Source organism: Pinus tabuliformis, chromosome X (assembly GCF_031772625.1).
Source record: "Pinus tabuliformis cultivar Carrire ecotype Pingquan chromosome X, CPIR1, whole genome shotgun sequence".
Lineage (NCBI taxonomy): Eukaryota > Viridiplantae > Streptophyta > Pinopsida > Pinales > Pinaceae > Pinus > Pinus tabuliformis.
In genome coordinates, this window is record NC_142308.1 from 317,468,088 (window position 1) to 317,540,176 (window position 72,089).

General features: G+C 37.2%; 1 long non-coding RNA gene and 1 pseudogene across 1 annotated transcript; one reads left to right on the plus strand and one right to left on the minus strand.

The window, feature by feature from the left end:
* Window positions 1-18,678: 18,678 nt before the first annotated feature.
* On the minus strand, window positions 18,679-21,346 carry LOC149139704 (uncharacterized). Its single transcript, XR_016264726.1, has 3 exons — window positions 20,785-21,346; window positions 20,073-20,155; window positions 18,679-18,918 (listed from the first exon to the last, which is right to left on the minus strand). It is a non-coding gene; the product is annotated as an uncharacterized LOC149139704 (long non-coding RNA).
* A 14,693-nt stretch (window positions 21,347-36,039) lies between these two features.
* On the plus strand, window positions 36,040-59,364 carry LOC149139705 (ubiquitin fusion degradation protein 1 C pseudogene; annotated as a pseudogene).
* The last annotated feature ends 12,725 nt before the right edge of the window (window positions 59,365-72,089 follow it).

The window sequence follows — 72,089 nt, forward strand, 5'->3', positions numbered from 1 at the left end:
ATTGAAGTTCATTTTAAAGTTGATCTTTCTTAGAGTTTTCCTTTTAATGGTTCACCACATAATGATGATTTGAAATTCCTAAGATGCAATCTATAATGATAAACAATCTTTTGTTTATTTGAACAATGAAAATCCTAACTACAAAGGATAGAACATAGAAGCGCTTGTAAAGCAAACAACAAAGAGCACTCACTAATGCAATTTCCTTAAATCATATTTTTGCACACAAACCAAAAATGATAAATGCAAATGCATGTATTTGTTTTCGCTTTCCTTAATGTGAATGGTGCAAAAGGGAAAACTAAATGCAACAAAGATCTAAAATATTGCACTCAAAATGACATTTTCGACAAATTTTCTTCACAAAGGGAATACCAGATGATTTTTGAAGTGGAGCTTCTGAGGAATGATGTATTTAGATGACTAAGCTTCTTTAGGGTATGAAACAACTCTTTTAGGGGTTGATGAGCCCTAATACATCAACATATAAATTTGGGGTTGATATGCCCAAATATGTCTATAACATGTAGGAACTAGTACTTCCTATAGATATCCTATAGGAAAACCTGTAGTGGCATGTTTTGAGCCCGAATTGAGAAAAAATGATCACTAGAAGCCAGGATTAGGCCCCTACTTGCCCTCCAAGCCATCTGAACCATTGTACTCCTTTTCCTCCACACCTGTCTCCCCTGCCAAAGAACCAAGCAAGATTAGCATTTACATTTTTCAAGCAAAAATATAAAAAGGAAAAAGTTATTTTATATTTATTCATGCACACAATAGTTAACACTCTCTAGATCAAATTCCATGCTTAGTTACTTTAAATATTCACATGTGATAAATAGGGTTAAGTTAGGTCTCTTTTACATTTAGTTCATGATCTTTATGCAATTAGAATATGTTTCTTTCCTTGTACTTTATTTCTTACAATAGGTTAGGGTTTTTATTTCAGTTCATTTTCTGCAATTAGTTTAGGGTTTGATTTCAGTACATGCACTCCATTACATCATAAAAGCAAAGGAAGGATACATTGTATGATGCACATATAGTGTCAATACCTCTTAAGTTTGTACGAACCCCGAGTTCATAATTAAAATTCGGTAGCCTTGGGAGTTCCAACATTCTTGCTACAATTTTGAGGCTCATCACTTTTGGCACCGTTGTCGGGGAGGTGTCAAAAGTATGCATTGTTTGCTTCCCTAGTTGATTCATTTCTTTTTACTTTTCACAAAAAAAAAAATGCATTAGGCATATTTCATTTCAAAAATAGAAAGTGCATTGCATTAGTTTTTTCATTTAATCATAAAAACAAAAAAATTCTCCAACATCAACCCACCCCCTCATTTGATCACGTGGTGCAGTAAGAGCCACATCACCATTCACTTTTTTAGGAAGAAGAAGAAGATGTCAAGAAATGGATGGAGATTATGACAATGAGGAAGATCCTTTCGGATTTCCCATTCAAGATACTGATGGTAGTATGCACATGAAGATCATCCCTTCATCTTTTGTTCCAAAATTTCATGGTCTAAGGTCAGAGGATCCGGAAACCTTTCTCTTTGAATTTGAAAATGTTTGTAGATCTTATGCTTACTTATTAAAAACTCAAAAAATGTTATTTTTTTCTGACAACATTGAAGGATAGAGCACTTAAATGGTTCATGAGTTTAGGGACTAATTCAATAAGATCATGGAATGATATGCAAAAGATATTTCTAGAAAAATATAAACGTCATGATCTTAAGGAAGAAATCTCTAGAATGAATCAAAGAGAAAATGAGAGTCTCAAGGATCTAATAGAGAGGTTCATGTATAATGTTAAGAGATCAAAACTACATCATTTAGGATCTGACACACTAAAAACCCTCTTACTTATAACAATTAGGGATGAGTGGATTGATCTCCTTGATCTCATGAATAGAGGTGATGTATACCAATTATCATTTGAAGAAATTTGTGAAACATGCAAATACATATCAAGAGGAAGGGAAAGAGTAGGTAAATCAGCATCAAGATTGGTAAGTCAAGCTAAACTTGGAAATTTGTTTTATGATTTAAAAAAATATATTCTTAGCAATCTAACCAAACAAGTAGAAATGTTAAGAATGCAAGATGAAGAAAAAGAAGATGCTGATATTTTTGTTGTCCATGCAGAATCACATGATGTTAAACATTTTCCATCATTATCAAGGTTGAAGGAAGTTTACCAAGAGGAAAATGGAGCAAGTCAATTACCAATGTAGCTATGTTATGTAGCTCCAAGAGGGCCATGACAACCTATTCAACCTAATATGATACACGAACATAATTCCCAATTTCACACTTATGCATATCCATCTCAAAGTAATTGTAACACACCCTTTCCTTGGAAACATTGGTCATCTCAAACCCAAAACCAATCCTAGCAACAAGGTTGGCAAGGAAATTATGGGAGCCATCTACAATATCCTCAATATTTTCCTTAATATCCTCCATACCCAACTCTATGTTATCCCTACCATTCACCTCCACCACAACCACAACCCCAACCACATCCATCTCAAATATCCACTCCCACTCAACTACCTGTACCACCGTTTCCAACCCACACATTGAAGTAGCTCAGCCCACTTACAATGTTGAGATACAACACTTCCAAACATCTCCTCTTGAGCTCAATGGTATTCACCATAGCGCAAGAAGAGTATTACAAAATAGAGATTATCTTGATATCATTGAAGGACCACATCCAGAAGAAGAATATTCAAAATAGAAGATCAAAGAATCATGGGCTGCATTTGATGAAGAGTAGACAACAAAATCAGAGATCAAGAAAGCTCCCTCATAGTTACTGTCAAATCCTTCATGTATTCAAGAGAACAATCAAGAAAAGGAGGAAGATTTGATGGTCATGATAGAAGAAGACATGAAGAATGATCTAGATAAGCAAGAAAACCATGGGCATTAAAGTTATATTGAGTTTTGGTTCCAGAAAATCAACAAGATGGAGCATCACTCTCTTCTTCAACTATGCTTGATCCTTTCAAAGTCATCATTTGGTCTCTAAAATCCAGGTACATGTCAAAGCATAGATCTCAATCCTACACATCCGTTTATCTGTGATCTTCATGTGCACATGGCTTCATTGGAAGTATTCTTATACTTGAAAGTGATTTTGTTTTTCAAGTAGGGTAGGGTAGAAAAAATAAAAAATAAGACAAAAATAAAAACATTAGGTGAAAACCTCCTTTGAGGTGCCTCATATTGGATCATTGATGGAAAACCTCTATGAGGCGGTCAATGGGTTGGGAAAAAAGAAAAAAGAGAAAACAAAAATCCTAGGTGAAAACCTCCTTTGAGGCACCTAAGCAGACCTACTAGTTGAAAACATCCTTGAGGTGGCTCATAGGCCTAGAAAAAAAAAAATTTCTTTGCCCCATGTGTCACTCTGATGAATGCATGTACTCTCCAACATCTGCAAGCAACAAAAACAAGTTGGTACCAAAAGAAAAAAATGGTCAAGCTTAGTCAAAAGAAGTCAAATTTTGATTTTATCCTCATTTGCTCAAATGCTCCAACAAGGCTAAGGCCATGCCAATCCATCACCCCCATCTATTTCCAACATCCACCCATCATTCTCAAGCTTTTCCCATTCAGTTTGCTTGCTATCCAAAAAAACTACAAGAATGCTCTGTTTTACTACAAGAAACAAAAATACATAGAGAAGAAATTTATTTTTGCCATAACGTGAAAACTATGCATCCATTCTCCAAGCTATTTCATGGGGAGATGCATATTGATGACGGTAACATGTTCAAGCAATTTCAGCAAATTCCAGTACACGGTTTCCAAGAAATTGGCCTCCATCACCTACAACCATTTTTGAATTTTCTCAATATTCATGCATCCATTTAAAAATATGTTTCATGGGGAGATGCATATGGATGATGGTAACATGCCTAAGCAATTTCAACAAATTTTAGTTCATGGTTTCCAAGAAATTGGTCTCCATCAACTTCATTCATTTTTAGTTTTTCGCGAGATTCGTCCATCCATTAGCCAATATTGTTGCATAATGATGATGGAAACATGCTCAGAAAGTTTTAGGTCAATCCATTCTACTGTTTGGGAGATATGGACAAAACAAGTCTACTACAAGAGGTTGTCCTGAATTACTACATGATCTCTACAAGAAGTTCTGAATTACTACATGATCTCTACATGAAGTTCTGAATTACTACAAGATCTCTACAGGAAGGCTGAGAAGAAGCTACAAGAGGCAATATGATGGAGAAATGGGTCAAAAGGCCAAGTATTCTTTAGGGAAGGTTGATATAGGTCCCCCAACACCTGCACATCAACAAGAAGACAACTCATCAGCAAAATGAGATAAAAAAAAGAAAAAGAAAAATGCAGTCAAGAAGATGTACCTGAGTCATTAGCATCACAAAAACATCAACTTAGCAGCAACACACACGCCTCTCCAACAGCCATTAGGTAGGCACAGGTATGCAATATTCTTGACCTCTTCTCTTGAGCATATTATTGTTAGAAATTTGTTGTAAATGCATGAGAGATGAGGTTTTATAAGCTAAGGACGAGTTAGCATTCTCGACCATCTTCAACTAGTTAATTACAACTCACTCCTTCACTCATGCAATGTTGAAAAAACAAAATTATGAAGGGTGATGATTTCAAGGAATGGGGAACACAGTTAAAAGAAGAATTTTTTGCAAAGGCCAAGTCACCACAGCACTCCAAGCCCTCCATCCACTAGATATCCACTATCTATCCATCATTCATCCATACCATTTCATAATTCAAGAACGAACCCTACACTCTTTGTCACCCTGAAAATTTCTTGAAAAAAAACAAACAGGGCATCCTCTCCATTTTCACAAACCTACATAATTTCTCATCACTCCCATACAATTAGAAGACTCTGAAGGAAGAAGGAATGACTGCGACAGGAAGGAATAATGCTACTACAAGAAGGAAGAAAGGAACAAATTGTGCTAGAAACCAAAAAAAGGACAATGCCTAAGAGAGACCTAATGAAAACAGAAAAATCCAAGGCCATTAGGCAATCATCTAGGCCACAAAAGAAAAGAAGAAGGCAAGCTAATGGTCTCAAGAAACAATGATTTTTCTTTGCACAAATATGTTTTGGGCTTGTCCTTGCAAAACTTAGAGCCAAGATTCTTAATGCACAAGAGAGAGGCCACTAGGGCCATGAATGAGGCACAATGAGGTCAATAAGTTGCTCAGAGGATGAGCAACACTTTCAGCAGGGGGGTATGATGGGCCTCTAAATTAGACATAAATTAAGGCCCATGCCTCTAAATTAAACATAAATTAATACCTATGACCATTATTCAGCACATTAAACATCTGTTTTTGCATTAGATAATGTATTTTTAACTTTAATATATTCATTAGGAAGGTTTATGAATAATTGCATGGTTGTGTCTAATATTATTTATTTTTGTGGAATATTATGAGAATATTGGGCAAATTATGAATATTTGGAGTAGGAGATAATTTAGGGACTTGCTCCCTACTACAAGAGGATCAATACTAAATAATAAATCAACAAGACATTATGAAATTATGGCACAAATTATGGAACTCCAATGATTGAGAAAATCTAGGAATGTGTTCCCTGCCATTTAATGTAGATTCCTAGTATGGGGAACCAAGTCCACTAATCAAGGGATTTTGGTGGAGAAAGCTTTCTCCTTTCATGGGGAATGATTCCTAATCATTTTGTATAAGTACCAAGTTGAATTTTCCTCTAGGGGGAGATTTGTTTAGTCTTATTGTGGAGAGAACTCATATTTTTGTAACTCCATTGTATTTTCTTACAGGGATGTAATTGTATTGTTGAAAATAATGAAGATTGGTGTCATGTTCAACTTCTAAATCTTGTTCTCCTCCATATATCTCTGATTTTCCTTGGGCTTGGTCATCCCAAGAGCCTTAGAGATATTTTGTATCATCTTTTTTTCTTCTTTTCACTTCTTATTCACATGCATCTCTTGTTTTTGTTTATTTCTATTTTTGCATTTAGTATTAATGATTTCTTGTTGTAGGATTGGATTAAATGGATGATGTAAGCTCTTTTGCAGGATCACAAGCATAATTTCATCATTGGAAAATCTTTGGAAGTTCATAGTAATCATTGAGCTACTTGGATTAGTCTTCTTATTCCCAAATCTAGATTTTTGGAACTCCTTTTAGCAAAGAACATTAAATTTCTGCTATTTTTTAGAGCATGCTAACGAGCCTCAATCGAGTTTCTTCTACTTGCATTAGATCAAAAAAAAATTATATTTAATAAAACCAACTACCCCATTGCTTTTGCACTTGATTAGGTTAGGATTTTGATAGATTTACTAGATCACTAGTTTTCGAATTTCTGATTTTTAGACTAGTAATTTTCCATTATTTAATAAATCTTTCCCATGTATAGATGAATTTGTGGATAGATGCAGACAATAATGTGTGTTGTTGTAGGAGCTTCTACATTTCAGGGAGACCTCATCTCACATCATCCACCCCTTTCACCAAAATCCACTAAAGTCTCAATCCGAATTCTTGTTTTATAAGCAAAAATGGCCATTTCCATTGAGAAAATCTACCCATCTTGAATCCCTTGCTTGAGTTCTGGGCATTTTCCACCACCTCCATGCCTTATTCTTCCATTATCCATATTTTCCAAGCTCCATTCCACCTTCTAGACCACTTCCTAAGCTTTCAACTTTATTTTTGCAATAGAACAGGGGATCCTGTAGACATCCTGTAAGAACTAGTACTTCATGTAGACATCCTGTAGGAAAACTAGTAGTGGCCTGTTTTGAGCCCAAATTAAAAGAAATCATCACTAGAAGCCAGGATTAGTCCCCTACATGCCCTCCAAGCCATCTGAACCATTGTACTCCTTTTCCTCCACACCTGTCTCCTCTGCTAAAGAACCAAGCAAGATTAGCATTTACATTTTTCAAGCAAAAAGATAAAAAGAAAAAAGTTATTTTATATTTATTCATGCACACAACAGTTATCACTCTCTAGATCAGATTCCATGCTCGGTTATTTTGAATAATCACACGTGATAAATAGGGTTAAGTTAGGTTTCTTTTACATTTAGTTCATGATATTTATGCAATTAGAATATGTTTATTTCCTTGTACTTTATTTCTTGCAATAGGTTAGGGTTTCCATTTCAATTCATTTTCTGCAATTACTTTAGGGTTTCATTTCAGTTCATGCACTCCATTACATCATGATAACAAAGGAAGGACACGTTGTATGCTGCAAATATAGTGTTGATACCTCTTAGTTTTTATGAACCCTGGGTTGATAATTAAAAGTCGGTAACCTTGGGAGTTGTAGCATTCTTGCTACAGTAGTGAGGCTCATCATGCATTAAAAGGAAAAAAGGTATTTTTGGCACATTTATTTATGAAAGTAAAGGAAATTAGGAGAAAATTAAGGTGAAAGGTCACAGGTGGCACATGAGGAGGAAATTGAAGGAAAATAATGGAAAATGAAGAAATTAGAGACCTCATTAATAAAAAGGCTTATGACAATCAATTGGAAAGATTTTGTCAAGCTCAAGTTTAGAGCTCTCTCATTATTCTCTCCCTCTCTCTCTCACTCTTGGTCACTTGGAGTTTTCTTGGAGCACTATAAATTTGAATCAAGGAAGGAAAAGAAATCAAAGGGAAAGGAAGGAAAGCAAGGATCAAGGAAAGGAAGCAGGATCAAGCAGATTTGGTAGGAATACTTGTAGGTAACCTTTGGCATGTGTGATTTCCTAGTTGGTTTGGACATGCATGGCTCTTCATGTTGGTGTATGGTTCTCTTGTTGTCGGTGGCACAGTTTTGTTGGGTTATGAAAGTGTTTTTCAGCCTAGCTGTGTATTTTTCCAGATGCCATGTTATGTTGGGATGTTCATTTTGGTTTTCTGGATGGATTTCACAATCCGAGGTGGAGGTAGTCTCAAGTTCCATTCCCAAAGGCCTAGGAATCCCTTGATTGGTTTTGGCAGGATGCACTATAAAGCCTAAGGGAGATGTCTCGGTTTAGGGCCTAGTGATCCTAGTTTGGATTGCAGTAAAGCCTAAGAGACAAGGACATGAAAAATTCCTCAAGGATAGTGATGGATTTCAGATGGCATTCCAAGTTCGTTTTGGTTGTGATCAAAGAACCGGTTTTGATGTGATCACGGTTTGATGAGGGTGGAGGTGGTTTAACCTCTGGATTCCCTTGGTTGTTCTTAGATTCGTTGTTCTATGAGATTCCACATTCATGCTTGGAATATGGCATGAAGGTGACTGAATGAAAGAGAGATTTGGTTCAGCCATGTTTATGGTCAGGTGGTACGTGGAAGTTTTGAACCTGGTCAGATTTTCCTATGATTAATAAAAGCTAAGTTCTCTTACTTTTGCACAAAATTATATGTGGATTTAATGGTTGTCTTATCTCTAATATTTACATGGTTTTATGCTGGTCATAAGCATGGTTAAATGACTGGTTCATGTCATGGTTATTTCATGTATTTACTTGTAACTGGTAAATGGATGGATGCAAGACCTAATTTATGATGTAGTAATTCAATGGAGAAGGAGGTAATCCTTTTGGTTATGTGTCATAAGTTTTTTTTGTCATTTATTCTCTATCTTGTATCCTAGACCTATATGTTTCATTTATGCTAAGTGTTTGACAGAATGTCAGTCCTATTTGGGGATGCTTAGGCCTAGTGCCGAGGTTGATGTTGATTGATCAACATTGTTATCATGTCTTTAATCAATTCTGAAGGTTGTAGCAAGCTTTGGGAAGAGGCCGGGATTCTGGGCTAGAAAAGTGGCTTAAATCCCAGGGTCACTGGCACAAAATTGGAAATTTTGGTCTACAGTCGTTGGGAAGCAGGCTTGTGAAAGAAAATTTAGGTTTTTGGTCACTCCCTTTCCCATAGCATGAGAGCGACTAGGCCTATGAGATCCAGAACAATAGTAAGACCCAGGAACAGGTTGTCTGAGTGGTTGACTTGTCTCCTAAGGGTTCTGTTGATGATGTTTGATGATTGTGCGTGATGTTCCATTGATCCCACTTCCTTAAGGTCACATTGGAGGTCGAATCTGATCATAGTAGCCTCTCATCTCATGTTTACCTTGGTTGTCATGGTTACTTTGGGTAGACCTAGGAAGGGGTGTTACATTTTTCATGCATATGGAAGATTGTTTTTTTGTTGAATATATATTGAGGGTTTGATGTTATGGCTGAGTGTGAGATTTATTTATGTTGTTGATAGGTATGTTGTTGCAAATTTGATGATTGTATTGGAGCCACTATTTTTCTTGAGTAGAGAGCATGTTGTTGTGGTTTTCTTATTTGATTTGTTGAGATTAACTTGTTGTTGATATTTCGATTGTAGAGATAACATCAGTTGAGCATAACATCCAAGATCTAGTTTGAGAATGAATGAGATCGAGGTCTGCATAGAGTAGTGGAGAAGTGGCCTTTGACAAATGGGTGTTTGCTAGTTGGAGTAGTGATTCCATGGTGACGACATATTGGAAGTAGTTTCTCCATCCAATGGTTGTTGGATAGTTCAGTAGTGACTAGGTGAGGCTTTTTGGTTGTGGTGGATTCTAGTGGATGGGTGTACATAGAGTATTGTGAGAAGAGCCTTCTTAATTGGTCATTGGGATCAAGTCTCCTGGTTGATGGGCATCAACTAATTGTTTATGAGGTCGAGTATCTTGGCTAATGGGTGTTATATAATCTATGTAAAAGACATTTGTTTGACGTAATAGAGATTAAGGGCAACACAACAACAACAAGGGTGGTTTTTTGTACTAGAGGGGTTTTTCCACTAGATATCTTATGTCCCTATGTGTGCATGTATTTTTGTTCATGTTGCTTCTCATGGTTATATGCCTTGATGATTATGTACATTGATATGTTGCTTAGGGTTCATGGTTATGCATAGATATGCTAATGATTAATGAGTTTATGCTAATACGTTGTGATTCAATGAAAGATTAATAAAGGGTAAAAATTATTTATATATGTCACAATACTAATTCACCCCCCTCTCTCAGTATTGATCAAGGTTTCCAACATTCTATTCCCTATATCCAAAGACATTATGACCATATTTCAAATATCCTAGCAAAAAAGAATATCAATGCTCTTTTCAAACCCCATAAAATCCTTAGACAACTTTTTAGAACTAGTAAGGATAAATTTGACCCTATGCTTAGCCAAGAAATTCACTAAATTTCCTATACTTGTGGAAAATCCTACATTTACAAAATAAGTAGATCAATCAAAACACACCTCAAAGAACATATATAGCTAACACATTTCACAATCATATCTCTAGATATACTATTGTAGAACACTCCCACAATTGAAAGCATATTTTTGATTTTGACCAAACTTGAATCCTTGCATTAGCACCCTATTACTCCTTACACATCATTCAAAAGCTCATAAAATCGAAAACATCCTAATAAATTTAATCATAAAAATTATTACAAGCTTGGTTGATCTTCAAAGCCCACTATCCCTCACCTAATTCATTAAATTCCACCTCCCTCTACCCTTATATTCCTTGACTCTTCAAATATCATGTTTTCTTCTTTGGCATCTATTCTCCATTCCTACCTACCCTTTTTACTTCTTCACTCCCTCATTTTGTTATTTTGTTTTCACATTTAGTGTAACCTCGTTTTTCTTAAATTCAATCATCTAATCTAATTTAATTTTTTCTTTAAACATTTAGTAAAGCCACTCGTTTTTTAAAATTTAATTATTTACGTAATTTGTTTTATTTTTTCTTTTATATTATCTCAATTTTAAAGAAAAACTATTATAATATTTCAAAATAATTGTTTGCATATTTACTATGTTTCATTAAATAATTCTTCATATTGAGTGGCTTGTAGATCCTTTTACAATTTCATTTTGTGCCTTAGAAAAAGACTCAAGCACATAGTCTTCAATCATATATCACCATCCTAGATCCATCTTAACTCTGGATCTATCAAGCATTGAGAGGGATCAAATCTCTCGAAGTGCAAACATTTCCTCAAATTTTTCACTAAAAGAAATGGTTTGCACCTTGAGCGATTTGATCCCTCTCGGTGTTTGATAGATCCGTAGGTTGGTTACTATAAAATCTTCCTATTATAATTAAGAAAATAAAATAAAAACTAAAATCTAAATGAAAATGGTCATCTTTCTTAAGTATAATAACATTACAAATATTATACATTAAGAATAACTCTTTGTTAATATTGCAAAGTTGCATATTACATGTCATATTTATAAAAGTTATTTGAAATGGTTAACATCATAAACTTTTGCATTTTTCTTAAATCTCACATAATTGTGCACATCGAGTATTCTAACATTGTTGTCTATATATTACTGACTGACTGCTTGAGACTAGATAGAGAGAGATATTTCTTTGTGATCTGCTCTATTTTTTTATATAATTCTCTACTTGCTTTCAAAATGGGCAATACTTGGCATCATTTTTCATTTTCTCACAAAAGGAGTTTTTCTTCTCAGAATGAGTATTAATCGACATGAGTTTTTGTGAGTATACTACTTGATTTTCCATTTGCTCACAAAAGATTTTTCTTTGTCTCGACTTGAGAATGCTTTTATCTACTACACTTAAATAAGTCAAACCACTAATTGTTCCCAATCAAAATACAAATCACATAACATCAACATGTAGTTCTTTAAATAATTATAGTGAGAGAGATCAACAATATAATTAGACAAACTGATAGTAATGGTTTGTAAATAAATAAATAAACAATGTGCTTCCAAGTAAAACAATTTCAACAAACAATTTCAGTAGTTGTAGAATCCTTGATCAAGTATGCATCTATGCATTGCAATGGAAGCCTTTAGTATTGAGTATGATGTAAAAAAAATGATAGTGGCTTACTTGTAGAGATGATAAGTTCCTATCCAATATGGTTGAGGTTAACCTTTTCCCAAGGAACAACCCTGGCTCCTAACACCTACAAATTACTATGTCTGTGTTAAACATTAACCTAACCTAGCACTTAATAATAACTAGACCCAATTACATGAATATGGAAATTAAAAATCCTTGTGGTCAGATCATAGTAGGAGTAGATCTAGTTGTTGATAGACCTTTGAGAAGAATATTATTGACCTAACATCAGTTTAATGTAGTTTTGAAATATTAATAACTCAACAACTTGCCATAATTTTTAGATAATTAGAAAACAACCTCTTTGGAAAAGAGGAAATTTAATTGAAATTTTATGCCTTTAAATAGGTTGCATTAGAGAATAATGCCATGGGAAAAGCCATACGTTATCAAAACCCAGAATAAATTACTGATAATTTGACCAAGTCAAAATATTTAGATAACAAAACATAAAATAATAACTTTACATCTCTTTCATAGTATACTAGAAAACACTCTCAACACAATAACCAAAATCCTTAATATAAATGATGGTATTATCTTCAACAAATTCTTGATATTCCACATGACTTCTTAATATTGTACTCTAATTACGAGTTTTCTACAGAATCTTTAAACACAAATTTAACAAAAATATTTCATATTGATGTGAAGAAAACATAAATCCTTTAGTTTTATCATCTCATAATTAGATTAGTAGAATGCAAAATAGCCAAAGTACCAATAAAAAACTTTAAATCTCTTTCAATGTTATACTCTAATTACGAGTTTTCTGCCAAAATCTTTAAACACAAATTTAACAAAAATATTTCATATTCATGTGAAAAAAGCATAAATCCTTTAGCTTTATCACCTCATAATTAGATTATTAGCATGCAAAATAGCCAAAGTACCAATGAAACAACTTTAAATCTCTTTCAATGTTAGGTTCGAAACATGCCTTCTCGTCACCCAAGTAGCAAAACTAACGGTTGGGTATAAATTGAGGACGCTACATGGCTATGTAACAAGGGAATTGTGTCTAAATGCATGGATATTGTCATTCCGAAAAAAATTTACACGACGGATGCTTTATGAGTTTTTTTTTAATATTTAAAGACAGTTGTATATTTATAAGTATATAATAAAAAAATAATTAGTATAATTATATAAATTAAATAGTTGGTAAATGTTAATAGTAAAAGTAGTTATTTTATAATATATTTAGCATATTTCTTAATATATTTAGTATTACAAAAAAATTAAAAAACATATATTATAAATATTATTAATTTGTAAAAATGTTTTGTTATAATAATATGGATTATGACACGTTTTTAAATAATTAATATAATTAAAATAATAGAGAAGGCATAACTATTTTTAAGATAAATATCGAGTTTTGATTTATAATTACTATATAACTATTAGTAAAAATATGCTAAAATATTTTGTGAGAGTTAAATTTCTACCATTCACTTAATAATTATTAAAAATTAAATTAAAATTTTAAAAACTATATTTCAAAATAAACATATTTATCAACACAACAATATAATTACATATTCAATATCATAATAAAAACATAAATAAACATTATAAAATATTTAATATCAATTTATATTAATATATTATTATGAAGCATTATATATTATTATGGAGCATGTACTGTAATTACATAAATGTCACCCCCGGATGCGGGTGATTAAGGCGATGGGACGGGAGTTGGGAGCTGGCCACATGCCGTCCCTCAGGCATCACGTGGCACCCCATGCGCGTAGATGGATAGGACATACCAGGTTTAAGATGCAGGGACCTGGGACAGTTAATGCCCGGAGATTGCACTCGATCCAGAGCAACGCAGCAGTAATGGCGGATGGCAGGGTAGGTGAGGATGAGGAGAATAAAACTGGACTGGAGCAGGGAATGTGGGTCGTGTTGCATTCGGCTGGCCTCTCTGTCGTCGAAGCGGTCCCTTCTCAGATGGACGGGTCCATTACGAGGCTGGTTCTTGCAATTGATAGTCTGGTTCACTTGGCAGTTTGCTGGAAGTCTCATACCGCTATGGTGAGACCCCGACAGAGGATGCTGAGCCGTCGAGGCTCATCCAGAGGAGGGGGTTCGCGCAGACCTGTAAGGGATGATGCTGTGCATTGCTGCCACTGCAATCTAGCAAGCTCCATTGGAGCCATTCCCCTACACTCAGGCCAACACATGGATGCCGGGGCTTCTAGCTCGGCCACCTTGCCAGCTTTTGGCTCCACCATCTTCAATTTCACCAGCTCAACGACAAACCCAAGAATCAGTGCGCATGTTTCCATACTGTTCATTGAGAATCCTCCTGAGGCGGATGACCCCACTGAAGCTCGGGAGCAAGGGATGCAGGACTACCCTGGGGAAGCAGAGCAGGCTCCGACAGCTGAGTTGGAGCAGGAAGAAAAGGGCCGGGTTACCGTCGAGGAAAAGTCCAAGCATTCCCAGAATGCTCCAAACGCGGTTATTGGGGAAGAGGAAGCGACCTCTCCTACTGAAGCTGAGCCGGATTACTACGGGTGGTGCCCAATTGTGGAAGAGCAACCGGATGAGCCGAATGAATAACCGCGCCAGTGCTCATGCTTCACCAGGTCGCTCCAGGTCCAGTCACCGTTTTCTGGTTTGTTGTCTGTTCAGTCAAGGTTTTCTGGGATGTTATAGCTGTTGAGTTTTCTGTGTTAATGACGAGAGCAGTTACTGTATCCCCTGCGCGGGCCACCGTCAATGTTACTGTTACTGTTACTGTTAATGTTTGTGTTATGGTTAGCTCCTTTTTGTCTTAGGCCCCTGCGCGGGCCACCGTCTATGGGCAGTCTTGGAATTTTAGTTTACTACCCCTGCGAGGGCTTGCTTTGGGGGACTATGTCTTGGTTTCTGTCAGTCTTAGTTTTTGTCTCTGTCTGGTGCCCTTTGAGGGCAAGAGCTTACTGGTTTCACCTGATGTAATTTTGAACTCTGTACATATTTAATAGATTAGCCTTTTTACCGAGAAAAAAAAAATTACATAAATGTCACAAACTTAATCTAATAATCTTGAATAACTTTGTAAACCTTATTAAGAGTAGTACGTGTCAATTTCCTTTACATGGGAGCTAGAAATGTCTAGAATAAACAATCACCATTTTTTATGTTGTTCAATTTTATCAATATTGGATTATATTTTATTTGTGCAATCTTGGGTATAAACGCACAAATGAGATATGAGAATGAACCATTATTATTTTTATCTTGGAATTATAAGAATAAACAATTGTTATTTTTAATGTTGGAATTATCAATGCTGTAGTTTATTTTAAAATCTTAGATCTGGGTGATTAAATAATATATTTATGTATTGTGCAATCTAACTTTTATATAGTTATTATTTTTCAATATTTTTTTTAAGATTTTTGGATTCGTATGTTTTTTTTCTAAAAATATGTAAAAAAATTTCTTCACCATTTTACTCAATATTTTTGGACTTCTATATTTTTTTCAAAAATATTTAAAAAAAATTATCAACATCACCACTTTGAACTACTTTATACCTCTAAATCAACTACTAACCTTGCATATCAATTCATAAAAATAAACATAATCTATGTTTTTTGTTAGTATATTGATTCAATATTCAAATCTCTAATTAAAGATGAGCATGAACTACTAACCTTGCATATCAAAATAATCTATGTTTTTGGTTAGTATATTGATTCAATATTCAAATCTCTAATTAAAAGCAGTGTGGAAACTTTCACAAAGAATAATTAATCGATACTAAATTAGTAACAAAGGGAATGAATAATCGCCTCCTGATTATGGTAAGGAGGAATAATAGTACAGTAAATCATGATGGCTCAGAGTGTCTGCAGGCTCGCGCATATGAATTAAATGTTAAGGAGTGTAAGATTAATCAAACCAAGGGAAGAATGCTCATCCCAAGAAGGAAAGGGGACAAGGTACCGAGGACGGGAGATGGAATTGTCAGAGTGATAGCGATCGTTTCCAATTATGATAGCACAAATGGAATGCGGATTAATGACGAGGACAGGAAGCAAGGAAGTTTCAAGAAGCAAAGGTGGCCGAGCAGGAATAAGTTAAGATATGCATGCAGTCGAACAAATCGAAGGAGGAAACCAGTTGTGAATCAGAGCAAGGTGAGGGGGAGAGTTACGAATTTGAAGCAGACGAGGGTAGAAGAAATGGCAGAGGGTCAAGACAGAGACATAGGAAGATGGACGAGAAGCAAGGAGGCTAGTCGAGAGACGAAAGGGAAGAGCCAAGTTGAGGAGACCATGCAGAAGATTTTCATGAATATCCCAGATGAATCAGAGGACGAGTTTGATATACGGGATTATATTTTGGAGGAGGAACCCTGACGAGCTCAGGCGGGTAAAGACGGTAAGGGGAAGGAGCATAAGAATGAAGCAGAAGACCGGGAAGCAGAGGACGAGTATAAGGAAGATGATGAACAAGCGACGGGTGGCAGACGAGGAAGGAGAATAGGAATGCGAGGACAGAAGAAGGAATGTGTTAACCAGAGAGGCAGAGGGGGATCTGGCGGACGAGGAGGACGAGGGAGTAGGGGTGAAAGATCAGAGTATGAAGAAGGAACTGCTAGTGAGGTCAGGGGAAGAAAAAGAGGCAAAAAAGATATGAGGAAAAAACTGCAGGAGGCAGAAGAGGCCTATTATCAGGATACGAACCCGAATATTAGAAGAATCATTGAGCAATTAGAGGAAGAAGCCATGCAGGAGATTTCAGATCCAGAAATGGAAGATTGGGAGCAGTATCTGCATGACCCGGGGCATACAAGAGGAAGAATGTCCTTGTATAAACAATCTTTACATGTTTATTGGGGAATGAAGAGATTATTAGCCAAAGCAATGGAGCAGGTGGCCATGGAAATGGTTGAGTTGGCTCAAGGTATCCCTGTCCTGAAAAAGGAGCTGAAGAATATCCAAGTTACTTTGCTTATGCAAGATAGAAAGATGGACGAGATTATGAAGTTATTCCAAGCAAGCGGCATGGGAGTCAAGACAGAGAAAGAGGCAAACCCGGATACAAGGAATCAGTAGAAGATGGAGCTGCTGCAAGGAGGTTTTTTAACTTTCAATTTTGTTTTGGTATATTAGTTTGCTCATGTCTCAGATAAAAATCAGTTTAAATATAGTAAGATTAGCGGGGTATTTAGCATGGATAGATCGACTGGTTATATACTTTTTTTGGATGGCAGTTAAAAATTTCAGGTGGTCAAGAAACCCGGTTTCCCTTAAGGGCGGGTTGAGACCTGCTTATGTATGTACTGTTCTTTTTTTCCAGTAATAGAAACATAGAATCTCGCCTCAGCTTACAAAAAAAAAACAAAGTTAATACCACCTTTGAAATTGTTTAAACCTAACAATATTTATAAATAAAAATAAATTATTTTAAATACTCCTTTTTAAATAATATATCTATATATATATATGAAATTAATATATATGAAATTAATAAATATGGATAATATTAAAATAATATAATTTAAAATTAAAGTAGTTATACAAATTAAAGGATTAGTCACAGTATTAATTGATAATAAGTATTAAAATGTTTATTTATATTTTACAATAAGATTTGTTACAATACCATGGTTTATATAGTACTTACATAGTATTTTATCACACAATTTTTACTATTATTTTTACTATTTATGCTATCTCTTTGGGTTCATATTACACATTTTTAAATTAGTCAAATTAATTAAAAATGAAAAAATGAAAAAAATGATAACTATTTGGGAAATAAATATCAATCACTGATTTGTATATATGACTATAAATATTCTAGAATATTATGTTAAGGTTAAAATAAACTTACCTATTTACCTAAATAAATAATTATAATAAAAATATTTTAATTATAAATTATGAATACGCATTTAGATTATAAATTAACATAACTCACTTTAAACCTAAATAGAATCCTCCTGCTAATATGAACCCCTAATTTTATGTTTGCTTGACATCTTGGAAATGTGCTAATCATTTGTGGTAAATGTGCTGATCATTTGTGGTAATTTGTGTTCTTTTAGCAATGCACTTTTACGAAAATAAAATGCATTACCTTTGTCTCATTTCATTTAAACAATAGATAAAAATTGATTGAAAGTTTATTAAAAATCTTTCCCTTAATCTTAGTGAGATTATTGCAAATCAACTCTAAATACCTCATGCAAATCAATTCCAAACACCCCATTTCCAAAAAATTATTCATAAAAAAAAATATTTTCTTCCTTTTTACTTTTATTTAACTAACTGTTCTATGCTCAAAAATAAAAGGCAAAATAGATTTATGTCATACATGATAGTTCCTTTATTACTTTGATTTTATATATTTGTATATATAATTATAATCACGTCCACTACAGTCTCAACATTCCCTTCTGTTAATGGAATTCACTATAAAAACTACCGCACTTTATTTACATAATTTACATACATTGGGAATTACCTCTGCAATACAAATATAATTTTGCTTGCCCAACTGAAGATTAGTTTGTATCGCTTTCTGTAAAATTTCCAATGAAGTAAAGCTCCATTACAGCTTGAGACCATGATCAGCTGCTACATCTGCATACACATTTTTCCTGCTCCAAGTGCTTTCATGCCAGATCTATATATTGAGATATTAACGCCTTAGGCTTTCTGGGCGTTTAATCACTGGAAAACAGCTGCAGATAGATGAATTCACGGCATGTAAATCTTTGAGTGGCACATGCATCTCCATGCCTCTGGGTAATATTCGTTTGCACTCATAAGTATCGCTGGCTGGATTCGAATCCGGACTGGCGTACAGGGAGTGCAGTTTCCACATTTGGATACACAATGCACCGGCGATGATCCTGCACCCATCAGAAGATTTCTCCTTTGCGGCCGCTCACTGTTGGGATTCCTCGAGCAGAACTCAGCATGCCAAAATCTCCCAACTTCCCATGCATTTTCATCCACAGATATTTTAAATTTAAAAATATATATAGAGTCATAACATTAAGTCATAAAAATGAGCACATTTAATTTATAATAAATGTTGATAGCAATTAAAATACTTGTTATTATTTGGAAAGGAGAATTAGCACATTGAGAATTTGTAATCTGTATGGTCTGTAATGCCAGTATAAGAATAAAAATATATATAAATTAAATGATAATAAATGTTAAATTAAATGAGTAATAAATGTTGATAGCAATTAAAATACTTATTATTATTTAAAAGGAGAATTAACACATTGAGAATCTGTATTGTTTGTAATGCCAGGATAAGGATAAAGATAGGAAGTTTGGGAACTCTTGATTTTATCTACTAAATTTTTATTTGTTATTTGTAATTTTGAGAATTTACAGTGTTGATAGCAATAGAGGTCAAAATGTTTGGAAACCTTGATTTTATCTGTCAATTAATTAATATTAATTTATGCATTAAATTGTGTATAAGATCAAAAAATCTTAAAACCTTATTCCTAAATAAACTGCACTTCTTGTCTTGAAGATGAACCACATTAGTTGGTTTGAAAGGGAGACCAAATTTTAACAATATGTTTAATCAGAAAGACTTGTATCTAAATTATAGATCACAAAAAACTGCACTCATCAAAATAATTATTAATTTTATTTTTTAATTTATTCTCTATTTTCAATATTAATTTTCTTTTATATTTCTCAATATTTTTTTTTAAAATATCTTGTTAGATCCATCTAAAGAAATAACTTGCTTATCAGCAAAGCTTCATTAGAAGATTACCTAATGTTAATTTTTTAAAGAAGATTACCTAATATTAATTTTCTTAAAGAAATATTCGGAACAAATCCATCTAAACATATCATTTTCAACAAACTTATCAGCAAAACCTAACCCATTAACAAAATACTTTTAAAAAAAACTTATCAATAAAACCTAAGTCCGAGGGTTACCATATTTCTTAATATTAAGAAAAACACATTAATTAAAAATCTTTATAAGAAAAAAAAATTTATTTAGATCTGACCTATTTCGAGTTGAAATTATTGCAAAGTAGAAAGTCTGCATATTTAAACATTCAAAACAGAGGCTGCACCGATATTAATATATTTTCATATCATTTACCTCATGAACTGTTCGTTCCATTCTGCTGTTCAGAGCCAACATCAACGCAACGTCTCTGCCAGGAATGTTTGTTGATCCGAAACCTGCGTTGCCAAATTTAACACACTGTAAGTCTGGTCTGTGGGTGCACATGGCAGTGTTAGCATGATATCAAATTTCTGTTCAGTGTGGTTCCGAGGAAGTATAATAAAATTTTAATATAGTAACAGAGGTATAAAAGTTTTGATAGCCTGGAATGGTGCCTAAAGATTTTATATCGTTGAAGAAGTATAATAAAATTTTAATATAGTAACAGAGGTATAACAGTTCTGCTGGCCTGGAATGGTGCCTATCCAGAGATTTTATATCAGTTGAAGTCACAGGGATTGAGAATTTGATTTACTTAATTGCAATTATAACAATATAAATACATTTTCATTGGTTAAAAAAAAAAAAATCAAAGTAATATTTTTTTGTTCTGAAATTGAATTTCATGGAATATAATATTTTCCAGTTTCATGGAATATAACACTTCATTATCACATTATTGCTAATTAAACTTTCCATGAGCCAAAGTTAGCTTTAAAACTGAATCTCATGAAATATGGCACTCGCAATTTCGCATGGTCAACAATTTTAATTATTACAATTTTTTTAATGGATACATTCTGAAACAAAAATCAAATCATTTCAAATCACAGAAGCCTGAATTCTGAAAATCTTTAAAACTCACCTGAAATTCCCCTATAGTTCTGCGGTCTGGCATTGCTGGCAAACGTGAGGAGATAACTCAAGATAAACAGCAGCACCATAGGCCAGTAATCAGCGAAAGCCCTGATCCGAAATAACTCGTTCCTCATCTTGAGTCGTCTCATAGTCCTTATTTATGATAAAACCATCTCAATACCTGGAACTAAACGTTATCTTATACTGCAGACCCTACCCGGGGCCGAGATCTCTGAATATTTGTACGTATTTCTACATAAATTTACGTTCCGAATATGCACTCAATCTCGCTCTCTCGAAGAACTCGATTGGTAAACTCCATCATTCGGCCTGGTTCGCCATTAATGCGCGCTTATAATAACATATCTGTGTCCCCGTTGTTTGCGGATTCGGGAGATCGTGGGCTTTTTGGCTTTTGACAGTTCATTCGGAACGAATGAATTGATGAGATTGACTGCATTATCTGTGATGATTCATCATCGATCGATTCTGACGATCAGTGAGAGCATTTTCAGCAAGTGACCGTGTCGCAGGAGGCGCAGGTCTCATGAGACATCTGGAGGCGTGGAACTGACAATACTACCAAGATTTTTTCGAAGTTGTTTATTTATATATAGAAAAGTTCGTAGACTTTTTTAGGGTGGTTCAAAGTCTATTAGATTTTAATATCAGATTTATGATTATAGTTATTGATAATTTCAAGTGAGAGTGCTTCAAACCAGAGTCTGAAATACAGACCGGTTTACATTCAATTGAATTGAATTTATGATGGGTTGAATCATTCATTTGGAGATATGAGGGATATCACGTAGAAAATTGATAGGTGACAAATTTATAATTTGTAAAGTTGTTTGGAATAGATTATAATTTCAAATAGTATAATTGTGTTATGTTAAAATTATCAGTTAGGGTAGTGATTTAAATTAAATGGTTATTTGATAGGTATTGTATTATTCTATAATAAGCATCAAAACATTTATACATATTATATTAAAAAAATCATAAAAACTAAGTTATAATTTTATTTACATTATTATTAGAAGTAATTAATATATGAATTATATCTATATATAGATAGATAGATGAAAAAACATGGAACAATGGATTGGTTTTTCTTGTAGGTCTATGTCTGTTGGACTTGTGAGAGTAGGCCCATCCATTTGGTGGGATTGGTGGTCCTGGGTTGGTGGAGTTTTGCTTAATATATATATATATATATATATATATATATATATATATATATATTAAAAAACATGTAACAATATTTTTAGCTATGGAGATTCACCCTACCTTCTCATGAAAATATTTATTCTACTATGTCATGGAAATTCTAACTTGTAAATCATTTTTGTTACAAAACCATGGGCCAATATGATTAATTAATTTGAGATATATTTAATGAAAAGAGAATAACAAACTTGCTCATAAATAGTAACTCTTGATTTATGAATATTATATTTAGGCATATTGCATGGAGAGTAAATCTCTATCATCTATCTAATAATTAGTGATAATTAATTGAAAATTATGGAAATTTTATTTTTAAATACACATTTAAATTTAAATTAATATATAAATTATTTTTGATTTTTTTTTTAATTTAATAATATATTTTTTGAATTTAAATTAAATTTTTAAATATATAAATAAATGTATCACTTTGAAATGATTTTTAGTACAAAACTACGTATCAATATGACATTTTATTTTAATTAATTTGAGATATATTTAATAAAAAAATAATAACAATTTTTAAATATTATATTTGGAAATATTGCAGGGAGAATAAATCTCCCCCATCCACCTAATCCACCTAATCATCACGGATAATTAAATAAAAATTATAGAAAATCTATTCTTACCTACACATTATAAATTTAAATTAAATATATAAACAAATCTACCACATCGAAATACTCCTAATATAATCAAATTGTGTAAAATACAATACTCAAATTGGCAATTCCAACGAATCAAATATTCTCATAAAGGAGTCGAACCATACTCTAGTTAAACTGCGGTTTTAAATAATCTTTGGAAATTTGAGTGACACCGACAAACTTGCAACATTCAAGCAATTAAAATAATCATTATTTGGCTAGAATTTGTTTTCACATCTAAGATATGGCTAGGTATGGACCAGCCATTGTTATAGGAAAAATTATTTACCTGCACTTTAATATTTAGCCAAAATTTTATATTAACACAATGTTATTTAACCTAGTTTGTTTTCATCTCCACCCTTCCTAATAAAAATTTAAACCGAAAACCTAAAAAAAATTTAACCCACTAATGATCACCTCATAGACACCCAGACCAAAACTTTATTTTGACACGGTGTTGCCTGGTGCTGTTTCTACTTTTTTGTTTTGACTTTGTCCACCGTTGTGGGTTCAGTTAGACGTATCCAGGGGACTCACATGCTTGCAGGGTAAGCTGTCAGGTGGCAGGCACTAGGAAGTGCTGTTCTGCTACGTTCTGCTACCCTGACTTTGAGATGTTCTCTGCATTTCAACGCGTTTTCCTTGCTGGTTGTACATGAGTGCAGCTGTCATGTCAGCCCTGCTGAGACGTACCCTACTAATTATGGGGCCACCGCCTCTACACCTTCATCACTTTCAGTAACCCCAGTTGAACTGATCTGACTATACAATTATATTACATTCTGTTTTGACCTGTAATTTGTTTTCAGAACCGTCCTGCGCATAATCTCAACATCAAAGGGAGTTTAGCATAATTAAAGCACACCCCATAATAAAAGTTGGTAGCCTACATTTCTATATTTGCCAAAATTATCTTGTGACAGAAGTGTCTTTTGGATAACTGTGAATTTTAGGGCTAATCTTAGCGACCTGAGTGGAACCCTGTGGCTTTAACCATACTCACTGTAACAGAATCATCTAAATTTCTAATATTGCACAGAATGCTCTTAACGTGACTGTATATTTTTGTTCAAAGATCAAGGATTTGATATGATATGGATGCTGCTAACATATCAACTAAGATGATTCCGACATCGACATCATTATCAACTTGATATATGCACACCATAGCGACGTTAAAAAATTATTCCAAAAATTTAATAATTTTTTTTTAAGTAAAAACATATAAATTTAAGAGTGGTAGGACAGGGGATTGTTTACGTTACCAAGGGAAAGCAAAGAATTTAGAAAGAGAAACTACATTTTTAAGTTAAAGCAATTTTATTATAAATATATAGTGAATAATGAAAAAATAAATAAAATTTGAAACTATGAAAAAGGTAAAGAATTATGTTCCTAGACCCAGCAAAATTAAAGTATATCCAAGTTTTTGAAATAAAATTTCATCCTTATTTTGACATCTACAAATATATATTTCTTTATATAGGAATGATAAGATAGAGGGAAAGAGATTGTTTATGATCTCAAAGGAAAGGAAAGAATATAATTTGAATGGGATTTAGGATGAGTAACTAATAATGAGATTGAGGCTTTGGATTTATATATGGAAGTAAAATTAATAAATTTAGAGTATTATTGAGAAACGTAATAGAAGATTTCAAACTTACAATTAAAAGTATGGTAAATAATATTGATAAAATTAGAATAATTTCGTTAAAAATATATAAAGAATATAAAAAAAAAATAAAAAATTATAGGGATGGAATACTATCTTATTTTAAGAATCTTGAATAGGAAGGGGTATTCTAAGGCAAAAAAAAAAAACAAACAAGCATGTGTTTGGAACGAGGCAAGTTAAAAAACAACCCAGTCTTTAAAACAAAACTCCATCCTTAGTTAATGTCTAAAAATCCAAAATTAAAGGCCCATTAATACCTTTATACAATATATTTAAGATTTCTAAAAATCCAAAATTGGATGCAAAGGCCCATTAATACCTTTATACAATATATTTAAGATTAAAACATGGTTTTAATCCATTGTCCTTTTCCTTCATCATTGTGGGAGATTTCTCCTTCACACTAGTGTCTGAATTTCCATAATGAGGTTTCAATATTTAAGATTGAAACATAGATTTAATCAATTATCCCTTTCCTTCATCATTGTGAGAGATTTCTCCTTCATATTAGTGTTTGAGTTTTCATAATGTTTGGAGGTCCCAATATTTATTATTTAAGATTGAAACATGGGTTTAATCAATTGTCCTTTTCCTTCATCATTGTGAGAGATTTCTCCTTCATATTAGTGTTTGAGTTTTCCTAATGTTTGGAGGTATCAATATTTATTTTAAAGGACGTTGGATTCGGTTTTTTCGCGCTTGTTTTTAGTTCTTGGTTTTGTTTTTCATGTTTTGAGTTGAGAAATTTGCCTGGTTTGGAATTATAATTCCTCATTCTTCGTTGTTCTAAATTATTTTATTTATTATTCTTATTATTATTATTTAGAATTCTATTAGGTTTTAAGTCAGAAGTTAAAGCTTTATGCATGGACTAATAAGACCCTTTTACCAAATAGGTATAACAACAATGTGGTTTGGGTATAAGCATGATAGCAAATATTTTACATGTAAAATTTCAAAGGTCCAAATAGGTATAACAACAATGTGGTTTGGGTGTAAGCATGATGGCAAATAGTTTACATGTAAAATTTAAAAGTTAAAAAGTAAAAAGTAAAAAGTAATTGAAGATTCAAAAGATTGGACTTATACAAAAATGCCATTGTCAGTGTGAAAGCTTAGAACTCAAGAAGATAGACTAGATATGGAATCTGCCACAATAATAGAATCACCTTTTCTAACAAACTATAGATGAGATACCAAGCTTTCAAAGCAGGATTCAAAACTAGATGCATTTAATTGTACAATCAATTTTATAGAGTGATGGTGAATCTGTTCAAACAACTTTAAATTTTAGCCATTGACATACTCCATTAGAACAATGTGGACATAGATATCAAACATTTGTAACTTTGTTTTTACATGACTTTTCAAAATATCTATATTGTTAGGGACTATATTAAAATTAATACTTGCACATTTGTAATATTTTAAAAAAAAGAGTATTCTGTTAACTTTGTAATATTTTTTTTTGTATTTTTTTAAAAATAAGATCAATATAACTAGTAAAATTCGTTCTAAAAAGAATGTGTATTTAAAATAATGTAATTTTATGTTTTAGAAAACATTTCTAAAAATATAAGTAATATTCAAATTATTAATAATTGATATATCTATAATAATCCATTATTAATTTTCTATACATTTGTTAAAGCTAATCAAATTGGATTTTTTTTTTAGTTTTAGAAATCTAATTTATATTTTTCCTTTTTGGAACTTTTATCTTTAGAGAACAATAGGATGATAATTTCCTTGAGAGCTATACCAATTACTTTGGTATACTAGAGTATATGTAGCTAACCAATGGTTGTGAAATTTGGAGACTTTGCACCAAACAAGTTTATAGGTTTTTTATTTGATATTTAAATATATTTTTCCATAGAGAAGGAAGCAGTCATGTGATATGATTGTGGTAGAAACAAAGTTTATATTAAAAACCAATATGTTTATAACGTAAAGATGAGATGTGTTGTATGATTATGTTCAAAACAAAGTCTATATAAAATGAAGCACATTTATAACCAAGGGACTAAATTCAACATTTATAACTATTTAAAAAAAGGTGTATTCATACATACTTTTGCTTAAATAAGCATGGCATCATTTGTTAGAACCATAAGTTTCAATTTCTTAAATTTAGGAGATGACACGGGTGTTTACTTAGTAAACATATAGCATAAAACTAAGTTACTCATGAGATATTCAAGAAGGCTCTTCATTCCTCTTCTATCTCCTAAAATTCAATATTTAAACCTTCTTAAAAACACTTTTCCAATTAAAACACACACACATATATGAAAATTTTAACATATTTTTTCATTTTCTTATTTAAATTTTATTATAAAATTTTTATTTATATTTATAGTATGTTGATATCAATATTGATCTAGGTTGATGTCAATGCCCACCCACCTATTCCACTAGCTCAAAGCACAATTTTTTAATCTGTAGAGATTTCTACAAATCTAGCTCTGATACCATGTAGAGATTCCTTGTAGATTCAAACTGTAGATTGTAATATACTAAAACAAAAGACTTGAATATACTCTACTCATCAGCAGAAACAATAAATGATCGATGAAATTATGAAGAATATAAGAGAAATAATTCAATCACACATAACACAATAATTTTCTAGGGAAAGCCACAGCTAAAAACCTCTACTATCTATATATTTCATTAGTCAGAGAATTTGGATGAGACAATATGCTTTGCTCAACCTTGAGCTCAACTTGCACAAATATTTTTTATCCTCTTCCTAATTGTCTACCTTTGGCTAATACTTGGAAAAATTTATAAGCCTCCAAGCTTGTAATTCCTTGTGTTGTTCCCTTGAATATTAACCTCTACTTAATGTGGAAATTCCTCAATTATGAATTGCGCAATCCTCATAGGCACTCCTCTAATTGCATGCACCATTGATTTAATTTAGATGATTTTACAACTGATAATACACTATCCTTGAACTCGAATCTCAAATGGGTCTTTCTCTGATCTGACATGCATGAGTTAATTATGAGTGAATCTTTAGTTTAGTAGTTGATCATTGCAGGTTACACCCCACTACTGCAAGTTACACCTCACTATTGCAGGTTACACCACACTACTGCATGTTACACCCCACTATAGTAAGTTACAACCCAGTATAGTAAGTTACACCCCATTACAGTAAATTACACCCCACTGCTGCAGGTTTCACCTCACCACTGGATCTCCCACTAATTCCTCCATTAGTTGGAACTAATGTAAATGACTTTAACTCAATTGAACTTAATTAAATATTTACAACTCAAAATAAATGCAACTAGTGCTCCTAATTGTAGGATACATTATACATGACTCTAGTTAGACCCTCAACTCGAATTAACTAAGCTAACTAAGTCAAATTAACTTAGTTAACTATTACAAGTTGTCATGAGATGTGGAGTTACAATTGTATTCCCAATTTAATTCAAGGGAAATTTAAATTAGGATTTTATTTCTTGATGTTATTTTTAACATTTCTTGCCATTATTTTCAACACTCCCTCTCAACAAGAAATGAATTCAACTCTATCCCGATCTGGTATCTTTGGAATGGTATGCATGCAACTCTTGTTATTGTTGTTGTTTCTACTGCAACATATGCAACTACAAAAGCATCAAAACAAGATAAACATAATCAATTGTGTCTGCAGCTGTCTACTGGTAAAATTGTGTTGTTGCTGACTCTGCTACTGAGCCTTCTGCTCTGTTGTCAACTCCACTCTGCACTCCTCAATATCTGACTGACATTGATCCTCTTGCTACTGAATACTATGCGCCCCCGTAGCAAGGTAATGATCCATGAGGAAAAAAGCACCTCAATGAATCCTACCCAATTTCTAAAACTCTTGGACTAAGGTTTCATATCGTCCCACCTCATACCTAGGGGTATGGTTCCTTGTGCTCCATCTTCCCACTTGGATCAAAATTTACCCCTATTGGAGCTATCTGCTTCAGCGGATGTATCCACTCGGCCTCCTCTACGCCTCTCCAATTATGGATACTCCACAACGTGTTGAGGATGCTTCTGAGGTTGCATCTAACATTGCATGTTGAGAGGTAATTTATGTTCCCTCTCAACCACAAAATATCTAACCTTTGCCTTGATCCTCAAGGCTTTGCATGCATGAGATAAATCTGATTTATTCATACTACTACTACTACTGCTCTATTGCTGCTTCCGCATTGTTGCTGCAACTATTACAATAATGAGTTTGATCTTCCCATATCTTGAAGTACTAGCTTCCATAGGTTTCTCCCTCGAAAACTAGACTCCCTCTGAGTCTCGATCTCCCTATGGGAAATCTCTCTGCTCCTCAATCTACCAATATCAATGATCAAAATCATTTTTGTGTCACTAAATATTGGCTCAATGAACTGCCCACTAGAAGCCTTCTAGCTCCATTAAGAAGCTTGTACATAGGGTCTTATGGATCTTCCCTAAACTATAGCTCCATCAATCTACAAGGACAACTTCGAATTCTTTTATTCTATTGTGATTTTAGCTTCATTTTAGATTCAAACTACAGATTGTAATATGATAAAAAAAATACTTGAATATACTCTACTCATCAGTAGAAACAATAAACAATCAATGATATCACAAATCATATAAGAGAAAGAATTCAGTCACACATAACACAATAATGTTTTGGGGAAAGACATAACTAAAAACCATTTCTATCTGTATATTCCATTAGTCAACGAATTTGGATGAATACAATATGCTTTGGTCATGTTCAAGGGTGATGCGATTGATGCTACCATTTTGAATATAGAATGAGAAAATTTATTTCCCTTCCATTTTTTCTTTTTGATCCCCTTCATAGTTTAACGGGGATGAAAAAGAAGACAAGCAAGCTTCATAATGTTTTTTATGTTCAATCTTAACAAGCTTGAAAAAGAGATAAAAGGATGCTCGATACCCTTCAACTTTTAATGAGCATGAGAAGGAAACTAAGGAAGTTCTTCCTAGACGAACAAATTGTATAAAGGGTAAACAAGTTTCAAGCTAAAGGAACCACCCTCAATAGAGAGAGGCAAAGAGGTTGGAAAGGAGAACCAACCATTGTAGTGGTCCCTCCAGGGAAGGTAACAACACCAAACTAGAATGAGTGGTGGGTTAATGCAATGTGAATGTGATGATGAGAAAAGATCAAGGCTTATTATCATGCATATATTAGGGTAAGTGTATTAGCAATCACAAGGTAAAAAATGGGTTAAATCCTCTCGAGGTATATCTAGAAGATGATGAAGGGAAAATGAGGTTTGAATTCTAATTCATGGTGGGTCAAAAGGAGGGATTTTGAGATAATAAAATAACACATGGACACCAACATGGAAAAGAGGTGATAATCTAGGGCATCCATGTATATGAAAGCTATACCACCAAGTTATGACGTGTAAATGAAGAAGGGTTAATATCACAACTTGATGGGGATGGAACTAAGGTGCAATGAATATGGAAAAAAAGATCAACAATGTAATAGAGATGGTAGTGACAGAAATACCCCTGTATGCAGGTGTTGGGATAGGGTCCTCTGGGTCAGTTTTGGGGTTAAAATAACCCAAGTTTTGATGTATTTTTTGTAAGTAATGTAAAGTATCTGTGATTTGTGGATGTGGAGTGCGTACATGATTAGGTGTCAAAGGGGTTTTAGCCCCTTGTTTATGTAAAGTTTGAGTCAATTTTGAGATCCACCCATGGTCCGCGGACCATGGCATTGTATGTAAGAAGAACTCATGGATGTAATGGATTAGTAAGAAGAAAGTCTTAGCGTAGAGAAGTGGGTCAGATAGGAGAGAAAGGCTCTACATCTGACTGCGAAGAGGCCTAAGTAGAGTCCGCAGCTCAGTGCGCGGACCCCTGTAGCTGAGTGCACAGGGTATTTTTTAGTCTGTAAAGCTGAATTGAAGATAAATAAAGAAAGTTACCGAAGAAATCCTGTGTATATCTATTTATCTTCATTTAATTCTATTTATGATATATGTCGTGGATGAATAATGTGTTTATGAAATATTGATCTAATAATAAGCGATTATCTTGAATAAGTCTTAATAAATGTACACAGTGCATGTTAGGTACTTTCACGAAGGTTGTGATGAATTCTATTATGTTTGTTAAATAAATCAAGTAAATATGCGAGAACACTAATTTAGGATTGTTCTCTTATGTGCGTAAGTGGACATATTAATTGTTAAGGGTCCACAAAGGCTGATTTTAGATGTCCGTGAAGGTCTGAAGCCTGTTTTAATGGAGTTGCAGTACCAAGCCCTAAGGGCTTATCGATCTACGGGAAGGAAAATATGGGGCACTAAAAGGCATAACAATCATCTCTATATGCAAAAACTTGGTTCTTGCATTCCCCCATACTACTTCGGGTGAGACAACAACCTGCACTATGCGGGTTGTTTCCGAAAGGGCTAGTAGTGTAGGGATTTGTTGGTTGGTGCAACTAACTCTAAACCTAGGTCAGGACCCCCTAAGCCAACAAATGGTTCCATTTCCAAGACCAAGATCTATCTGAAAGAGATGTGTGATGTCACATCACTGGAATCCAACCAAGAAATAAATTGATAAGTTGCTGGATAGAAAAATTCATGAATTCGCAGTGCAGGAAAATAGGAATATGTGCTTGTCAAAGGAGAAATGGTTGGATAGGTATTTGTATATGGAGATACACGAAATTTTCTTTTGCACATTCCCGATCGAATTATATGAGTGGTTAGCTAAGTTGGAAGATGGTCAAGGAAGGTGGAAGATTTATAATCATATAGTGTGGACTCCAGAACTAGTGCGACGATTAGAAGCCTCTAAAGAAAAGATCGTGTGGGCTGTCAATCACTGACTGTGAGGTGATTATTTAAGATCTTTGAATACCTGGGTTAAAATTTTGTTATGTGAAAAAAGGGTTATGCCATTGCCTTGATGTTCGGAGCTATGCGAAGTGGAAAACTCTTTAGAGATTGAGAGACACCGGGTCCTGAATATAGCCCATTGATTGGACCTCCTTCAAGTGATGACGAGGTAGCAATACAGGTCTCACCATGGAGTGTTTTCCAACTGATAACACTGGGTTTTTTGCGAACACGTCATCCATCCACTCCACCTCCACCTCCGCCTCCACCACATACACCTTCGCCCACACCTCCTCCACCAGCACCACCATTCAACATGTTGAACACAATGAAGCCCCCGATTTTCAAGGGCATAGGGAGTGAAGATATAAAGTAGTTCTGCCTTGTTGCGAATGTTTTGTGGACATCGCAGCAGATTACTGATGACAATATAAAAAAGACACAGTTGGTTACCGCTCTGCAGGATCGCACGCTGACTTGGTATATTAAGTACTATTCCAATAATCCTCTGGCATCACTAGTAGATACTAAGGCTGCTTTAAACAAGGAGTTTAGTAAGCCTAAGTCTGACTCACAGTCAGTAGTCAAATTTAAGGAAATCACAATGAGGGTCAATGAGATTCCATGGGAATTAGACCAAAGGTTGAAATGTGTGATTTAAGAAGCTAACATGCAGCTCACAGATGGTCATCATCGTGATTGGTTTATAGCTTTGCTTCGGCCCCACTTGAAGATTTCTCTGTCGCAACATAAGATAGGAACTTAGGCAGAAGCCCTAGAAATCATGATGAGGTTGCATGAAACGTCCATTCAGGATGTGACCTTGGGGTACAACAAATTCACTCTCAGCTATAGAGCATGTGCTTAGAATTGAAAATCTTGAAGAAAGACAAGGAGACTAAACTAGAGGTGCGCAAGAAAGTCTGGTGTCTCAAGTGTAAGAGCCAGGGGCATGATAAATTCCACTGTCTTGTATTCATGAATTATATTACAAGAGGGGGACCAACTCCCCTGAGGCCAGAAGCTCCAGCAGGGCCAGGCACGAGGGCTATGCTATGGTGCGCTATCTGTCAGGTCGTTGAACAACATGCGGCGGATAATTTCCATTTGCTTCAAAAGTTTGTCCAGACACTGCAGGAGTTGTTTTGTAACTTCTGCAAATCTGTGGGCCATGAGGAGTGCCACTGTCGCGGCTATGAGTTGATGATGGAAAGAACACCTGCCTATCAGATGCAAGTAGAAACTCGGCCTCCAGAGTAGAACGCCCAAGGAGTGAGTGGAGGTTATTAATGACGAGGATGAGGCCGAGGAGGAGGAAGGCCTGGTAGAGGCTGAGGACAGGTTATCTATTACAACTACAGAACACATGCCACTACACGTGGGAGTTTCACAATAAGACACTCCCGTCATGTCAATAATGCAGCCAGATTGACCACACTATAGAAGAATGTCTGACACTGATAGCTAAGATGCAGAAGAAGAAGGTGCAGACTCAAAAACCTACGCAGAACTTACAGATGATGAAATATGAGCCATGTGAAGAGGATCAGAGCATGAATATAGTGATGAGAAGCGGAATAATAACTGGGGATGATAAAGGAAAATAACCTGAAGAGGACGGATGGGTCCGCAAGGCCCCAAAAAATGAAGTTGCTTTTGATCTAGATAATGCTAAGGAGAATTTTATGGAAGCCAAGAAAATATTTTCTAAGGCCTCCACCTTAGGAAGCCAGAACAAAGTGGAAGAAACCAGCACGCCTATAGAGGTTGATCCCTTTTTCCTTACCACATTCTTGAAGACCTGCATGAAATTGTTGCATGATGAAAAATCTATGAAAGGCCTACAGGAGTTAATAAGAAAATGCGTCGGAAAAGAGAACATCCTTGGTGGACACCACATAGTTAGAAAAATTGGCAGACATAAGGCCTGAATGGGGCATGAGATGAGGCTCACCGTGTAGATAGGGGATTATGAGATGGATCATTTCATCTTGGATCTAGGGTCTAATGTGAACCTTTTGCCAAAAAAACATGGGAAAGAATGGGGAGACCTGCACTACAGTGGTATCCAATTCAGCTCAAAATGGCAAACCAGCTGAAGATCATCCCTATGGGACGATTATATGGAGTAACAATTGATATAGAAGGTGCGAGCACGATGGCTGACTTTGAAGTGATAGAGATCATTGATGACAGTAACTTGTACCCTATGCTCATGGGAATTTATTGGACCATTGACATGAATGGGATCATCAACTTGAGGAAGAGGACAATGTCGTTTGAAAGGAAATCGCTTCGAATTGTAGTTCCGTTAGACCCTTCATAAGGAGTGCGCTACACTGAACCAGTCCACAATTATGAAGAAAGTGAAGATGAACTGGATCAGATCTACAAAATAACAACACAAGACCAGGACTAGATCAATCCTATAGCATATGGATAGATTACATGGGACCGGGAGAGTTCCTGCACCTCTGATTCAGATGAAGGGTTGGAGCATTTGCAGAATTGTCTGCACGAAGTATCTACATTGTGCTGCAATATGATGACAAAATCGTTGCGCTATGTTTCGTCGAAGGTATGGAACTTACCTTATTATGATGGTTTAACTAACATGGAGAAGTTTTTGGATACGTTCGAGTGTGAAGTCCCTCAGAATCACCGCTTCCAAGCATTAGATTTGGCACTGCACACTATGCCCGCATGATGGTGAGTTATGCACAAGGATAGCTTTGATGGATGGCAGGATTACAAAAGAATGATGAGGCTATGTTTTGGGCATCCTAACACTAGATTGACTGAGAAATATAGTGGGAAAGATGATCCACGAGATCACCTAGAAAAATGGAGTAAAGCATGGGGGACAGAACCACAACCAAACTCGGTACACTTATTTTTCCATACTTTGGATACAATTCCCATGAACTGGTATTTGGAGATGAAGCTCTATCATGGCACCACGGAGTGGGATATATTGAGGGAAGGATTCTTATTGACTTTCAGTTTTGAAGATGGCTTCACAAGCATCAATGAAGCCCTACAGGAGATTAAGGCAATTATCTTCAGAACGCCGCAAGAACCTATGGAGTGGGTCCAACCAGATTGGAGCACCTAGCTGCACCATGTGCTAGAATGTTATAATGTGACAACTAAAGAGGAGGATGAAGATCCAAGAAATATAAACATTCCAGAGGAAGAAGCACATCATGAAGTCGAGGGCCTACCAATAGATACCCGGACATCACCGCATTATTGAAGACAAAGCAAGTAAACATTGGTAATGAAGCTGAATCGAAGTTTACAAAGGTTGGGGAGTATTGGGATGATGCTACTGTGGATAAAGTTTCTAAGTTACTTCGCGAATATCAGGATCTATTCCCTACCAAGTTTTCAGATTTGAAAGGCATAGTAGGAGACTTGGGCATTATGAGAATCACTTTGAAGCCAAGCGTGAAGCCTGTTAAATAGAGGTTGTATCGCCTTAACCGTAAATACAAGGGAAAGGTTCGTTTAGAGTTGGATAAGATGCTGGAAGCAGGCATCATAGAACCGATTGAGGAATCTGATTAGGTGAGCCTGATGGTGGTTCAAGAGAAGAAGCAGAAGGACGAGATAAGGATTTGTGTATATCTGGGGAATCTTAACGATCTGCGTGTCCACGATCCATTCCCAACATTGTTTACCAATGAAGTATTAGACAATGTTAGAGGACAGGAGGTCTACTCATTCACTGATGGGTTCTCTGGATATCATCAAATTAAGATTGCGCATGAGGATAGGAGAAAAACGACCTTCACGGTGGAGTGGGGTTGTTTTCAGTACGCTATAATTCTGTTTGGACTCAAGAATGCGCCTTTGATATTCTCTCGCATAATCATCGCAACGTTCAAGGAGTTCATTCATAAGTTCTTGGAAGTATACTTTGATGACTAGACAATGTTTAGACTAGTAAAGCACCATGTAGCAAGTCTGCGCTTAATGTTGGATACATGTCGTAGATATCAGATAGCACTAAACTTGAAGAAATGCATCTTCTGTGTTCCCTTTGGAATCTTGTTGGGTCACATGGTGTGCAAGCAAGGGTTGATGGTGGACCCTGCAAAGATTGCAGTAATTGTGAATTAGGAGGCCCCAAGGAACGTTAAGTTGTTGCGCACAACATTGGGACATACAGGATATTATAGAAAATTTATCAAAGAATATGCTCAAATTATCTCACCTATGGATAAACTGTTGAAGAAGGACATGAAATTCTATTGGGATAAACAATGTTAGTGCACCTTAGATGTCTTCAAAGAAAAGATGGTCACCACGCCGATCTTGGTATTCCTTGATTGGAAGAAGGGATTTCATGTATATTTGGATGACTCTTGTATTGCATTGGGTGCACTATTAACGCAAGTCGATGAAGGAGAAATGGACCACCCTATAGCCTTCGCGAGTAGGAAATTATCGAAGGCCAAGAAGAATTACTCAATGACTAAGCACGAAGGATTGGCCATGGTGTATGCATTGCAGAAATTCAAGCACTATCTATTAGGAGGACATTTCAATATGTATACAGATCATTCTGCCTTGAAATACCTAGTCAATAAGCCTGTGTTGTGGGGGAGATCTGCAAATGGTTGCTACTATTCCAGGAGGATGACTTTGAGGTAATTTTAAAACCACGAAGGTTAAATGAAAGGTCTGACCATCTGTAGCGGATCGAAATAGGAGAGGAACCTAATAATTTGGAGGAAGGGTTTCATGATGCGTAGCTCTTCACGGTGCACGTAGCAGATAACCATTTTGTAGATATTATCCACTTTTTTACTACAGGGATGGCACCGGAAGGGTATACAAGCCAACAAAAGAAGGAATTAGTAGTGCACGTGACAAAATTTTCAGTGATTGTGGGATATTTGTATAAGATGTGTGTTGATGAAATATTGTGAAGATATGTGCGGGATTTTGAAAGAGATAGCATTCCCGGTGAAGCTCATGGAGCGGCTGCGGGAGGACATTATGTAGGAAAGGAGATTGTGCAGAAGATTTTGCGTGTAGGTCTATGGTGGCCAACACTGCACAAGGATTCCAAGGAATATTGTAAGGCATGTCATGCATTCTAGAGAATGAGCAGACTATCGTGAAGGGATGAATTGCCATTACAGCCTCAAGTATCTTTAAAACTATTTTAAAAATGGGTGATTGATTTTGTTGGGCTAATTCAACCCCCCACGGAAGAAAAATGGTGCGTGCTATATCATCACCATGATGAAATATCTAACCAGATGGGTAGAGGCACAACAAGTTAAAGATTGTACAGGGGCAACAAAAAAAATAAAATTGTTTGAGTATGTCTTAACTAGATTTGGCTGCCTGAAAGTGTTGATGAGCAACAGACGTACACACTTTCTAAATGAAACAATCAGCGCATTAACAGAGGAATTCTAGGTTTTCCATTAGAATAGTACACTGTATCACCCACTGGGCAATGGAACTGTTGAGGCCTTCAACAAGATTTTGGAGAATGCGTTGACGAAGATCTACAACACGCAACGAAATGACTGGGATGTGTGCGTACCTGCAGTACTATGGGCATATAGGACTACTTGCAAGAAACTGACAGGAATAATGTTGTTCAGATTGGTCTATGGTGTAGAAGTTGTAATGCCAATGGTGTATATTGTGCCTAGTCTCCGCATAGAAGCTCTCAAGGGTATGGAAGATCGTGAAGCCCTAGAGGAATGGCTCGCGCAACTGATGGAGTTGGAAGAGAACTGATAATTGGCAGGATTCCATCAGCGAGTACAAAAGGAACGTGAAAAAGCATGGCACGATCACCACATCAAGCTTCGCACGTTCAAGGTAAATGATATGATCTTGTTATATGATAGTAAATTCACTAAGTTTATGGGGAAATTTCACATGCACTAGCTAGGGTTGTATATTATCATAGAAATTACAGATAGAGGCGCAGTTTAGCTCATGAAGCTGAATGGAGAACCTTTTCCAGGAAGAGTGGATGGGAGCTGATTACAGGGGATCCTACGCAATGACTATATGGCAGCAGGATAGTCTTAGTGCTCTAGGTAGTTGCAAGGGAGTGTGGAACTATAAACTACACTTCTAGGTTTGGAACACTACGCACTAGGTGGGTTGTGCGAACAATGACAACGATGCAATCTAGGGAGCTATGTGCAGGAAGTTGCACCACAGAGGGAGGTGTCGCGCATCACAGCAGAAAAGTGACCGTTGGAGTCACAGTTCATGACTTGATAGCCAGAAGATGGTTAAGAAGAGCGGGATAGCAGCATTTAAGGCAAAAAGCTTTGAAGATATTCCACCAAAACAACATTGATTATTAGAACTTGGGGGGAACGGTTGGATTTGAATTCAAAAACCCCTATAAATTACGCGTGTCAGTCCAACTGAGTAAAATTTACGGCCTTAGAGTTGTTGTTGAGATTTGCTATTTGTTGCCTATGAATCAATCATATTGGGAGGATTTAGTCGCGAGCCCTACATTTGCTAATTTGTTTAAGCTGAATCAGAAGTTCATTCTCGAAAAAATGCTTGGACCAAGCCTTTTTGAAACCGTGAGTATTGGTGGTGATGTTGCCTCTGAAGGAGCTACCCCAGAGGTTGTGAGTATGGAAGCTCTGGCTCCTATGCCTACACTGTCTAGGTCACCTAGACCGAAGCCTACCCTTGCTAGAGAAACCCAAACAGTTAAACTAAAGAAGGATAAATAGAAAAAGACAATACTGTCCATGAGTCCCCTAGGAAGTATTCTGTGGCACAGAAACAGAAAAAAGATAAGCAACCCGAGAAGGTAGTTGACCTAGAGGTAGAAGAAGGCTAGGGTACAGGAGACATAGATGCTGAGGGGGTGGATCCCATCACAAAGCTACCTGACTATATCCCTTCATGGAAGGGAAAGGAAAAGGTCAGAAAGGACCCAGATTTAGAGAGGTTTTCCATTTCTACACCACTACTACCAGAGCAGGTTCCCTTTGAAGCTCTATGACTTGCACGAATCCCACTGCTAAAGATGGCAGATTGGGACCTCGCAGATCATGCTATGTTTCCACACTTAGCCACAGATAAGTACATGAAGCACATCTACTACATGGAGTCAGGTGTCAGCACCTTAGAAACGGTGGAATGGATCCATGTTGTGGAGAATTAGGGGTTACTTAATTTGTTGTGGGTGCCCATTATCACCGCACCCCTATCAACATAATTTGTGTGCACAAGCTACTCACTTTGGTGCACAATGGGTGTTTATGGCTAGGAGGGCCTATCTCCATCACTAACATGCTCATTCACAGGATTACACCCCTACCATATGAAGGATTTAATCCGGCCAAGGATTTTGGCAGAAATACGAGGGAAAAGGACCTGGTAGGAAGAATGAAGAAAGAATTTGACCTTGTGAATAAAGCACGAGGATATTCCATTCTATCAATAATAGACCCAACGGTACAAATTGCCACCCAAATTTTAGCAGGGAAAGGGATGACAAAGTGTTGCGCGAATGAAGTTCTGGTGCCCGTAGTATCCCTGGCTACTTAGTGCGTGAAAGGTGTATAGCTCAACTAGTCAAGGTACCTGTGCCATGAAATCCTTGCAAATTTCTGTGAGGCCTAGGATGAAACCAAGTCATTTCAATACACCTGGTTACTACTGTCTATTGTGTTGATTGTGTGGGAACTACCAGAGGATAGCTAATTTCCTTGATCCAGATTTAAATAGGAACGCAAAAAATTACAGAGATAACCATAAACATAGAGATGCAGTGGAAATAATACTTCATTTCATTAATGTAAAATACTGAAATATGCTTACAAACAAAAGTGGAAATAAACCAGCTAGGGTGATGGTAGCTTATCTCTGAGAAGAGATGTGGCAGCTACATGCCTCTGAACTGTGTTACAATGAGGCTCGAAGGCCTATTTATTGTTACGAAACAATGGGAAACCCTTAACATCCCAAAACCTAACCCTAGAAGATGAAACACCAAATTGCGGGCCCTATTTTGGGTATGTTGGTACATCAACTTCCCGGGGTCGTAACTTTGGCACCCGATCTTTGTTTGATGCGTACGATAGCTCGTTAGAAAGATCTATTCAAGCACTACAACTTTGGGAAGAGAAACATCGGTCCATAGACCCATGTTGCTCCCAAATTTCCCAAAAAATATCATTTAGGGCCTCAAAATGGCTCCAAAAGTTCAGGACCCGAAACACTGCTAAAAATAGTAAATTGTGCTACAATTACATAAACTGAAAAACTGAAAGAGACAGTTGTGGGGGTCCAAGTGGGATAGGTGGGTGGCCACCAACATCCACTTGGATCATACCTTGACTTGAAGAAGAATTACTGGAAGCAGTGCACTTTTCTTCCTTGTGGGCTACAAAGGACCCTGTGCGGATCACCGAAACGAAGATCTTTTAGGTCGTGATGGAATCAAGTCTACACATGGCCATTAACTAGTGTCCAAGTTTTTCCCCAACCTTGTACACACAGTTATGAGCCTCTATCGTATTAAAGGTTGAATTTCACGGAGTATACATTTAGGCGCAGAAGGACCCACAACAGAAATGGCATGATTTGCCATATTTGATGACAAAGATAGATGTGTAGGAAGTGATCGCAATATGGCTTGTAGAGTGGCATGCTCCCTCAGACTTAGATGCTAGAACAAGCAAAGGTGCAGGAAGTTTTGTAGCACAGAAGAGAAAGGAGGCATCTAAGCAAGTTGTGCACACACTCACAAAATAGAAAAATAAGGAAGCGGTAGAGAAGGCTCGGGTGGAGCAAGAGCGCGCTGCCAAGGAGCAGCGCGTGTCACAAAAAAGTGGCAAGTCACCTTCACCACAGACAGAGGAGGAAGAACTGTCAGAACAAGGCGGCGGAGGAGATGAGGGGCATAGCACCCCATTTATTCTGAAGAGACGTGGCAAAGAGCAATAGGGAGGAAGAAGGAAGAAAAAAATCAGACAAGTCACAGGGTGATCCCATGGTCTTAATGGAGGATGATCTTGATGAGATTCGGGATAATATCTAGGATACTAGCAAAAAAGTTCTGCAGTAGTTCGATCAACAATATATGTAGACACTAGGGAGCATCCAAAAGGAACTGCATGAGATGCATATCCAAGAAAATAGAATACAAGTGGGCGTCGGTCAAGCGAGTGCAGAACAAGCAAGTTTGGCACCTGGGATGAGCCAAGCAGCTGAATGAGTAAGGACCCTAGACCTTAGGACTGTTGCATTTCCAGATGGGTCCCTTCCCATGCAGTCACCTAATGATCGCATCATCCTATGCACAATCAAGAACATCGAGCTGAACATAGCAGTGCTCCCCAAAGAGATTCTTCACACGCTGCATGCAGGGGTGACAGAGGAATTGAGAGCTCAGGAGCAGTGCGCTCTCAACCTCATCAGCGAATATAGAGTGAACAATGAGCATATGTTCACTGATAAGACACAGGCCTTAAAGGAAAAGGAGATGTTGTAGGCACAAAGTTCACGAGTGGAGTTAGCAATCGTGGAGGCATGCAAGATAGTGGTTGAGATTCATATCCCCGAGGAGGCACAACCAAAAGTGAAGATTAGAAAATTAGCCATTGGTGTGTGCGAAGCCAAGGAAGAGGTTGGTCAAGTTCAATTTGTACTCAATATGAAAATCACCGAGTTGCAGTTAAAGTTGTAGCCTACGACTCTACCTGAGGTCTAGGAGCAGTGTGGAGCCACTATAAAAGAAGGAATGACCACCCTAGATGCCATAGTTGCTAACTATTCGACATCATTTGAGCAAGCCATGGAGTTGGTGACAAATCTGTAGGAGGATCCGAACCTTCCGACAATAAATATAAAAATAAGGGAGTTGTAGCGAAAGTACGATGAGGTCAAGGCAACCGCACACTCCATTGCACCAGCACAGTGCCTAGCCAAATTACAGTAGGGGCATCAGCTCCTCACGTAGGTAGAGGTGAGATAGAAGAAGGAGGCCTTACTTAAGGCTAGGCTACAACCTTGGTTAGAGGAGGTTTATCAAGTTACGACCACTATTCAGGATAAGCTAAAGGGCATGGAACAGACACAACAGACAATGAGGCTAGCCATAGGAGGACCGATTACAGAAAAGTTAGTCAAGGAGGTCAAGCAAGAAGCTACACAGAGCACTGTCGAGGTCGCAGTAATTCAGGTGGAGCTGGGGGATCTTCGCAGCAAGATTGCAGCACCAGTCGAGTGAATCGAGGGCGAGTCGCGATCTTTGTTTTGGGGGCCTATTGGGATGTGGTCCCTTGGGTTAGTTCTGGGGTTAAAATAACACAAGTTTTGATGTATTTTTTGTAAGTAATGTAAAGTCTCCATGATTTCTGGATGCAGAGCACGTAGATGATTAGCAGTCAAATGGGTTTTAACCCTTTGTTTATGTAAAGTTTGAGTTTATTTTGAGATCCACTGATGATCTGTGGACCATGGGATTGTATGTAAGAAGAATTCATGGATGTAATGGATCAGTAAGAATAAAGTGTTAGTGTAGAGAAGTGGGTTAGATAGGAGGGGAAGGCTCTACAGCTGAGTGCATAGAGGCCTAGGTAGAGTTCACAGCTGAGTGTGCTAACCCTTGTAGCTAATTGTGCAGGGCAATTTTGAGCCCGTAAAGCTAAATTGAAGATAAATAAAGAAAGTTACCGAAGAAATACTGTGTATATTTTTTTATCTCTGTTTACTTCTGTTTATGATATTTTTTGTGGATGAATAATGTGTTTATGAAATATTGATCTAATGATGCATGATTATCTTGAATAAGTCTTAATAAATGTATGCAGTTCATGTTAAGTAATTTTGCGAAGGTTGTGATGAATTATGTTATGTTTAATAAATAACTCAAGTAGATCTGCGTGAACACTAATTTAGGATTGTTCTCTGATGCATGTAAGTCGACAAATCAATTGTTAAGGGTCCACAAAGGATCATCATAGACCTTCACAAAGGTTTAAAGCCTGTTTTAATGGAGTTGCAATACAAAGCTCTAAGGGATTATCGATCTATGTGAAGGCACATCTGGGGCGTTAAAGGAAATCATACTCGTCTTTGGATGCAAAAAATTGGTTCTTTCCTCCCCCCATACTGCTTCAGGTGAGACTGCAGCTTGTGCTACACAGGTTGTTGCTGAAAGGGCCAGTAGTGTAGGGATTTGTTGGTTGGCGCAACTAACTCTGAACCTAGGTGAGGATCCCCTAAGCAATGTGAATGTGATGATGAGAAAAGATCAAGGCTTATTATCATGCATATATTAGGCTAAGTGTATTAGCAATCACAAGGTAAAAAATGGGTTAAATCCTCTCGGGGTATATCCAGAAGATGATGAAGAAAATAAAATGAGGTTTGAATTATAATTCATGGTGGGTCAAAAGGAGGGATTTTGAGCAAATAAAATAGCACAACATGGACACCAACACGGAAAAGAGGTGATAATCTAGGGAATCCATGTATATGAAATCTATACCACTAAGTTACGACATGTAAATGAAGAAGGGTTATTATCACAACCTAATGGAGATGGAAGTAAGGTGCAATGAATATGGAAAAAATGATCAACAATGTAATAGCGATGGCAGTGAAAGAACTACCCCTGTATGCAAGTTCAATAAAAACACACCTGAGGCTTACTGTAATGATGAAACCATGTGAAACCTTGAGTATGATGACCAAAATGTGCCAAAATTTTGCAGACAAAGAGTCATGAGTAGAGAAAAAGAAAAAAAAAAGGATCATAATCATGCATAAATAACTTGGGGACAAGTTAAACAAACCATAGATGGATGAAATCACCATATGTGCAAACCCATAAGTGATTAATATATATAAATTTGGCCAAAAAGGGGCTCATTTGTGCATTTTTGTGTTGCTAGTGGAGTGAGTGGAGAAAATCCCCCATTTGCTAAAAAACAATTTGTTCAATTTTAACAAACTTGAAAAGGAGATAAAAGGATGCTCGATACCCTTCAACTTTTAATGAGCATGAGAAGTAAACTAAGGAAGATCTTCATAGAGGAACAAATGGTGTAAAGGGTAAACAAGTTTCGAGCTAAAGTAACCACCCTCAATAGAGAGAGGCAAAGAGGTTGGAAAGGAGAGCCACTCATCGCAGTGGTCCCTCCAGGAAGGTAAAAACACCAAGCTAAAATGAGTGGTGGGTTAATGCAATGTGAATGTGATGATGATAAAATATCAAGGCTTATTATCATGAATATATTAGGCTAAGTGCATTAGAAATTGCAAGGTAAAAAATGGGTTAAATCCTCTCAGGGTATATCCAGAAGATGATGAAGAAGAGAAACTGAGATTTGAATTCTAATTCATGGTGGGTCAAAAGAAGGTATTCTAAGATAATAAAATAACACAACATGGACACCAACACGGAAAAGAGGTGCTAATCTAGGGCATCCATGTATATGAAAGCTCTACCACCAAGTTACGATGTGTAAATGAAGAATGGTTAATATCACAACCTGGTGGGGATGGAACTAGGGTGCAATGAATATGGAAAAAATTATCAAAAATGTAATAGAGATGGCAGTGATAGAACTAATATTGTATGCAGCTTCAAGAAAAACACACATGAGACCCACCATAATAATGAAACCATGTGAAACCTTGAGTATGATGACCAAAATGTGCTAAAATTATGCAGACAAAGAGTCATGAGTAGAGAAAAGGAAAAAAAATAGGATCATAATCATGCATAAATAACTTGGGGACAAGGTAAAAAAACCATAGATGGAGGAAATAACCATATGTGAGAACCCATAAGTGGTTAATATATATAAATTTGGCCAAAAGGGGGCTCATTTGTGCATTTACATGTTGCTAGTGGAGTGAGTGGAGAAAATTCCCCATTTTCCTCTGAACTTTCGATTATGATCTTGGAGTCTACAAACCAATATTTTCCAATCCACTTCCACTAAGTAATTTATCAAATTCCCATATTTCACTTTATTCCTTTCATGTTTAATTTTAGTCAACTTTTACCATGGATATTTTATGTCCTAGGTCATGAGTGTGTGGCCACACAAAGGAAGGGTTGTTCATTGGGCCTATGATGGTCACAGTCACAAGGAAGAACCATCCTAGCTATGATAAGCACTTTATGGGTAATGACATAGTAGTGATCGTGCCACATGAACCCAAAACAAAAAAAATAGGAAGAAGTAAGTGAAAATGTTTTTTTCCTTATGGTTTTCTTGATTGATTTGCATGTTTGATGCAGGTTATAGTCACCTTGATTGAGTAGAGGGAGTGGGAACACCAAGAAAATGAAATTAGAGTCCTTTCTCATCCCCCAACCCTATAAGTTCTCAAGGACTGTGGGTTATTGATTTTTTTCAAAAATCAAATTATGAAGAGCCAAACGAGGTTTTTACAATGAATAGTAGAGATGCGGGATTCCCAAAACCAATAATTCACAATGAAGTGGGAAAAATGGTAGCTAGATGGTGAGTCCTAGTATTAAACCAAGAATGTTGCAACTCCCAAGGGCTCCTCAACTCAAATAATCAACCTAGGTTTCGTACAAACTTCAATGTGACAATGTTATATCCACAATAGCTATGATTCCACTCATGCCACCCTCAATTATGACATTAGATCAAAAAGTGCTCAAAGACCCTTCCTTCAACTGAATTAGAATGAAAGGTTGATAAACGGATGATGGGCCTCTAAATTAGACATAAATTAAGGCCTATGACCATCCTTCAGAACACTAAACCTCTCTTTTTGCATTAGATAATGCATTTTTAATTTTAATATATTCATAAGGAAGGTTTATTAATAATTTCATATTTGTGCCTAATATTGTTTATTTTTGTAGAATATTATGAGAATATTGAGAAGATTATGAAGATTTGGAGGTGGAGATAATTTAGGGGCTTTCTCCCTACTACAAGAGGATCACTATTAAATAATAAATCAATAAGATATTATGGAATGATGGCATAGATTGTGGAACTCCAATGATTAAGAAAATCTAGGAATGTGTTCCCTGCCATTTAATGCAGATTCCTAGTATTGGGAACCAGATCTAGTAATCAAGGGATTTCGGTGGGGAAATCTTCCTCCTTTCATGGGGAATGATTCCTAATCATTTTGTGTAAGTACCAAGACGAATTTTCCTCTAGGGAGGGATTTTCATTAGTTTTCTTGTGGAGAGAACTCGTATTTCTGCAGTTCCATTGTATTTTCTTGCGAGGATGTTGTAGAATTTTCTCTACAAATCAGATAGCTCACTGATATCATGTAGAAATTTCACCTACAGATCAAACTGATATATGCAATGTACTAAAGCATAATACTAGATCTACATCTACCATAAACTTTGCGGAAGCTAATCAACATGAGCAACATCAAGCATGAACAATATAACTGATAAGGAGGAACCAATCACAAATAACATAGAATATATCACTAGGGAAAGCACCAACATAAAACCCCAACTCTATATTATCAATCAAGTGGAGATCCTCAACAACATACAAAAAGAATCAGCTCAATAGCTATTCTGCTCTCTCTGTAATCAGAAGATGAAGATCATAGGCTACCTAGGCCTCAATATAAAGGCCACAAGTCCTCCAATCTCCTATAATATGTATTTCTCTTGGAAATAGATCCTTCTCCATGCAAGGAATACTTACTATAAATATCCAAGCATCTGATTGTACATTGTCCCTCATTTGATCTCAACTCGGTCTCTATCTACACTGACATGCATCAGTTATCCATGAGGGAATGCTCAGTTATCTAAAATAATAGTTGTCACATGCATGCAAGCATTAACAAACTATATTTCATTATTTTAACAACTTGTTAAAATAATCTAACTGGACTTGACTAAGTCAAACTAAGTCAATTGATTCTCTCATTATAGAACTGAACCTTATCTCCTTTAATCAAGGGATATATTCCTAAATCAAGGGAGAAAATAATTGCATGATCTCACAAAGACTTCAAGTTTACTTTTCCATGATTAATTAACTCATGGAGATTAATTAATTAATATTTTAAACTGTTGTTAAGACCAAATTCGTTTTTACTTCCTATAGTTAGACCAAGGACTGCTAAAAATAGGAAGGGACCCAAAAATGCTATTTTTAGAAGATTCTATTTTTAGCAGTTTCACCTCTCACCCAAGGTGGCCAAAATGCTTATTGGCCAAACTGTTATTTTTAGAAGTGTTATTTTTAGGCGTTCTATTTTTAGCACATTCTAAATTTAGCATTTCTTTTTGCACACTTTTCAACACTCCCTCTCAACAAGAAAGGCTTCCTCTCGAACCCGATCCTGTAACTCTGGAATGTTTTGCAAGCAACACATCCACCAAGTCCACTTGCTCCAACAACTCTTGGAACAAAAATCACTCCCAATGGACCACTCTATTGGGATAGAAACATACTCTGATGCTGAAGCTCTATCTGCTGCTGACAAGTGCTCCCTCTCTGATATCTGTGCTACTGCAACATCTCCATGCATCTCGCACCATTGCACACCTCTCTATGCCACCTAGCACAGTGCAACACACTTGTGCCTCTCGCATTGCTGCAGCCTGCATGGTATGCGCTGTCCTAGGATTCCCTGCACTATAGCTCTCTCTGCCACTCCATCCGCATCTGTCTCTACCCAATCAGTCAGTTCCTGCTAGTCCACATTAGGGATCCTGTAGCAAGGTCTCATCCAAGAGGTTGGGTACCTCAAGGATCCTGCCCCTCCTCCTTGGGACGATCACTCTACATCACCCCACCTCCTACCTGGAGGTATGGCTGCATGTGATCCCTCTGCCCACCTGGCTCAAAGTTCCCCCCCTACTGGAGGTATCTACATGAGTAGATGTCTCCACTTGATCTCCTCTCAACTTCCCCTGTTGTGGCTACTCCACAACCTCCTGAAGCTGCTGCACCAATCATGGCTCCTCCACAATCATCTGAGACTTCTTCTAGCACTGCATGTTGAGAGGTAATATACCCTTCCTCTCAACCACCAAGTCTCCATCAGTTGCCTTGTTTCTCAAGGCTTTGCATGCATCTTGAACCTCAAGAGCATATATGTTCTTGACCCATGAACCAATCTGCTTCACCTGTCTAGTGATGATGTGTCTAAGGAAAAGCTTTCCCTTACTGAAGACTACATCATAGCCTATGTCTTCCAGCATCACGATTGACACCAAGTTTCTCTTCAGTCCTAGTACATACTTGACATCGGTCAAGGTAAGGCGAGCTCCATGCTCCCTCTGAAAAAGAACCGTGCCTACACCTGAGACATTATACTTTTCATCATTACCCATCGCTATAAGTATCTGGAGATCTTTCTCCTCCAATGTACTGAACAAAATCTTGTCACCGGTCATGTGGAAAGAAGCTCCATTGTCAAGAAACCAAGCACTTCCCACCATGGATGAAACCATGCATGTGAAGAGTGTGAAATCCAACTCAAATTGTGAAGCAAGTGTCTCACCTTTAGATCCTTCCTCGGATCCCTTCTTGGATTTCCTCTGTGGACAATTTGCAGCATAATGGCCCACCTCATGACAATGAAAGCATCGCACCTTCGATTTGTCAACCTTCTTCCCACCGTTGGAAGAACTGGATTCGGAAAGAAAAACCTTATCCTTCCCCTTCTTTGCCTTACTCACTAAGGCACAGTTCTCCTCATCCTCCATGGATGAAGAATCATCTTTGGTGCTCTGTCTAATCTCCTCCACCATCAAATCCAACCATATTCATTCCCAATTTGCTAGTTTCTCCCTTCCATTAACCGAGTCCTGGTAGCTATGCCAGCTCTTAGGAAGGCCAAGGAGCGCTAGACTCACCATATCATCATTAGCTATCATGACCCCTACACTTGCAAGCTCATCCTTGCATGTGATGAGCTTGGTCAGATACATAGAGATCTTTTCATCCTTTTCCCACTTGATCTTTCAAAGTTTGTCCTTCAGTGCTAGCTTCCTTTGATAACTGCTATTCTGATATAAATTTTTCAATGTTTTCCACATTGCAAACGGAGTCTCCTTCCCATGGAGGCTCGAGACAATGTATCTTGCATTCCCTCCAAGAGAATTCTCTTGGCTCTAGCCACACACTTCCTCCATTCTGCCAGTTGAGTAGCATCAGTAGGCTTAGGGACTTCTTGATCAATGAAGTCCTTAAGGCTGTTATCTTCCAATACGGCCTCCATGCGATCCTTCCAAGCTATATAGTTTGAGCTACCATCAAGGGCATACTCAAGCCTCAAACCATAGAACACCATCCGTGAAATAGTTGTGATAAGAACTTGAGATCTATATCCCGAATAATAAACTTAGAATTCCTTCTTGTATACTATTCTTCTTTGATCACCTGTGCTCTGATACCATGTAGAATTTTGTAGAATATTTCTACACATCAACGACCTTTGATACCATGTAGAACTTTTTCTACAAATCAGCTAGCTCTGATACCATGTAGAATTTTCTCTACAAATCAGCTAGCTCACTGATATCATGTAGAAATTTCACCTACAGATCAAACTGATATATGCAATGTACTAAAGCATAATACTAGATCTACATCTTCCATAAACTTTGCGAAAGCTAATCAACATGAGCAACATCAAGCATGAACACATATAACTGATAAGAAGGAATCAATCACACATAACACAGAATATATCACTGGGGAAAGCACCAGCATAAAACCCCAACTCTATATTATCAATTAAGTGGAGATCCTCAACAACATACAAAAAGAATCAACTCAAAAGCTATCCTACTCTCTCTGTAATCAAAAGATGAAGATCATAGACTACCTAGGCCTCAATATATAGGTCACAAGTCCTCCAATCTCCTATAATACGTATTTCTCTTGGAAATAGATCCTTCTCCATGCAAGTAATACTTACTAGAAATATCCAAGCATCTGATAGTACACTGTCCCTCATTTGATCTCAACTGGGTCTCTATCTAAACTGACATGCATCAGTTATCCATGAGGGAATGCTCGGTTATCTAAAATAATAGTTGTCACATGCATGCAAGTATTAAAAAACTATATTTCATTATTTTAACAACTTGTTAAAATAATCTAACTCGACTTGACTAAGTTAAACTAAGTCAATTGATTCTCTCATTATAGAACTGAACCTTATCTCCTTTAATCAAGGGATAAATTCCTAAATCAAGGGAGAAAATAATTGCATGATCTCACAAAGACTTCAAGTTTAATTTTCCATAATTAATTAACTCATGGAAATTAATTAATCAATATTTTAAACTGTTGTTAAGACCAAATTCGTTTTTACTTCCTATAGATAGACCAGGGACTGCAAAAAATAGGGACCCAAAAATGCTATTTTTAGAAGATTCTATTTTTAGCAGTTTCACCTCTCACCCAAGGTGGCCAAAATGCTCATTGGCCAAACTGCTATTTTGATAAGTGTTATTTTTAGGACTTCTATTTTTAGCACATTCTAAATTTAGCATTTCTTGTTGTACACTTTTCAACAGATGTAATTATATTGATGAAAATAATGAAGATTGGTGTCATGTTCAGCTTCTAAATCTTGTTCTCCTCCATAGGTCTCTGAGTTTCCTTGGGCTTGGAGATCCTTGGAGCCTCAGAGCCCTTTTGTATCATTTTCTTTCCTTCTTTTCACTTCTTATTCACATTCATCTCTTGTTTTTATTTCTTTTTGTATTTGCATTTAGTATTAATGATTTCTTGTTGTAGGATTGTGTTAAATGGTTGATGTAAGTTATTTTACAGGATTGCAAGCATCATTTAATCCTTGGAAAATATTTGGAAGGTCATAGTAATCATTGAGATACTTAGATTAGTCTTCTTATTCCCAAATCTAAATTTTTGGAACTCCTTTGTGGAAACTAGCAGTAAATTTATGCTATTTTTAGAGCATGCTAACGAGCTTCAATTAAGTTGGTTCCACTTGAATTATATCAAAAACACATTCTATTTCATAACAAAAATTACCCTATTGCATTTTCACTTGATTATGTTAGGCATTTTATAGATTTACTAGCTCACTAGTTCTCAAATTTCTAGATTTTCGACAAGTAACTTTCTGTTATTTTTTAGCATGGGTTAACAAAGGTATTTTTGAGTGATTCGACTTGGAATGGGAACCTGAGACATCCTAGTCAATAAAAAAAAAATTCTCATCCAATTTGGATTTGATTTTCTTGGTCATTCGATGAATTATAATTTCGTATAATAGATATGTAACATCCTGTAGTAAAACAATGGATCCTATAGGAGAACTAGGGGATCCTATAGGAGAACTAGTACATCCAGTAGGAAATCCTGTAGTGGCCTATTTTGAGTCCAAATTGAGAAAATAATCATTTAAGTTGGGATTAGGCCCCTACTTGACCTCCAAACCATCAAAATCATTGTACCCCTCTTCCTCCACACCTGTCTCCCCTGCCAAAGACCAAGGAAAGATTAGCATTTGCATTTATAAAGAAAAAAGATTTAAAAATGAGTACTTTTATGCTTACACATCCATACAGTAGTTAGTACTCTCTAGATCATATTTCATGCTTAGATTATTTAAAACATCACATGTGACAAACAGGGTTAAAATAGGGTTCTTTTGCAAGAAAAGTAAGTAGATAGATGATTTATAAGCACAACAACATCAACTCAACAGCAACATGCATGTCTCTCCAACAACCATCATGTAGGTACATGTATGCAATATTATTGACCTCTTCTATTGAGCATATTATAGTTAGAAATTTGTTGTCAATGCATGAGAGATGAAGTTTTATAATCTAAGTATGGGTTAGTAGTCTTAGCCGCCTTCAACTAGTTAATTGCAGCTCATTCCTTCACTCATGCGATGATGAAAAGTCAAATTATGAAGGGTGATGATCTCAAGGAATGAGGTCGACAGTTAAAAGAATAATTTTTTGCAAAGGCCAAGTCACCACAACACTCCAAAACCTCCATCCACTTCATATTCACTTTCTATCCATGATTCATCCATCCCATTTCATAATTTGAAGAACAAACCCTATCTCACCCTGAAAATTTCTTGAAAAAGAAAACAAAGCAAACCTCCCCATTTTCACGAACCTACATCATTTCTCATCACTCCCATACAATTAGAAGACTCTGAAGGAAGAAGGAATGACTGCTACACGAAGGTAGAATGCTACTACAAGAAGGAATAAAGGAACAAATTATGTTAAAACCCGAAATGGCAGTGCCTAAGAGAGACCTAATGAAAATACATAACTTGAAGGCCATTAGGAAATCACCTAGGCCACAAAAAAGAAGAAGAAGGCAACAAAAATAAATAAGCCATTCACCATCAAAATAGAACTCAAAATGCAGTGATGAAAAGAGGTTTTCCAAAAGGTCTCCAATCTCTTTCTAGATTTTTTCCAAGGCCTAAAAATGGGAGAAAGGCATGGGAGTAAAGTTAAGGGCCTATCCTAGGCTCAAACTGTCATTTATGCTCAAAAAGAGTTTCTTGTAGTTTTAACGGGGTTTCCTGTAGCTTTCCTGTAATTTTGACCAGGAATTACTACAGGATATCCTAGTTCTCATCTAAAGGCAATTTAAAGGTTTTAGAGGTGTCCAACTGGTGGAACAAGGTAATAGAAGGTTGATAAGGATGTGGAAGACCTTTAAACTGAAAAATATTCAAGAACTCATCTTGAATAAGGGGAAGACAACAAGCTATTGGTCTTAAGAAACAATGATTTTCCTATGCACAAATAGAATTTTGGGCTTTTCCTTGCAAAAATTACAGCCAAGATTCTTAATGCACAAGAGAGAGGCCACCAGGGTCATGAATGAGGCACAATGAGGTTAGACGATGAGCAACGTTTTTAGTAGGGGGGTATGATGGGTCTCTAAATTAGACATAAATTAAGGCCCATGCCTCTAAATTAAACATAAATTAAGGCCTATGACCATCCTTCAGCACACAAAACCTTTTTTTCTGCATTAGATGTTGTATTTTTAACTTTAAAATATTCATTAGGGAGGTTTATGAATAATTGCATATTTGTGCCTAATATTATTTATTTTTGTGGAATATTATGAGAATATTAGGTAGCTTATGAAGATTTAGAGGAGGTAATTTAGTGATTTTCTCCCTACTATAGGAGGATCACTATTAAATAATAAATCAACAAGATATTATGGAATTATGGCACAGATTGTGGAACTCCAATGATTGAGAAAATCTAGGAATGCATTCCCTGCCATTTAATGCAAATTCCTAGTATTGGGAACCAAATCCACTAATCAAGGGATTTTGGTGGGGAAAGCTTCCTCCTTTCATGGGGAATGATTCCTGATCATTTTTATAAGTACCAAGTTGAATTTTCCTCTGGAGGGAGATTTTCATTAGTGATCTTGTGGATAGAACTCGTATTTCTGCAACTCTATTGTATTTTCTTGTAGGGATGTAATTGTATTGATGAAAATAATGAAGATTGGTGTCATGTTCAACTTATAAATCTTGTTCTCCTCCATAGGTCTCTGATTTTCCTTGGGCATGGCCATCCCAGGAGCCTCAGAGGCCTTTTGTATCATTTTCTTTCCTTCTTTTCACTTCTTATTCACATGCATCTCTTTTTTTTATTTCTTTCTATATCTACATTTAGTATTAATGATTTCTTGTTGTAGGATTGGGTTAAATGGTTGATGTAAGTTATTTTTGAGGATCAAAAGAATCATTTCATCCTTGGAAAATATTTGTAAGCTCATAGTAATCATTGGCCTACTTGGATTAGTCTTCTTATTCCCAAATCTAGATTTCTGGAACTCCTTTGTGGTAACTAGCAGTAAATTTATGCTATTTTTTAGAGCATTCTAACAAGCTTCAATCAAGTTGGTTCCAATTGCATTAGATCACAAAATAAGTATAGTTCATAACAAAAATCACACCATTTCATTTTCACTTGATTAGGTTAGGTATTTTATATATTTACTAGCTCACTAGTTCTCGAATTTCTAGATTTTCGACTAGTAATTTTTTGTTATTTTTTAGCATGGGTTAACAAAAGCACTCTTGAGTGATTCCACTTGGAATGGGGACCTAATAAATCCTAGTCAATAAAAAAAATTTCCCATCCAATTTGGATTTGATTTTCTTGGTCATTTGATGAATTATAAGTTTGTATAGTAAATCGGTAACATTCTGTAGTAAAACAAGGGATCGTGTAGGAGAACTAGTACATCCTATAGGAAATCTTGTAGCGGCTTGTTTTGAGCCCGAATTGACAAAAATCATCATTGAAGATGGGATTAGGCCCCTACTTGACCTCCAAGCCATAAAATCATTGTACCCCTCTTCCTCCACACCTATCTCCCCTGCCAAAGATCAAGGAAAGATTAGAATTCGCATTTAGAAAGAAAAAAGATTAAAAAATGAGTTCTTTTATATTTACACATCCACACGGGAGTTAGTAATCTCTAGATCAGATTTCATTCTTAGATTGGTTAAAACATCCCATGTGACAAATAGGGTTCTTTTGCAAGCAAAGTAAGTAGATAGAGGATTTCATGTTACTTTACAAGAATTTTTAAATTCAGTCTTTCATTCCTGTAAATAGGCATCATTTCTTTTCTCTCATGACAAAAAAGGAAGGACACATTGTATGTTGCACATATAGTTCCGATACCTCTTAAGTTTGTATGAACCCTGTGTTGATAATTAAAGTCGGCGACCTTGGGAGTTGCAACATTCTTGTTTTAATACTGAGGCTCATCTAATTACAAATTGGAAATTTCTTCTAAGTATGAAAATATAAATGCCATTGACTCAACTTGTAAAAAACTTATTACTCAATTCATGAAAAGGTAAAGGCTAACCTACTTGTAGAAATGAAGTTATGCTATCTTGCAAAATTCATCATACTATCTCATCTACTTGCAAAAAGAAACTAATTGATCTTGCATAATTCATCAAACTACCAATCAAAATCACGGGTACCATCTACCTAGTTCATACTTGCTCATAAATCAATAACCTATTTGTGTGATAAAGAAACTAACTCTACTTTATTTTTGCAGTGAAGACAAGGAAGGTTTAGAGTGGCCTAAGAGTTTTTCCTGATCATATTATCACAACGGGAGGTCATTATGCATCTATGTTAGGTAAAAGTTACACTGTGGGTTGAAATTGATGAGTAAAAAGGTTACTAAAGGTTTTCCACAAGTGATTGCTATAGGAGGCTTGTAATTTTACACACATGCTTGTAATGCTATAGGAGGGAATCCAAGTGGTTATTGAAGGTGAAAACCTTGGCTTGAGGTTATGGAGAGGTGAATAGTAGTTGAAAAAAATGAAAGAAGGTTGGCTGAGCCACTATCCAAGATCAGGACCTCTTAGAGGCATGTCTTACATTACGATGAGTGCTCTCGGTGACCTAGACAGAATAACTTATAAAACAGGGTTTTTTGGATACAAATTGGAGGTGGAAGGAGAAGGTGAAAGAGCTTAGGATGGAAGTGATGAAGTTTCAATTCCCTACAGATCAATCCACCTCACAATCAATCACATGCATGCATCCATTTATCATTTTCAAAATGAAATAACTTATGATGGAAAATATGAGTTGAATTTAAATGAAATCTAATTCATGCAAACCATTGATCTACTCATTGAACTAACTTCTAAACTATAGAAAGAAAATTTAAAACACGAAAACCATTACTAATTTGTTTCCAATAAATCATAAAAACAATATTTTTTGGTTGTGGTCGTAAATTCTTCCACTCATTCTCCCACAAGAGAGGTGATGTATAGATTGCAACCAAAAGATTTTATAGGTTAACGTCTACCGAAATGCAATAAACTATGAACTTATTGGAATCAAGAATAAACATAAGTAAATTAAGAGGGACCAAAGCCTCTAGGTTGGGTCCAAACCCAAGGGTATCAACCCTCTGAAACTAACTCAGATGCAACTTGAAATCCAACTTCTCATTATCAAAAGGTGTAGGTCTAATACATCACATAAAAGTTGAAAATAACAATGTCAATTCTTGGAGCTCAATATCTACACCTAGTTGAACAAAAGCTTTGAATCCTAGTGATTTGTTCCTCTAGTTTATTTATACAAAAGGGTAGTTGAAGCAACTCCCTTGAAAATAGGAATGGTTCCCTCTTTGATCTCGAAAATGGCATATCTTGTCCTCCCTAATCTTCACCTGGACTAGGAGTCACTTGGTGTCCAATGAAATCAAACTGATGAGAGAGGATATGGTGATCCCAAGTTGAGTTAAGGGAGTTAAGGAGGTGGACAACCCCCCTATATTCTCTCCTAGTTGTCTCCATTGAGCCCCTGCATAATAATATCCTCAAAAATGCCTCATTTTCCTACAATTAAACAACATTAGGCCACATACTATGACAAACACCTTATACTCCTCTTACTAAGCATAATATAATGAAAAATGTGAATTAATGCAAGAGAAGGGTAGTTTTAAGATTGGAGGATGGCATATTAATCTTCAAAATGTACCAATTGATGGTACTCATCATCACTCCCTTGCTAAAGGTGTTGGTCATCCTCTGAGAAACTCAGTAATCCATGTACAACTCTTTCATGGCCCTGGTGGCCTCCCTGATCTCCCAAGGCTCCTCAGATGACTTTTTCTCTTAGGTTTAAAAACCTGCATTCTTCTCTATTTTTGTCCATTCCTTTTTCTCTCATACTTAATATCTTCCTTCTTGTAAACCTAACAACAAGGGTGGAATGAGCTTGAGTCATATCCCCCCGAATTTCATCCTCTACATGATCCTCTTGTATAATGGTGTTCTCTCCAAGGCATTCATTAGCCTTTCAAGAGAGTGATATTCTCTTATTTATAGACTATGGGGTAAGGCATGTCATCTCCCTTGAAAAGCTTGCTGGGTTTTTGTTCCCAACAACCTCAATGTGTCTCCAAAGTGTAGGATGGCTTTCTCCTGGTTGGAAATTTATCTAGGTACTAAAATAACATCATTGGAGATGAGGCCATGATTTCTAATGATAGCCCTTAGGCTCACAAGCTCTTCCCCAATATACAATGGTTCCCTTTTGTTAGACACACACATGGCAACAAAAAAATATTAAAGATAAGAAGGAGAGTGCATCTATTATTTGACAATGATATACATTTATAGTACATTCGTGTGACCGTTGGGTTCCACATCCCAAGGTCTCTTGGACTTCCTTAGTCTATTCAGCTTCCACACCAACCCTTAGAGGATTAGGTGTCCAATATTCCCCCCTTAATCCGAAGGGGTATGTATGAGTCCAAGAAGAGATTTGTAATAAAAAATGTGCAAAAAACATGTCAGCACTAGGCTGAATGTGCTCTCTGAAATGTTGGTATAAAGGGTGGTGGTTTAAGGATGACCACCAACACTGGAACGCTTAGTGCAGTTCCCAGAACTCTTCCAAGTCTGGCATGAAGCTCAGGTCTTCTGCCAGAGGAAGTGCTCCTGATGTTTTGAATAGGGAAACCTTCAACCATGAAAGGGAGGTCTCAACTCGCATAAAAGGGAGAACCTCAACCTGAAAAGGGAGATCTCAACCTGTAATGGTTTAAGGATGACCAACAACTCTGGAATGCTTAATGAAATTCTTGGAACTCTTCCAAAACTGGCAAGAAGTTGAAGTCTTCTGCTAGAGGAAGTGTCCCCAATTCTTTGAAGAGGTATCACTCACTGAAGGCATGCTTAGTGGCATATTTGTCTCTAGCTACAACTCTGAATTTGGTGTGGTAGGTTGTGGCTCAAGCTCGCTCGATGTGGATTTGAAGCTTGAAGATGACCATCATTTACCCCCCTATCAGATACAAGGTGAGAAGATGAAGAAATCTCAACTGCAAGACTTTTCAATATTCGAGAATAAATCTTGTTGTATGAGCGAAATATCTTCTTGGCTGTTGAAACACATTTCCAAGAAGTGACCCATACAAGATGAAACTTTGTTCTTGCAGGAGGTTTGTTTCTGAAGCATCTGTTTGAAGAATGATTGGTTTTATGACAATGCTTACATGGATGAAGATCAAAACGGTGATCTTTCATATGGCCAACTCGGTCACAGTGTCGGCATTTCACAATCTGTTGTTGTGGAAGAGGGGCAAAATCTGGAACAGCTGGAGGTGAACTATCATGAAGGAATCCAACACTCTAAAACTGAATTGACTTTGAGTAGACTGGAATGTGAAAGGACATGTCCTTGCCATATCCACGACCAGTTTAGTGCTTATTGTGGACAAGCTCTTCCCAAGGTCTGATGACCGACTTGGGAAGTACAGACTGAATTTCTGCATCTGCATATACAATTGTTGCTTCATTGGGTACTAAATTTGAATGAACTGTAACATTATTGACTTGCTACTAATGGGTTGTTGTCTTAATGTTCTGAACAGAAATAGGTTCAAAATGACGACTCCATTGTTGTAATTCGGCTTGTTGTAGCCAAGATTCAAGTTGCAAAAAATCAATCTTCTCTTGTGTATGTTGCAAGCAAGTTTGAATGTTAAAAAGAGTTTCCTTACTAACTTTTACCATCCCATCAATAGTGGAATAGATTAGACTATTCAATAACTGTAATGCATCATCAATTTTCTCCATTTCATAACAATGTTGCACGAATATCTCACACAATGCCAAATAACTGTGACTTTAAAGAATATAAACAGTTCCCAATGCTTATGAACATTGAACTCTTTCGTTCCCAAAAATCCTCTAGCATATTCACTTTCAAAGCAGAAATGATGGCTATCAAAACTTCAACAACTATCGCACCATGTCATGGACATGACTGAATGCTCATATATATAAATGCTTTGAAGGGTATGAACCAATATTCTCTGAACTTGCCACTTTCTTCAAAGAAAACAATCTGCTCTCAATACTCATATAAATGTGACAATCATTAGAGATGTAGGCCTTCATGAAAATTCTGACTACTTTTGGAATAGTATTGAGAGATTGGTAAAGGATGAGTTATGCAAGTTTGTTCTTGCAATTTCACGTTGTAGGCAAACACTTAAATTTTGTCGCTTCGTTGTACTTGAATAAAAAATGAAGTTGTTGTTGAAACCCAACAAGACATCCACATTACAGTCAGTCCTATGTTGGATAGTGGAACACGAGGCTGCTCCTTCATTGCATTCTAGCTACAAAGTTTCTCTTTCAATATAATGACCCAACATTATGCTTCGACACGGTTGCTGATAGCTTAGCAATATAGATGCGAATTCCATTGTTCCAACTTCTTTTATTGATAAGCCTCAGCTGGAAACTGGTGACAAAATTATAATGCCTCCGTTAGCTCTTGATCGTCTGGCATCTCTGCACATAGATTATCCAATGCTTTTGAGCTTCATACTCCAGTAACACAGCGTACATCACACTGTGGAGTACTTGAGTTTATTGTTGAGGAGGGCATGATTTATATGCCATATTGGATGATGGAAAATATGCTTTTAGCAAAGGGTGATACAGTAGAAGTGAAAAATTCCACCCTTCCAAAAGGGACATATGACTACAACCCCATACAAAGGATTTTCTCGACATATCTAATCCTAAAGCAGTGTTGGAGACTAGTTTGAGGAACTTCTCCTGCTTGACCACAGGTGATGGTAGCTTATAACAACAAGAAATACTATATAGACATAGTCGAGGCAAAACCAACTTCTGTCATAACTATTATTGAGACAGATTGTGAGGTGGATTTTTCTCCTCCTCTTGATTACAAAGAACTAGAAAGAATTCCAGCCAAACCTGCTCCTTCTACAAGCATAACAACATCTGAAGAGGAATCAAAAGATGTGGCAGAACTAAAATGTAGTCCCTTTACTAGAGTTGGAAGGCGTCTGGATGGGAAACCATCGACTTCCTCTAGGAGGTCAGAAACAATATCCCATCTTACAAACAATAAAACATCAAGGCCTGGTTCTTCTTTGGGTGCTTCACAACGCCGTCCATCAGGAAAGCTTGTATTTGGCTCAAGCATAGGTAATATTTTGGCCGATGCTTCTGATACTTCTAAGGCAATTTTGAAGGAGGTCAAATAGGAGGTACCAAAGGAAGAACCAAAGTTCCAGGCATTTACCAGTAAAAAATATTCATTGAAGGATTGAAAATCTCCACTTCTCAATTTTGTGTGTTGTGATAATCTATCAGAGTGTATCCATATCTTGGAGCTCTATATGATGATTACAAGTTAAGTTCTAGAATCGCAATGTATGTGCAAGGAAGGTACAAAAATGTTGTGTCAGCGCTAACAAACTGACTAGAATGGCATTTTTTTTTTTAGCAGATTATTACAAAGAAATGACTGAGTGAAATGACTGAGCACATTCAGAATGGCAAGATAGAAATGGCACAAATAATGTTGAGTGAGGGAGCGTTTCTCTGCAAAGCAATGAAATAGGAGAATATATGGGCTAGAAGGTCAGAACTGATCGGCAGTGTGGCAGAGAAGGCACATATATGTTATGCAAAGGATTGTCAGACACCTCTGAGAAATCGAGATCATAGGAAACTCGGATTTTCAAACTTGACGCTCAACCAAATGCATACAAACATATTCAACGCATGAAGCCTTGTACAACAATTTTGGAATCCATTTTGGAACAAATCATTGAACATTTGAATCGAGAAAATCCTATACAACTGCTGCAAATAACACAGTGGTCAGACTTCAATGTTTCTGCAATCTAAAATTCAAGAGTAACGTTCTTGCAGGAGGAACACACATTTTCTATTTGGGGAAGTGTGCGCAGAGAATTCAACTTTAGTTTAGCTGAGATGAAATTCAAAAGTGCAAGACTAATAGCACAAAGTTGATGGATATAATGTCAGTCACGCAAAAATAAAATATGCATTGTAGCAAGATGACCAGAAATGCAACAGAATTGATAGGTAAAGAAAGACCACAAAAACCAAATTTAAGCAGGGCAGGAGAATGCCTGCTCTGATACCATGTTAGACACACACATGGCAGCAACAAAATATTAAAGATAAGCAGGAGATTGCATCTATTATTTGACAACGATATACATTTATAGTACATTTGTGTGGCCATTGGGTTCCACATCCCAAGGTCACTGGAATTCCTTAGTCTATTCGGCTTCCACACCAACCGTTAGAGAATTAGGTGTCCAACACTTTTCTTCCTTTTTTATTACCCTTTTCATTTCCTCAGCTCCTATCTTCTCATGAGTCATTCAGGATGCTAAGACCATCAACTGTATGTCTCCCAATCTCGCATTGGGCTCCAAAAAAATCATATTTGTCAGAGTGAGGTTGTGCATGTAAAATTCAACTAAATTTTCTTTATCTTCCATGTTAGCTTGGTTTCAAAATTCAATGAAATGTTTGTAATCCTGAAAGGGCATAGATCCATGTTGAGCCAAGGTTTTGATTTCTAATTGCAGCCACTTTTCTTTAAGAAAGAGGGCATAAAATTTTGATGGCCTTCTACATTGAAATTCTTCCATGTACAGAATTTCCATGGTGGCAAGTTGTGTTTCTTTCTCCTATAGCCTCTCTCTTAGCCTCATAATTTTTACCTATGGCTACTCCTTCATTATAGACACTCTCATTCTTAGCTCACTTAAATCTTTTCTCATTTCAATGACCTCTTCTTCCATGAGGGATACAACATCTACCTTCTTAGATTTAGAAATTTGTATCCACCTGTGGGTTCTTCCTCTTTCCATATCTAGCTCATAAAGGAGTGGGACTACATTTTTTTTGGGGATTATCCTCCCTCCTTCAATGAATTTGTAGTAGGTGCTCATGCTAGGTTATGGGTTAGGTTCCTGGAGCTCTTATAGATATTTTCCAATAGTTTTTGAGGTGGTGGCTACCTCTTGTGAATATTTCTTGGGCTCATGTAGCTTCCTCTGTTCTCCCTGTAGAAAATTATTCTCCTCCTGTAGCAAACCACATCTCTCCTATAACTTATCTTTTTCATCTTCCTCTAATGAAAATTTTGTCCTTGGATTCTTGAAGGTGATAGACCTAGTGGTAGGCCTACTCACAGGTTCTATGGGTGACTTTTTTGGTTCTAGGAGGAGTGACCTCCTCAATTTTTCCCTCACTGGGTCCTATTTCTTCCTGTTTTGTTGGTGAATCATCAATAATTATAGGAACCATTTTAGGAGTTTGTGGCTTTCCTTTTCTATTTCTAGTTCTCTTCCTGGTTCTAAAATACATTTGACTTGGCCTTAATTGCTTCCTTTTTGGCTTGAAAAGAGTTCCCAATGTAGCTAAGGTTGTAGCCACTTCTTGTTCAATGTATTTTGTTCCTTGGGGTGGAGACGTCTTCTTGGGGATCACTCTTTCTTCTCCCTTATTCTCCTCCTCTTCTCCTTTCATCTATTCTTCTCTTTCCTCTAGCTTTGTTGCCTCTTTCTATTTTGCCTTTGTTTCTTCTCCTTTCGTTCTTGTTGCCTTCTCCTCTTCTGTCTCTCTTTCTTATTCTTCTATCCTTACTGCCTCTTCATCTTCTATCTTTACCCCTTCTTCTCTCTCTATTTTCCAATCTCTTCATCCAACACTAGAGGCTGGCTTTTCTCCTAGTGTGAGGGATTATGTTTCTATGAAAGTCTCCCTATCCATGCCTACAAATTTGTTCCATAGGACCAAGATTCTCAAACGGTTTAGAGCATATACCACTATTAATTTTATGAGGCCAAAGTGAGCTAAAAGCTAATGTTTTACTTCGCTTACCTTTTGGCTCATCTCTATGATTGACTGCATAAGTAAATTAGGGACACTAAGTCTTTGAGAAAGGGATAGGCCTGCCTTGAATCTCAGGTCTTGGAGCAACTTGAAGTGGTAGGAATAAACTACACTTTATCTCCCTTCACAAGATATGTATTTAAGGATATGGTAGGCTACCTCATCCCAAGGGTAAGGCATGCTTTCTCTCCTTATTCAATTCTTGTCTTCTACAAGCTTCTCTTTTGAGAGGGAGAATTTTTTCCTAGTTGTGACACTTACTTACTTGTCTTCTTTGCTCCATCTCATTCCTAGAGGTAAGGTGGTTACTCTGCTAATAGTTTCTGGACTAAGAGAAATGGCCAAACCTCTGAAAACATTTGTGGCACTGTCTTCCCCTTGACAGTGTAATGTAGTTGCACATTCCTGGGCAAGGTCATCATCATACCCCTTTAGTAGCTCAAAGAAACCCAACCACTGGCGGTTCCTGAAGATGTCAACTACAGGAGAGTGTTGGTGAATCCTCCTGGTATATGAGGCTTCCCTTTTGTGAAATCCTCCCCCCATTTATCCTCTATTACTCATTGATGCCATGTAGGTGTGGAATTTCACAAATTTAGGTAGTCTCAATGGTGAGACAGTGGCATAAACAACAGTGAAACAATGGCACAGTGCTTTGTGATAGTGAGGAAGAAGGGTGCTCAAAGTTATATTCACCAAGATATTTCTTTTATCTTTACCACAACAACCTCCGAAATGATCCCCTATTGATCAATTGACTCCTATATGCTCTAAATTTCAAGCAGACTATTAATGAAATTGGGTGTAGAAACACAGGAGGAGGGTATCACTTACTTCTTATCAGATAAATTCTAGGTGTGCATGAATTTTTTGAGAAAGCATCGAGCCACTATGACTCCTTTTTCTCCTCTCAATTCCTCTTGTGGCTCCTCTCAACCCTCCTTTAGTAATTGTAGGCTTGCTTGTAGCTGTGCAGGTAGGGTTCGAAACTCGTCGATGGCACTCTAACTGCACCATGCACTAGCTCGTCCTTCCTCGACCAGTTTTTGGAATGAGTGATGGTGTAAATGGAGTCAATACAACACATGATATCCTTTTTCTGGTTAAAATCTTGGAGAATTGTGGTGACTTGGCATTAACATGAGTTTCTTCTTTTGGACCAATGTCCCCACTAAATGTCATCATCTTCCCCTCCTTGTGATTATCACCCTTAAGGAGACAAGTTTTTTTTGAGTTGAAATTTCCACGTTGCATGGCTAACTTAACTCACACTTGAGTTGACTAGTCAAGGATGACCAAGTTCACTGGCCACCTCCAGCCTATTAAAACAACTGTTCTCACTTAAAATATATTTTTATCATTTTTATGTAGAGGGAGGAGGTTATGGTTTCCATACCTGAGCCTACGTGTGGATCGATCTGTTGTATAGGCTTGCATGATGAAGCTAGACCATACATCATTATGAACAAGGTATTTGACCTCTTCGACTTATTTATTGTGCATGTATTCATTTTTTATGTTGCCTCTGTCAGGCGGAAAGAGTCGATTGTGCGGACACAACCAACCTCCCTAGGAGCCTAAGACTCTCTAGTGACAAACAAGACAAACAAGAACAATCCTTCTCTAAACATGCATTTACTATATAAGAAATCAAGTGTTTAGATCCTACCTGTAATCCAACGCTGTTGTAGCAGTCCAGCTCCGCTGATCCGGATGAGCTCCTCCTTCACTTTGAAACCTGCATCCACTAACAATCAAACGATTAAATAACACTTGATAATCTCATAGAATAAAACATATTTAACACATAGACCAAGGAGTACATGAAACAACTCATAAATAACAAGTTATAGAGAAGAATGGACTCATTTGCATTAATAGGTAACAAAAGGAACAAATACAACCTGAGCCTTGGTGTTGTGCAAGTCCCTCCCAGGGTCCATCAAGAGTTCTCCTTTACTTTGACAAAGCTCACCCACTTCCAAATAGAACAAGCAAAGATGGCAATCTCTCCTCACAAGCTTCTAAATGGGAGTCCTAATTCCAGCAGCATTTACCCTTAGAAATGTATAGCTTCCAACCTCCCCTCCTTCTGGCCCAATGCCTGTATTTATAGTGCTCAAGAGGAAGTTAATCAAGTCCACCATCAATGGGATAATCCCCTCTTTGGATGGGATAGCTCCCTTATTGATGGGATAAGTTCCTCTTTGGTAGGGGTGCATGAACCATCTGGAGGCGCTCAATACACGTCGAACAACCTTCTAGAATGCTCTAGAAATGACCACAAGTAACTTTTTAAAGATGAAACTTGCGCATTTTGACCTTTACAGGGGGACGCACCTGCCCCTTTACATACAGAGTGTCCAAAGACGTAGCTTTTGTGAACATTGGGTGCGTACCCGCAGGTAAGGTTGAGAGAACCTGCGTACCCAGAGATAAATACATTTATAAAGACTTTCTCTCTTTTTGGAGTTTGACATGGAGAGCAGAGGCATAAGACTTGCCTAAGAGGATAACATGACTGTTGATAGAGCCATACTAACTGTAAATAGTCATGGTGACATTTTTTAGTGTAACAGATTGCCCCCTAAAGTGCGAAGCCTGTAATAGATTAGGGTTTTGTATTATCTAGGAAGGGTGAAGCGCTTTATCATTTCAAGGATTATCTCGTGGAGAGCCTGGTCAGAATCTGCAATTTTCAACACAAAATACATGTATAAGATTATATCATCACTGAGGTAGGCATTCCCATACTCAGATCAAAACTTTAACTAACAGACTAACTATTCTGATACAGGAATGATCTTGCAGTACATCATAATCATAGACTTTTGTAGACACAGTATGGACGCAGCCATCTGTTTATGATTAGTCTACTTAGATAATGAATACAAAACTCCTCGCAGCCTGGATGGTGGAAACTAGATCCAGGGTCTTCATTTCTACTTCCCGAATTGGTACGATTCTAGCCGTGCGAATAAATGAGTTGATGTCGAACATGGTAGAAACCACTTGATTACCAGTCGATGATGAAAACTGTTAACAAGTGTGAGAGAGACCACCAGTAATGTCAATGGTTCTCAAAGTACCCAGTACAATCCATGAGATGTGAATGAATGAGTTGATGTCGAACATTTCACGGAATCCTTCGATCGAAAGTCAATGATGTAAACTGACGTCAAAGGCGAGAAACCTGCCATTGATGCATGCAGACCTCAAGGTACTGACGATTTCTAAGTCATCTCTCTAGATAATGTGCTGATGTCGATAGAAAGCGACCCGTTGCAGGCAAGCCCACAACACGAAATCATTGTTCAAGTTGAAGAAATGTTGCTGTAAGGACTGACTCAAGGATGGTCAAATGGATGACAAGTATTTTGCAGATGAAAGTTTTTCTTGCAGACCTCTTGAACACATAACGACACGACAGATGGCTTGGTGATGAATAACTCAAAGTTAATCCCCGGAACCCGGCTGAAGACTTTCAAAGTGGTTTGATCAACTGTGAGGTAAAGGATTTCCCAACCCAGGTGAATGAAAAGTGTCGTGTTCAAGAGTGGTAATAAAGTTTCTTCTGAGACAAAAGATAACAAATAGGCTCATTCTTCTCTCTTTTCCCCCACCATTTCTGGCAAGTACCTCTTTATTTTTAACAAGCTTGAGGAGGATAACATATGCTTGATTATAAGCTCATCCTTCGGATGAGTCCAACCTAGTTTTGATTCGAACCCTAGGAAGGAGTGGTTCGTTCCTGTTTGTAATTGAACAGGTCCTTTACTGTGAAATGTTTAACGAGTCCAGTATAGGAGAAACTCGGCGTTTTTCAATTTTAGAGAGTCTGAAAAACTTAAGAAGACTCCAAGTTGAACTTTTTCGTAGATTTGTGTCCCTCAAGCCCGAAAAAGTATAAAATAATACCTGGGGGAACCGCTTGATCTTGCGACCAAGGAGTACTTTCATAATTAGTGTCACTGACCTGAAAAGTAAAAAGCGACCAAGGACACGTCGTTTTATTTCCATATCGAGTTTGAAACGACAAAAACCCGGCAATCTTTTCCTAATTTTACGGTCAGAAAAGAGCTATAAGGGGACCGTCTTTTAATTCCGTTTTAACGAGTGTAAAAGAAACGCTCGGCAATCTTTTCATATTTTAGGAGTCAGAAAAGGGCTTAAAAGATGACTCTGATATTTTGGTTCGTGAAAAATGACAATTTTCCCTCTAAATCCCTTTGTCCTGCACAAAAACGACACATTACTCATACCTGTTTAAGATAGGCAAAAATACATTGAAAAATATCCTTCCATGGTGAAAAATGAACAAACCTAGCATTCATTCATCCAAAAAACCTATAAAAAGACTTTTTACCATGTCATTTTTACCATTTTACTGTTGAGGTTGAAAAAAGGGCTTTTGGCAAGAAACTTCCTGTGGTCGCTGCGGAGAATCCGACCATCAGAATCGAACGCCGTCTCTTCCAGGTATTTCACAACATCCTCCTCTTTAATTTCATCCGATTAAAAGTTTGTTTTAGGTTTTAGTTTTGATTTTTGGGGGGTTTTGGGTTTCAAAAATCGCTCTGCGGGGTACGCAGGTGCCCTTAGGGTGACCTGCGTCCCCCGACTTTTTCCTATACAGGAAAAAGGTCGGGGGACGCAGCCCACCTTCAGGCCAGCTGCGTCCCGACGCTCTGTGTCCTAAACGCGGGGTGCGTCCCCCGCGAAAGGCGGAATTTGAAACCCCAAACTCCACAAACAACCATTTGAAATTTCCCAAATCAATTCTAATCTTTGTTTCTTGGTGTGTAGGGCACTCACCATGTTGGATTGGAGAGAAAGAGAGCACGAGGACGTTGATTTAGCCGCAATTAATCATCAACCTTCCATTGATGCCCTAAAAGCATGCGGACTATATAAATACTGGGCCATACCTGGCATGAGGGCTCAGGTGAGATTCTTGGAGTGGCTGGTTGAGAGATGGAACATTCATGAGCAATGCTTTTACATCGGAGGGCACCAGCTCGAGATAGAGCCCTCTGACATATACTTTCTCACTGGCTTGCCAAATAGGAGCGAGCAACTCAATCTAGCCGGGACTAGGCCGGGTGGCCAATCCCTTGTTAGTCTCCGGGCAGATTGGTGCACACCCAATGCACACCATGCGAAAGGCGTAGAAATCAAACACATCTCTCTGCGTGAACTCAAGGTTATAGCTTTCACGGTTACCAGAATTTGCGGTGCAGCCGCTTTACATATTGCCACCGGGTCCCAAATGCGGATGGCGATTGACTGTTTCCAAGGCACCATTTTCAACTGGTGTGATGCTGTGTCGGCCAATATGAAGGGCCAACTGACTAGGGCAAAGAACGGACAACTGAAGACCTTTGGATATGGGCCTCTAGTTGTGAGCTTTGCCTTAGAGAGAGTTCCGATGCTGATCCCTCAGCAACTCACTGTTGATATCTTGGGTCCTCGGGAACCAAAGCTGATACGATGGGTTACGGTGATGGCCCGGCATCCTGACGAGGGCGCGGCGGTTGTTCGATTCCCTGATAGTTATTTTCACTGGTTAGAGGACCAGGTTTTTTCGATCCAGGACTTTCCGTATGCCGGAGTAGATTTTCGAGGTGATCCGGACATGGTTCTTCCACAGGGAGAACAATGGGATGACAGAGGTACTTTATTTTTCACAAGTTTTCAAATTATATATATATTTTTTTTGTTTTTTATATATATCGTCTCAAAACTGACAGTAAAAATTTTCAAAATGCAGATGTTGGTCCACGGCGCCCAGCCAATCTTCGGCCTTTTGAGAGGAGACATCCAGTTGCACCGGTACCGGCTCCACAGGATGCGGCTGCAGAGTCATTAGCTGAGTTGGAGCAGGATCTAGAGCGTCTGACGGTGGATATACCTGAGACTACCATAGATGATATTCCTATCAGACTTCAGCGCTATGTAGTCGCAGTCCTTGGGCCGTTTAGGAGATTTTTGTGTAAGGTAGCCCGTGCAGTGGTGTCGTATAGAGAGCACCACCAGTGATTGGCTAGTCACTTTGTAGACACATGTGACATTTTTGACTTTTTGTACTTATCATTTTGCCGATCATAAGGTGTTTTTCAACCTATGATCGAAGACAATGTATATTTTTTGACACACTCCTATCTATATATATATCACTATTACCGGCTTATCTTGTTTAACATATGTGATGAAATGTTTTTAAATTTACTTGCATGATTATCGTAAATGTCTGTCCAACATTCGAGAAGCAATTGCATCTGCTAATGTATTTAAAGACCTCGGAATATGCTGATATTCAATGTAATCAAATTCACGTTCCAAGAGACGCACTCTCAAAAATAACCTTAATAACACAGGATTTCTAATGGCATATATTCTATTAAGCTGTAATACAACAAGTTCAGAATCTAACCTCACTATCAAACGTCGAATTCCAAATGAAATAGATTCGGATAATAATTCAACCACTGCACTGTATTTTGCAATGTTGTTCGTTGTTTGACCGAGGCTTACCCCATGCATAGAAACTAACTCGTCAGAGGGCGAATAGATAACCCAAGCTGCGGAAGAGATATTCCGTGTACTACGACAAGCACCATCAGCAAATCCGATGTATGTTTGGAGAGGCATCGACATCTGCAATATCAAGAGTAAAACCAAGATAAGCCAGAATAACGACGAAAAACACACTCTCTAAGCTAAGCACACTGACTAAACTAACAAACATACTAGCTAGAAAGAAAACCTAACCTAACTAAAAATTCTCCATACCCACCATTTAAGCATAATACCTCTTTAGGTAAAGTCCATTTCTGGGTTTACCCAAAGAGTCCCCATCAAAATCTACCAGCTCATAAGCCCCTTTTGCTAGCTTTCGCTTTACAATGTAGGGTCCATGCCACATAGGAACGAATTTTCCAGCACCTAGCTTATCGTTAGCTTGATCATATAGTAGCACTAGGTCTCCCTCCGAAAAACTTCGAGGGGTCACATTTCTATCATACTGAGCTTTCATTCGCTTCGCGTGAGTCTCGATTGCCAATGCAGCATCACGTCGAGTCTCATCTAATTTAGCTAATTATAATAAATGCTTCTCCTCTTCGGAAGTAGCTGGAAGTAATTCGACAGCCATTTGAAGTGATGGGATTTCGCATTCAATGGGTAACACAGCTTCCAAGCCATAAACTAGCTGGAAAGGAGTGAACCCTGTTGAAGTTTTCACTGAGGTTCGGTATGCCCATAGCGCTGAAAATAACATGTTGTGCCAATTCGACCGATGAATACCAATGGTTCGTCGGATCATGATAACCAGAACTTTGTTGATAGACTCAACCAAACCGTTGGCTTGCGGATAATAAGGAGTAGAGCTATCGTGGCGCAAACCAAGCTGGCTTGTAAGCTCAGTCATCATGATGTTTCGAAAATGGCTCCCATGGTCAGTAATGATTGCTTGTAGGACACCAAACCTAGTTATAATATGATTGAATACGAAAACTGCAGTTGTTTTGCCGCTTGCATCGAATGTAGGCATCGCCTCGGCCCATTTAGTAAAATAATCAACCGCGAGGATGATATACGCATGCCCCCCGGCCGAGTGAGGGTTACAAGTAATAAAATCGATACCCCATTTGGCGAATGGAACAACAACAATTATAGGGTGGAGAGGAGCAGGTGGTGCGCGCATCTTGCGATCAAACACTTGACAGTTGTGGCACTTCCGGACTGCAATGATACAATCTTTAAACATAGATGGCCAAAAGTAGCCAGCGCGCAACACCTTCTGAGCTGTGGCATACCCAGACATATGACCGCCACATGCTCCAGAGTGACAATCATTCAAAACCCTCTCAACCTCTTCGTGAGTTAAACAACGTCGAAAAACTAAGTCTGCCCCCCGGCGATAAAGTGTATCTCCAATAATTTTGTATTGCTGGGATTGAAACCGAATTTTTCGACATTCCGACTTTGAAGCTTCAGGCCGAAAGGTTTGGGTTTGGAGATAGATGATTATATCCCCGTACCACGGATCTAAAGTACTGATAAGAAACAAAGATTCGTCCGCAATGGACTCCTCTGCCACAGTCTCTGTGTCAGCACGCAGGAAATCACACATCAATTCCGCAAAAACTAAGGATTTCTTAGACTTGGACTTCTCAAACTCCAAGTCGAACTCTTGCAGGATAACGATCCATTTAGAGTACTTGCCCCCTAGCAGTTGTTTTGTCAAAATATAAATCATAGGGTTACAATCCGAAATAACTGTAGTTTTACGGAGAAGAATGTAGTGACGAAAACGCTGGACATCTTGAACGGCTGCCAGGGCCAATTTCTCCACATGCGAATATTTTAGCTCAGTGGGATTTAAGGTCCTACTAAGATAATATATCACATGTTCCGCTCCGAATTCATATTCTTGAACTAACACCATTCCAATGGTGGAATGCGAAGCGGCGAGGTATAAGAAGTAGTCCTGGTTGTAGTTGGGAGGATGCAACAACGGTGCATGGGTCAACGCGTGTTTAAGTGCATCAAAAGATTGTTGGGCAATCTCGTCCCAAAAGAATTGAGCGTTCTGTTTCAACAACCGTGTAAAACCTTTAGTGACCTCGGCGTAGTTTGGAATGAATCGGCGTAAAAAGTTCGCTTTCCCTTGCAAACTTTGGAGTTGGCGCAAACTCGAAGGAGGAGGCAATTTGATGATAGCTTCGACCTTCGAGGGATCGACGCGAATGCCGGCTTTTGAAACAACAAATCCCAGCAATCGACCCGTCTCTATACAGAAAACACACTTGTGGGGATTCAACCGAATTCGATAATGCCTACACCTCATAAAGATTGCTCGTAAGTGGACAAGGTGATCAGCTCGATGTAAAGAATGAGCAGGCAAATCATCGAGGTACGGTTGCACAATGTGCTTGATGTCATGAAATGCGTAAGACATGGCCCGTTGAAAAGTGGCTCCGGCATTCTTAAGTCCAAAAGGTAATTTAAAATAAGCAAACGTCCCCCATGGACAAATGAATGTCGTTTTTGGTTGGTCGGCAGGTAGAATATTGATTTGATTATAGCCCGAAAAGCCATCCATAAAGGAAAACATTTCACTTCCGACACAATCATCAATAATTTGATCGATATAAGGCGTAGGATAGTTGTCTTTTGGACAAGCGCGATTTATATCCCTATAGTCGATACAGATTCTTATTGTTCCTTGTTTCTTGTTGACCGGAACAATATTCGATACCCAATCCGTTAACGGGATCGGATAAATGAAACCTGCTTTCAACAGCTTTTCGACTTCTGCTTTAATCGCAGCCGCTTTCCGAGGGTGAATCTGACGCAACCGTTGCCGGACGGGTTTAGCATCCGGGTAGGTCTTTATTTCATGAACAACAATGGCAGGATCGATTCTCGGCATTTCCTCGTAAGACCAGGCAAACACATCGCGGAATTCTTGGAATAGGGCCTTGTAAGTTTGGATTTCATCTTCTGTACATGAGGCACCTATATGAATGTTTTCCTCGATTTCGGGCTTCACTGAAAGATCAATGGGAATAGTACGAGAAATATTCCCTAAATTCAACTCTGAATCAGAATGTTTCGTTGGATTCTGAGCGTCTTTGACATATTCAGCGGTAAAGATAGATGAAAAATCATTTTCAAAGCATCATCCTTAGGTAAAAACGAAGATCTGTGATGGAGATCTTCCCATGGTAGATCGTCTACACTTAGGATTTCGCGAAGTTGTTCGTCAGATGACACGACTTCGGGAAACGCTATCCGTTCTAAGGTTGAGATGAAAAGTGATTCTTCACTGACCACATTCATTTGGTCGCTTTCGGTTGAACGCGAGTCGGTAAAAGACATGACAACTTCATAAGCAATTTCATATGGACTCAAAGGCATAGCATCACCGAATGAGTCTATCTCAGATTCAGATGGGACGATCCAAGGATCATCATAAATAATGTTTTCTGATGTAATCATATGAATTGATGCAAATGAAGGGTCTGCGTTGATTGGAGGGAAAGGAAAAGTTCCCAGTAAACCAGAATCTTTAACTAAACCTACGCCAACGTCCCTATAAGGGATTGTC